At 42.2% G+C, this 62,482-nt stretch overlaps 4 protein-coding genes across 4 annotated transcripts; 3 read left to right on the forward strand and 1 right to left on the reverse strand.

Moving 5' to 3' along the window:
- Positions 1-2,611: 2,611 nt before the first annotated feature.
- On the forward strand, positions 2,612-7,848 carry LOC120358291. Its single transcript, XM_039452034.1, has 4 exons — positions 2,612-2,751; positions 2,851-3,047; positions 3,194-3,931; positions 7,691-7,848. Exons 1-4 carry the CDS (start codon positions 2,612-2,614, stop codon positions 7,846-7,848), a joined length of 1,233 nt encoding a protein of 410 aa, XP_039307968.1.
- Positions 7,849-46,697: 38,849 nt separating this feature from the next.
- Positions 46,698-47,574, forward strand: LOC120358316. Its single transcript, XM_039452163.1, has 2 exons — positions 46,698-46,901; positions 46,969-47,574. Exons 1-2 carry the CDS (start codon positions 46,840-46,842, stop codon positions 47,513-47,515), a joined length of 609 nt encoding a protein of 202 aa, XP_039308097.1. The 5' UTR covers positions 46,698-46,839; the 3' UTR covers positions 47,516-47,574.
- A 437-nt stretch (positions 47,575-48,011) lies between these two features.
- On the forward strand, positions 48,012-50,296 carry LOC113005830 (protein ANTAGONIST OF LIKE HETEROCHROMATIN PROTEIN 1-like). The gene is made up of 3 exons (XM_039452035.1): positions 48,012-48,135; positions 49,631-50,064; positions 50,240-50,296. The coding sequence occupies exons 1-3, from the start codon at positions 48,012-48,014 to the stop codon at positions 50,294-50,296; spliced, it is 615 nt and encodes a 204-aa protein (XP_039307969.1).
- An 871-nt stretch (positions 50,297-51,167) lies between these two features.
- Positions 51,168-53,084, reverse strand: LOC120358309. The gene is made up of 5 exons (XM_039452124.1): positions 52,805-53,084; positions 52,412-52,633; positions 51,979-52,170; positions 51,699-51,861; positions 51,168-51,618 (listed from the first exon to the last, which is right to left on the reverse strand). Exons 1-3 carry the CDS (start codon positions 52,881-52,883, stop codon positions 52,136-52,138), a joined length of 336 nt encoding a protein of 111 aa, XP_039308058.1. The 5' UTR covers positions 52,884-53,084; the 3' UTR covers positions 51,168-51,618; positions 51,699-51,861; positions 51,979-52,135.
- Positions 53,085-62,482: the final 9,398 nt, after the last annotated feature.

Genomic DNA, 62,482 nt, shown 5'->3' on the forward strand with positions numbered 1-62,482 from the left:
CTGTGGTGCAAGTTAAATTGAGTAAAACTCACCCCGGTACAATTGAATTTTACGATTCGTCCATAGGGGGTCCTTTCTCACTCTCCTTATCCCCACCTTGGGCGTTGCTTACCTTAAAGGTAACCTGATCGAGGTAGGTTTAAAGTCCAGCGCTTTTAATTTGAGAACGTTGGATTCTGGAATCCTGAGGACCAGGTTCCTATCATCCCTGGTAGCCCCTACGTTCTCAGTCAAGATCTTTCAGCTCTTGGTGCTAAGCCCAAGATTCTGTCTCTCCAGTCGCTCCAGGATCACGGCCGGTTTATCGGAAGCCCCCGAGACTCAGACCACGGCCCTGTGCTGCCTTTAAAGTACCTCCGGGCCCACCACTTTGAGCTTGGCGTTTTTCCAGGGAAAGATGCTCTCTATCTGCTCAGTGAGCCAGATTAGGGACGCCTCATCCTGCCTAAGACTACTGCGGCTCCTTTCCTAAGGAAGGTGCGACGGAAGCATGGAATGGGACCCTCCCGGATCCTACTAATTGCCCTGCTGACGGCCAGTTTTCAAGAGAGCCAGCCGCTCAGCAGTAATTTCCTCCTCGGGATAACTTTTGAAATGATAAATTTTGCTAAAGGGTCCGCCGCTTCCGCATAAGTCCCAACTTGTTGAGCCCTATACTTCTTGGCGGGTCTTTCCTCCGATGAGGGAGTGTCCATGGGGCCCTTTCGGCGTTTGCCGCCGGTGTGCCCTTCTCTCTCCCTCGGTGTTGGTACCGGGGAGGGGGAGAGGGGCACCCGGGGCGGTGCCCGAGGAGGTCCCACATTGAGACATCTCTGGTTCCCGCTTAGCCCTCTTTTTCTCCGCACCAGAACGGTTTCCTTTGATAAGAGGGTTCGCCGCTGTCATGGAGCTTTTTGCTGAGACAGCGGCAGTGGCGCTTCCAGAGCCCAGATAAGCACCGTCCGCAGCCACCACCGCCGACTGTATCGTAAAACGGGGTGAAGCCAATCAAAATTTTCAATTTTTTTGTTAAAAATTTATCAAAATTTTAGCTAAAAAGTCTGTAAAGAATAATTTACATTCTATCATTTATTGTCTTTTAAATGACTCCGAGAAGATAACAATTGGCCTATTTTTGACAATTCTATAAAAAAAAAGAAAAGTGATCGGCTTTACCTCTATATGTGGCCAACAAAATAGCGATTTTTGTTGTTTCCAAAATTTACTAGCACAAAGTCATGAATATCGAGTTTGAGTTTTATATTTTCCATATTGTTAACATCAGATTTTTCCGAATTGTTGATTTTTGCTTCTTCTTCGGAACTGGAACTGTTAGTCTCTGTCTCTTTCTCTGACTGGTTATTTTCTGCGTCTTTTTCTAACTCAATATTATCTTCCTCTTCCTCAGAATCAAGAAGATCACGAACAATAACTCCTTTCCCAGGTGCAATATTAATCTGTTTTCCTCGGGAACAACGACTGACACCAGAAGTTTCGCCTACTCGAGATTGCTCAAGATGTTCAACCAAAATGTTGCTCTACATTTTCTCTGCTTCTTCATTATTTTGTTGATCAACAACTTCTCGATTCGGTAATTTATTTATAATCTTGAGCCTGTTTAGAGAAACAATGCCACACGCTGCAAAGCTAGCCATTACATTCTTTCGAAGGTTGGTGCCAACTTCTTCGAAGATTTTTTTCAAAAGTGATGGAAATCACTTTTCGGAATCATACCTCTATTCTTCTTTTTCCACTCGAAGAGAATTTTCCGCCACGCATTCTTGATTGGCCTAAAAAAAGCGACATCTAAAGGTTGGCATAGATGGGTTAAGTTAGGTGGCAAAAGAATATATTGAATATGGTATTCTTTGCACAATTGTATAACGTTTAAGGACAAATGACTTGAAAGATTATCTCCGATAATTGCCACACGACCGGTCAATTTTCGTACATAAGGAACCAAAATCTTTTGAAACCAATCTTTAAACATTTCTAAATCAAACTAACCACTGGCATTTCTATTATAACCAGCCCCTGATATGTCATTTTCTGTCCAGGTAGGGTAGATGTGTTTGGCCTTGTAAACAACATAAGGTGGAAAAACTGTACCATTTGCTGCCGCGGCTATCATCACGCTTATACTAGTTTTTGATAAATCTAATATTTTTTCAGTGTGTTTAACATTTCTTTTGGCAATAATTTTTTGAGACCCAGGATCATCCGTAAAGTTTGTTTTATTGTAATTAATTATGTTGCTCGGTGGAATGTCTTCGAGGGACGTTTCAAGATGATCAAAATAATTGTTTATGGTGGTTGCATCCACTGCAGCTCTGACCCGCTTAGTATTTTCTGCAATTGGGTTTGTAAGTAAATTTTTTAATTGATAAATTTAATTGTTTTATCAAAATATAAGTACTATGATAATGATTTATTAAAATACAATTAGTTAATTTGTTTATATTTATTTAATAATAAAGTTCAAATATCCATGGAAATTCAAATGGATGAAAACGCAACGCTATTGGTGTGACGTCACGATGTTGCTGCTTGTCCGCGCGCTTTGAGCCTTCTGCTGCGTGATAGTTCCGCACAGTTATTGTCATTAAGTTATAAACAAAAAGTAGCGTCAAATATGGCAAATATTTTAGAATCAGGTTTTATTAAAGCTCATTCAACAAATTTGCCTAAAATAGACGCATTTATGGTATGTGAATTTGTTAAAGAAAGTGACAAATTCAACGCTGCTGAAGTTAGGAATGCAAAAGCTGCAATGTAAGTTTATTTATTCGTAAACAATGTTTATGTGATTGCTCATTATTTTCCAAATCAATTAAAATGATAAATTAATTAAATAATGATGAACAATTTTAGATCATCACGAGAATCGTACGGTGACAAAGCAATAGGATATGTATGTCTTAAAAGAGACGAATCTTTGGGGACATGTATTGTTCAATGCAAGATATGTCCTGAGCATCGTAACAAAGGATACTCAGTAACATTGACCGTTAATGAAAAAGAAGAAAAAGTAATTGATGTCCAGTGTCACGACTGTGCAGCATCAAGCGGTACATGTACAAATTGAAACAAAATTTAATTACTACTGTATGAATATTAAAACGAATATTTCTTTTAATAATAACATTTTTTGAGTATATACATGTACACACACAGTTATTTCGATTTTTTGAAAAACAAATTATTTATTTAATAGGAGGCTGCAAACATGCAATCGCCTTTTTAATGTGGATTCATAGGAAGTCGGAAAATCCTTCCATTACAGAAATAGAATGTTATTGGCGTCGCTCTTCTTTAGCTTCCATTGGCACATCAAAAAAGTACATTGAGTTGAAAGAATTTGGAAAAACTGACGTTGTCGATACACAGCGATTAGACAATTCATCATTTTTAAAAGCTGTAATTCATAAAGCAAAAGAGAAGCAATTAGACAGTCAACTCTCCAGGCACAATTTTGTATTAGAAAGCCGAAAATTGATATCTCTGTCAATACATCAATTATTATTAAATTTTTGTGAAAACGGATGTTTCTCTATAGACAAATTTTTAGACTGTGCTAGAAAAGAAATGTCAGAGGATTTATGTCGTATGGCAGAAGAATTAACCAGATACCAAAGTGATACTCAAATTTGGCATGAACTCCGGTATGGTAGAATAACAGCATCAAGAATATATGAAGCAGCACACTGCAAAACATCAAATGGAACATTTGTACAACAAATTATTGGAGTATCAAAAATATTTGAGTCACAAGCAATGCAACGAGGAAAAAAATTGGAGAAAGAAGTATTGATTGAGGCCCGTAAGATTACGCAACTGTTTCGCAACTCTTTCAAAGATTGCGGTTTAGTCTTATTACCTTTATTTCCAATATTAGGAGCATCGCCTGATGCGATAGGTGATGATTTTATTGTTGAAGTTAAGTGTCCATCAAGTTTAAAAACATTTAATAATTTTTTGTCAAATGGAAAAATCAATGAAAAATATAAAGCTCAAATGAATATGCAAATGTTTGCTACTGGTAAAAAAAGAGGCTTTTTTTGCATCGCTGATCCAAACTTTGAAAATTCAAAACAAGTAACTGTTGTTTGGGAAAATTATGATGAACATTTCACAAAATCAATAATAGAACACGCTGTTGCTTTCTGGAAAAACTATATTTTTCCTGTAATGATACATAATTTATAAAACGTGTAACATAATATTATGACATAAAAAATATATACACAAAAAAGATTATCTTGGTATTTTTTTCTACATTTAAAAACTATTATATTTTTGAACTCAATTGTTTGTTCTTCATAGCGGCACATTGTTTCTCAAGTTTTTATTATTGGTGTCAATTGGTGCAAATTAATTAATGCCGATGCAATCGTCACTATCGAATCCATATGGGGCAGTAAACTATGATGAATACATGCATGCGGTTTTAACATTTCGTATTTTCTCAATTGTCGAATTACGCGCTCAATATGTATACGTAAACTAGCAATACGTTTAGTTTCTAGAACTTCAGCTTTAGAGGGTTTTACATTAGAAGAAACAGTAGGCGGACGAATAAGTATACATTTTTTCTGATTGAGAAGAGTCTGAATTTGTTTAAATCCCCGGTCAGCCATAACACTGCATCCTTCTGGTAGTACATTTAATAGTCCGGATTTTTCAGTAATTAATGTGTCGCTTATCCTACCTCCGTAACCATTTGAGACAAAATTAATAAACCCATCTTGGGTCGAAGATATCAAATATTTAAGGGTGTTACATTTTTTATATTCCGACCAAGTAAGAGCTTGATTTACAGAATTCGTTGGTTTTTGAATTTGTATCTCGAAACAATCGATTATAGATTGCACGTTACTATAATTAGCTCGAAATGAAATTGGTAAAAGTTTTTTCACACTCATTTGATCTGGAAAATAAATCAAAGTTTTTAACATTTGAGCTACACATGGAATAGTAGAGTTAAATATATTGCTGGCCTGAATGTATGATGTTCCAAATTGCTCTCCTAGTCTATAAAATGTGTCATCCATTTTTATTTTCATTAAAGTTAATTTAATATGATCTGCTTGAATTCCAGTCTGTGCATGTAATAGATCTATGATCCAGTACCATTCATTTAAAATACCAAGATAACTTTTAGTATTAGTACTGATAAAATAATTTGTAATGGAACGTGCATGGCATTGTATTTCTTTTTTATTATTTGTTTCACACTCATTTGCTTCTTCTAAATGAAGTTCGTAATCGCTCGAGGTCGGAAGTAAGGAAGATGATATCGAAGTTGACAAAGTGTTCGATTTACTATTGTTTAGAGTGTTAACTTTCATCGTTGGAATTTTCCTATTTAAAGTAGAAAGCCTTATCGGTGAGCAACATACATCAGACACAGGAGTTTTAATATTACATGATTTAATATTACACTTTTACTGCGGACATGTGGTCGTAGATTAACTTGTACTCCTTTATGATGAACACTTTTCTCAGTCGTGTCACTATTGGAACAAACACTAGGAAAGTGATTTATATTTCTATTTTCGATCTCTGTAGATTGAATCATTATTTCCTAAAATAAAAATCATTTGTGTAGATTTTGTTATTTATATTATACTACAATTTTCTAATTAAACACATTTTCACGATAATTTACTCACTGTAGAAATATTGGGTGTTACATTCTCTTTGATTCTAACATCAGACGAAGAGCATCCTGCAGCCAAAATATCAGTTACTTCTGCTTTACGTCTTCGTTTCTCAGAAGTAAGGCGAAAGGAATGATTTGCAGTTCGTTTTCTGTCAGGTTGACAAGAAAAAATGTGTGGCACAACTCCAGGTTTCATTTTTATAGGTCCACCCATTAAAGAGAAACGAACATAATTTTCCATGTCATCTTTTAACTTGAAAATATTAACAAAAAAATTATTTGTACAATATGTCATAAAAACGGCTTTTTGATCCTAAGTAGAACAAAAAATCATTATGATATAAAAATGACAATATTAAAAGTCGTTTTTAAATGATTATTAAAAGTCTTTTTTTTATCAATTACGATTAAATCATTTTGATGTTATTTTGACTTGTTCTTCTTGGGATGAATTTTCGACAAGAGAGCCAGATTTGATTATCTTTTTAAAAATTCAGACAATTTTAAAAGCGATATCCGTGTTTATGATAGTCATTCTTAGATACTATTCTCATAACCTAATCTAACCTCAAAACTTTAGAAATACAGATAGTAATGGTAATAATAGTTTAATATTGAATACTTACAACAAAATGATCTTCACAACAAAAATAATTCCATTTTGTTGGTTCATCCGGACGTCGAGCCAATCGAAACCACAAGCTTCTTCGCGTGGTACTGTTACAAATACTTTGGTGGGAGCACTTTTCGTAGCATTCTTGCACAAAGGCACAAAACACCATCGATAACTCATGTTTATTTGTTAACAGTACAGCAGTCAAAATTAAATAAAAATTGAGCATACAGCTGTACTGAGTACTATGTGCATACATACTATGCTTTCGGCAACAACATCGTGACGTCATTTTCGAGTTCGGATAATTTCGGGCAATTCCGGAGCGTTCAAACAATCAGACGCCCGACTATGTTTTAAAAATTGCTATAACTTTATAAATAAAAAGTAGATTGCAAAAATAAAAAAGTTACAAATATATTTAAATATATTCTATCGATTGACAATGTTACTAAAAATCGACTTAAGAACCGAATTCGTTCGGTCAGATTTTTTTAACGATTCATAAATGATAAAAACCATTCTGTTCCAGGAAAGTTATTTTTAAATCGACGTTCTCTTCTTCCAAGACGATTTAGATATCCTTGAATAAGTTTTTGAATATCAACACGTCGAAGTGGAAATCCCCATTCTGCACATTTTAAAATACTTTCAACAATTATTGCTTCTTCTGCATCACTTATAACTGGCTGCCCTCCGAATTTCTTAGAATATTTGCTTTTAACGTTTTCGTTCAATGTTGTGTAAGGCACTTCATAATTTTCCGACGCTTTTTGAATGGTCATTCGACCTGCCCGAACTTGTTTAATAGTATTGTGTAGATATTCAATGCGATAATTACGTTTACCTTCGACACCAAGTTTCTTTTTGTAAACACGTGGCATGATTGGCTTCACCCCTGCAAAGGTCATTAATGTAAATTTGTCTGCTTAATTACGTAAATTTCTAACATAACCTTACAAAAAAATGTATTTCTTAAAGATAAAGAAATGTATTTTATAGAATAAAAACAAACACGCGAATAGCTTGCTCAAATGCTGCTGGGTACAAGTTTGTTTATACGTGTTGAAAAATGTGGTAAATGTTACAGGTTTTTAAAAATAAATTTAAAAAAAACTTACCGATTAGAACAAAATTCTACAACAATACGTCTTACGTACAACAATCAGAACAACATTAAACTGCGCGATAAGTTTTACCTGTCAAGCGCTAGATAGTGCTATATTAAAAAACACACGTTTGATCGGCTTCACCCTGTGTGATCGGCTTCATCCCGTTTTACGGTATGCCGGAGACGGCTGCGGTGGCGTTTCCAGAGCCCGAATGAGCTCTGTCCGCACCCCTCTTCGCCGTCTCTGCACTGGAAGTCCCGCACTGCAAGCTTTCCTCTCTTTTCTCTACAACGTCTTTGAGTTTATTAATTGTTTTCATATTAGTCCCACAAGTACCTAGGGAAATAGTCCGCCCACACAAAGCCTCGGATGCGTGGGTAAGACTACTTACTCTGGGATGTCGCCTGGTGCACCAGAGGCATCGTTCCAGACACTGCTCCCTTAGTGCCACGCAGCCGTTGCCACGATTGCTTACAGCTTAGAAAGCTGGTCCGCGGTAGCGGCCTTCCCAGCCCTACGCAGGATTTTACACCTGGGAGGCTAGCCACTATTCAGAGATGCCCTAATCCCATACAGGATTTTATCCCCTCGGGACCTCGAGACCCTTTGGACATTCTCCTATCCGCCAACTGGAGACGCGTCCGATAGATGGCTCAATCCCCGGTTATGGCGGCATAAGTCAAACAACTTATTTTATGTCTTCTCACTTTAAACCATTTAAAAGTCATTACATTTACGGAGCAACTCTTGACACGTCTTCACCTCGCGAGAAAGAGAGAGAGAGAAAGAGAGAGAGAGAGAGAGAGAGAGAGAGAGAGAGAGAGAGAGAGAATGAATGTGCGTTTTATTAGCTCTAGGGCAAGCCCTTTAAGAACACACAGCTGTACAGCAGAACGAAAAGAAAAAAAGTTCTTACAAACTAAAAACAAAATAAATTAGTAACAAAATAAAAGCTAAATTGAACAAAGGCCACAAAAAACAAAAGTAAAATAAAGAGCAAACAGATCGCATAAAAAGAGTAGAAAATAAAAAGTAATCAAAATGGATACAACAATAACGTAAATGAAGCAATTAGTAACGTAATATCGGAGTAAAAATAAAAATAAAAATAACGCATAGAAAAAGACGAAGATAATGTAAATAACAAAAAAGGAAAAACAGGAATAAAGAATAACAGAGTATAAAGTATAACGCATAACATGAGTAAATAGAATTAAAGCAAGGTAAAAAATGTAAGAGAGAATATAAAAAAAACAAGAATAAAAATGAATAACACGCAAAAAGAAAAAAAAGATACAGCTAACGGAAAATAAAACATAGAAAAAAGTAGCGCTAATTGGAGAAGACGATAAGTAAAAGTGATAAGGGAAAAAGCATATACGCGCCACACTAGACTGAGAACGGAAAAGCACCCCTCTGCCGCAGGAAGAGGAGAAGACCGCGCCTGAAAGTGTGGATGGTCTCGGCTTTACGAATGGAAATGGGGAGTGAGTTCTAGAAAGTGGGCGCAGCCACAGCAAAGGACCGTTGATAAGTGAACGTGCGACATAAGGGAATGGCAAGGTCCAATGGGGAAGCTCTAAAGGTAGCTCTGGGTCTAGAGCAGGGAAAAAGCTTGGAAGCCAAGTAAGACGGAATGTCGCTATAAATAATAGAGTAGATTAAGTAGCCGAGGAGATAAGATCGTCTATTGTCCGCCTGCAGCGAGCCAAGTCGGGAATAGAAAGGGGAGACATGGTTGTCTCAGCAAAGGTCGAAGATGAATCGCACGCAGGCATTCATCAATCGCCTAAGTTTAAGGCAAAGCTGTTGGCTAAGGTCAGTCAGGACAGCAGCGCAGTAGTAAAAAAAGAAGAGGATCAGAGAGGACATAAGACAAACGCGCAAGAGGCGCAAGAGATAGTGCCTATAATATTTAAGACGCCAAAGAATGCCGTTCAGATATTCGGACTTAACATGCTCATTCCAGCTGAGCGAACAGGTGAAGGTCAGGCCAAGATTAACCATCTAGTCAGTAACTTTAATACGAGTATCATTGAGTTCAAGAACTATCTTATTATTCACACGGATGCTGTTTACATAGCGAGCACTGCCCAAGAGAATGGCCACGATTTTCTTGACATTTAGTGTGAGACGGTTAACGCGCGCCCACCGCTCGACCGAGGAGATGTTTTCCCTGATCCTACCTATCATGTGCTTGAGGTTTGCAAGAGGGAAATCGACATAAATTTGCAGATCGTTGGCGTAAAAGATATGTCAACTGTTGCGGATTACAGATCTCAGATCATTAATGTAGAGAGCAAAGAGTATGGGACCAAGAACAGAGCCCTGAGGAACGCTGGTCTGGATAGAGGACCAAGAGGAGAAACCGTCGCGTCCACGGACGCGTTGACTTTTGCCGGTAAGATAGGATTCAAACCAACAGATGAGCGGTAAAGAGATGCAGAAATGCTAGAGTTTACGCTAGAGTAGGTCATGACTAACGGAATCAAAGGCCTTAGAAAAGTCAAACAAGAAAAGTAACTTTTCTAAGGTCAACTGCCTGCCTAACATCATCCGTCAATTTAACCAAGCCAGTTTGCGTGCTACAGCTGCGGCGGAAGCCGGACTAAACAAGATCAAGGAAGTGGAGAGAGGAAAAATGGAAGGACAGCTGGTCAAAGACAATGCGCTCCAGGACCTTGAAAAGGAAACATAGAAGGGAAATAGGAAAATAGTCGGGGAGGAAGGAAAGAGTTTTGACTTCGGAAAGAGAAATGACGTGGGAGCACTTCCACGAAAAGGGGAAAATAGAGGAATTGAGTGAAAGATTCAGGAGTTTGAGGATAAGGTGAAAAGTAATGGGGAGATAGTCGAGAATGAAATGCTGACTAAGGTTATTGGGTCCGGCATTAGAAGAGCACCAGGTGAGCGCCCTCAGGAGGGTGTCAGGAGTGATGTGTAAAAAGTAGAAAAAAGACGAATCGGTTAAGGCGGTAGATAAAGAGAAAAGAGGACTAGGGGGATAAGGGCGAGAAACCGACACAGAGGAAGGAGGAAGAGGGAGGAGGTGAGAGAAGAGAGAAGAGGGAGATGGGTAGAAAAAAAGAAGGAATTAAGTTGATCAAGGGTGAAGTCGGGAGGCTAGGCGGAGGACCGCGGCCTGGCCAGGCCAAGCGACTGAAGCTCAGACCATAGCCGTGTAGAAGAATCTGTGACGTCCAGACTCCGACCAAGATAGTCATTTCTGGCGGTGTCCAGAAAAGCGCTCACTCTATTGCGCAAGAAGCGGAAATTGACGAGATTGACAGGATGCCGGCGGTATTTTCTTCTAGCTGAGTTCTTGGCACGCTTGGCAGGTCTTTTAGTACGGATGGAGCAAAGCGGACCGAGATTGTCAAGAGCAGTATTAAGAAAACTAGTAAAAATAACAGTCATATCATCCACCCTATTGCGCAAGAAGCGGAAATTGGCGAGGATGACAGGAGAGAGATGCCGGCGGTATTTTCTCCTAGCTGAATTTCTGACACGCATCAGAAGCCAAATGCTCTGATCAATCCAGGGAGCCGGAGGTCTTCTAGTGCGGATGAAGCAAAGCGGAGCAAGGGTGTCAAAAGCAGTATTAAGGGGTAACAACACTTTAGAATTAAAAAAAAATCGATTTTTTTTGCTTAAAATATGCCTTATAGTCTTAAAAATAAGGTACAAATAGTTTTATAGGGAGGAAAAGTTTTTAAGACCCAATGAAAGGGATTTTGCCGAAGCCCTTACGGTGCGCGCTGAGCGCTCCAAAAACCTGTTATGTGTCAGTTCTCTGTACTGCTTTGACGCCTAGTAAAGGAATAGTATAGTAAAGGAATTAGTTACCTAGACATGTTAAGGAACTATAATAGCTTTAGCCTTATAAAAATATTATTGTAGCCAAAAAAGAATGCGTTGATCATGTGCAAAAGCGTATGGGCACTCAACTGCAAAATTTGAAAAAATCAGTGAAAGGCCTCGGAGATAAGGAAAAACTTACCAGCAAGCTCATTGATAAGCTTACAATTTATTATGGACTTGCCATTTGAAGAAATAAGGATTCCACTGAAAAGATGAAAAACGAGATATGGGCAACGCTGTATCACAAACTTTCGACAGACAAAAAACCGCAGCATACAAAATGTTCGGCCGGCAAAAATTCTTGGTGCTCGTGGCAAAAGGCGAAAGCTACAAATTGTTTAGCTGATTATAAACACAAACCGGCACTGTCAGAAGTAGTTTTTAATGCTATTAAGCTCATTTACACTGAGTTAAGCAGTGACGACCTTCTCAACCGATGCATTAGCGATTATAACCAAACAGCAATGAGTTTCAATGCTACGGTCTGGTTTTTAGCTCCAAAAGCTGTTTTAAGCGGCAAAGTCGTCCTTGATTTGACTACAAACATTTCTGTTTGTATTTATAATGATGGATTATTAAATATTATAAAAATTATGGAGGTATTGAGCATTGGGTATTGGGCAATCGGCCCAAACTGCTACAATTTTTGTATAGAAGCCAACGAGCGCCGCATCAAATTTTTAGAGTGCTCGCTTACTGATGCTGCTAAACAGGCTCGAATGGAAATTGCATCGACCAGAAAGGAAGAAAAGGAGGAGATTCTTAACATAGAAGGCCTAATGTATGGTTCTGGCATCGCAGACTGAAGGTAAATTGAAAATTTCTTTCTCTGAACACTAATCAAAACTTTAAATGCGTTTTTCTCAAAATTACATTTTACAAATTGGCCGGAAACATAACTTTAACAGATCTTCATGAAATCACTTAAAATTTTAACTGTAGTTTCAGGATAACATTCCTCAGAGAATTTTAATTTCATTGCAAACTTTTTATTTTATAAACAATTTTTTATGCAATTTTTTCCTTAAAAACAAATCTTTTTTTTAAAACTTGCACCATTTTTAGAAAAAACAGAATTTTAAAATTTCCGTACGTACTTCTCTAGCTAATCATATCTAGATTTGGAAATTTTTTGGTTTTTTGTTCCAGGTCAAAAATTGTAGGAGAAATCTTTTCGGCCGTGCGACGCATTTCAAAAATCATGTCTGCGGTTATGGAGCTCTAGCGCCGCCATTTTTAACAATAAAATTAAAACAAAAATTTTTTTATAATCTTAAATATATTTGTAATAAAGCCTTTAACTTTCATGGGCCTGTTTTTTTATATGTTCTTTAAAAAAATTATCAAATTTCAGCTTTTTTTTTGTGTGCTCTAGAGTGTTGTTACTCCTTAAGAAAACTAGTAAAAATAGCAGTCATATCATCTAGCTCATTAGACCGATAGAAAGAGGCCCAGTCAAGGGCCCCCAGGAAACCAAGTAACGTCTCAGGATTTAATTTAGAGAGGTCGCGAACTGAAATGACACGAGGCCGGTGTCTATTAAAATTGCAGTCCAGGGTAACTCCGATCAGATCGTGACAGGACAGAAAGGAGAGGGCACGTTAAAAGAGTGATAACACGAAAGATTGATTGTTAACAAAGCAATGGTCTATCTATGTGTGCAATGTAGCAGTGTGATGAGTAGCGGTGAATGGAACAATGAAAAGATAATTGTTTTTGCAAAAGTCGTGCAGGAAGTTAGCATCAAAAGAACGTCAGTTTAGGTCTATGTTAAAGTCGCAAATCATGACCGCGGCTAGGAAAAATGGGAGAAGTCTTTCAAAATCCTGCCAAAAGTTAACGATATAGCCCAGCTTACGCAGTCGATAGACGATCGCTAACATGAACGGCCGCTGTCTAGCAGCGGAGATGCATACCAGGAAGTATTCGGGCTGGCCGCAGTAACGCGCGGGTGAGGATGCCAGCACGCCCGCAAAGAGCCCGTCGCGCACGTAAACGCCAATTCCCTCTCTCTCCTTTGCTTACCCTATTAACGCGCAAGAGCGAGAATCCAGAGAGGCAAACCAGAATGTCCAGAGCAAGAGGTTTAAGCTACGTCTCCGACATAACGATAATGTCATAATGATTACGAGAAAAGTAGTCTAGAAAGTCGCTGAAGTGGGGGAGAAGAGACTGGCAGTTAACATGACAGAGTCAAAGAGGACAAGATTTATTGTCCACGTCGCCGTTACGAAAACAGCTTCCCATGCTTCTTCACCCATGCGGGTACACGCAGACACATCACCGCATCTACTAACCAGCGAAATACAACGCTACCCCGAGAAGGGCGATGGAAAAACCTAGCTACGCCCACTTGACGTAATAAGCGGGAACGAGCAGTTTAGCCACTGCACACGTACCATCTGTGCGAGGCACTTTTGGATGTGTGCAGCGCCCACGGGGAACCAACGGGGAGGCCTGCTCGTTAGCGTTCCGCCTGAACGTTCGCTTTGACCCTGTTTGGATAGGAGCATAAGGGTTAATGATGGGTGTTATGCTAATTTTTTTTTGGAGTGACTGGATAAATTGGTGTGGTGTTTGGTGTTTGATTAGATTGTATTTTTTTCTTTTTCCATTATGTTTTGTTCATTACAGCTTTTGAGCTAAAGTGTTTCCCTGCTGAAGTCGTCAAGCAGTTGGAAAGCCTCTTGGTTATTCACAAGGAGACGCGTTATTTCGGGCCATTTCCACTTTTCTGTTGGGATTATCTCACGGATTGCAACTTTTTGAGCTTCGTTTATTGGGCATTCTATTAAGAAGTGTTTTGTCGTGTCTTCTGCCCCGCACTTGCAATGGCTTTCATCTTTTAGTCCGAGAGAGTTACATTTCTTGTAGAAGTTGCCATGTCCTGTTAGTAACTGCGTGCAGCAGTGGTTTAATTGGATTCATTGGGCATCAAATCTTTCTTTTATGTTGTGGAAGTAAGCATAAGTTGTACGCCCTTTGACGGATTCTGTCCATCTTGTTTGCCATTCTTCCACTATTTTTAATTTGATGCGGTCTTTCGCTTTTTCATCGCACTGTATTGTGCTGTTTAATATTTCTATGTCTCTTTCTTTTCTGCTATAGTAAAGCGCTCTTCTTTCTGCAAGGAGAAAGTCTACGGGGGTTGCTCCTGCAGTTACGCAGAGTGCCTCCCAAGACGTTGTACTATAAGCGTTAGTTGGGGATATGAGGACTTGGCGCTGTAGTGTTTTCAAAGTTCTCATGTCCTTTTTCGTGCAGAAGTCTGCCCAATCTTGCTGCTGCGTATGCGACCGTGGGTGCAAATATGCCTTTATATATCGTAAAAAGTGTTTTTTTCCTTTAAGCCCCATTGGGCTCTTGATAGCGTCTTTAATTGTGTAAACAAGGTTGCAACTTTGTTTTGTAGAAATTGGCAATGAGATTTCACTTTCATGCCTCTGTCAAAGTGTATACCTAGATACCTTATCTTGTTTTTGAATTTAATTGTTGAGACGCCTATTATAAGTTTAGGCGGTTTGTTTTCAAGGTTTGATACCTTTTTTCTTATTTTTCTTTTTCTATCTGGGCTTTGAATTGTTTGGGCCGTCCTTATCTCTTGGCTTTTGAGCATGATTGCTTCAGTTTTGTGTTCCAAGATTTGGGGCTTGGCCGATGCGCACCATTCTAGGATTTTATTTACTATACTTTGTCCTTCTTCTTCTAGTTCTTTTCGAGAGTTGCCATTTATTATGACAGCTAAATTGTCTGCGTACGCGACGAATTGTTTATTTGACTCTTCCAGTAGTCTTAGTAGTTCATTAAACATTATATTCCAACAAGTTGGGCCTAGCACCGAGCTTGCGGGCAGCCTCTTGTTGCTTTTTTGTGGACTGTGGTGTTTCCATATGTAATTTCTACTTGCCGGTTGCGGAAGTAGTCTTGTATTACTTTGTATATGTTTTTAGGGCAGTTTCTTTTTTTAAGCCCCATTAGGACCAGCGGCCATCATACATTGTCAAAGGCTTTTGAGATATCGAAGAGAATTGCTATAGTATATCTTTTTTCCAAGGTTTCTATTAATTCTTTTATTTTTATTATTGCATCTTCTGTTGATCTGCCAACTGTGAAACCATATTGCCTTGCCAATGTTTTCTGGGGCCGCTGGTTTGGCTTCCAGTCTTAGTTTTAAGAGTTTTTCAAAGATTTTCCCAAATATTGGGAGAAGGCATAGTAATCTATATGATTTTGGGTCTTTTTGGTCTTTGTCTTCCCCTTTTGGTAAGGCTTTTATAGATCCTTTTTTCCATATTGTGGGGAAGAGGGGGCCTTTTAAATATCCATTGTATAGTCCTACTATTTGTCTAGGAATCGTTTTACATGTTTTTTTGGCTACCGGGACTTTGACGAGGTCTGGCCCCGGCGCCGTTTTAAATGTTCTCATTATTGAGACCATTTCTTTTATTGTAAAGTCTGGGTCATCTTCCGTGCTGTTTGTGCTGCTTCTTATTTCTTTTTGCTTATTTGTGTTTTTGCTTTTCCGGTCATCCGGGATATGCGTATCTAATAGATATGAGGCTGTTTCTTCTATTGTTGTTGTATGCTTGTTGCCGTTTCTGAATGCGTTTAAAACTTTTTCAGTTTTTAATTTATTACTTTGCTAGCGATAAATGTATCCTCATGGTTCCTTGTTTTCAAGGTCTGTGACAAATTTTCGCCAGCTTACTTCTTTCGCTTTTCTTATCTTTATATTATACAGCTTTTGTATATGTTTAAATTCTTGTTTTATTGTTTTGCTTTGTTTGCTTGACTTTTTTAGCTTTTTGATTTGTTGAACCTGTCTTCTTAGTTTGTTTGTTTTTTTCTTTAATATAGTTATTTCTCTTTGCCACCATGGGTTTGACTTTTTAGGTTTATATTTCTTTAACATGGATGCTTCACATGTTTCCAGTACTATTTCTTGTAACGTTTCTGCCATTCTTTCTGTTTCTTCGCTTGTATCTAAGTTTATGGCTTCTAACTTTGTTATCAAAAGATCTTCTATTTTCTCTTTGAAGAGATTCCAATCTGCTCGATTTACATCGTACCTTATTTTGTTACTTTGGCCATTTCTGGTTTCTTTTGACGTAGCACTATTTCAATAGAGTTGTTGTCACTAGTGGTCTTTTAGTTTCCATTGCGTTATCTGCCCGATTACTACAAGCGATGCTAGTATTATGTCAATGTACGACGCGCCCCTTTTCAACATGTACGTAGCCCCTAGTCTTTACAATAATCATTTCACTTGCCCAAATAAGGGCTTCTAGTTTTTCTCCCCGTTTGTTTGTTTTATGAGGATGATTCTGCATTCGTATCTATCGCAATTATAATTTTTTGTTCTTTCAGTGTGTGCAGTACCTTCTCGAGGTGCACAAGGTGTTGCTCTATTTCATCCTTAAATTGGAAGTAGCATGACACTACGTACATTGTCAGACTAGGCGCCTGTATTTTTGCGCACACCCAATGCGTCGTACTTAGTTATGATATATATAACATTTGCATGTTTGGGTTGCAGATAGCCGTCATGGCCCATGGTTTTGAAGAGCGTACAGCGGCTATTTTAAGGCCTGTGCCCATTCCACAGAAAGTGTGGGTCGTATTTCGTTTCTTAACATATGGCTCCTGTAGTAGTAGGATGTCTATATGTTTTTCTGTTATTAGGTGTCTCACTTCACCCGTTACTGCTGCCGACCTTCTCATGTTTAATTGTAGTATGCGGATATTTGTTTTGTTGATATTTGCGCCAGATTTACGTGTTGTTGTATTGTATGGCGTTTTAGTTAAACTCGCGCGCAGTTGGGCGGCTACTGGTCCAGTTTTATTCAATTCTGCGTACTTGTGTGTTTTGGTTTCTTGTATATTTGTGTCGCATCTTACTAATTCTAATTTTGCCTTTTTTAGAGAGGCAATGCCTGATTTATTCGTCTGTTTGCATGTGTACTTTGCTGTTACGTCATCGCATTTTTTTAGTTCAATTCTTGCGATTTTGACGCATTGATCTTTTTGTATGGGCGTAATCATCTTACGTTTTCTTGTTTTCGAGGCGTTTAAAGGCGTTTTAAAGTTTGTTATAATTTTCATTGCATTTTTTTTCATTTTTGTCCCACGAGTACGGCGGGAAAGTATGTCCACCCGGGCAGAGCCCCTATGCCCGGGTAAGCCTGCTACTCCGGGTGGAGGGAGGGGGGTGGCAGGTACTCCGGAGTAGTCGCTTGGAACTGGTCTATTTTTCCCGCCAGCCATTCATCCCATCGCCGCGCACTATAACTTAAGATTGAGGAGGCATTGTTTATAGAGTTAGCTTTCCTCGCAGCCCAGGCGGTGAAGCCCAGGACCCCAGTCCCCAGAGACATGACCTAAGGATTACGGTATGAGGCCCGAGAACTGAAACTCGGGACTGTGTACATCGAAGCGTACAGAGCACTCTTAGCACCTCTAGGACGTGGGGTGAGCCCTCTTACCGCGACAAGGTAGTGCTCCTTCGAGAGGGAGTCAAAGAGAACCATCAATCGCAACGGCGGATGTGCGTTAAGCCCTACGCGCAGACGAAGGTTGGGTGATAGTTCCGCCGGTGACACGCCGCCGGAGGTCGCTAGGAACGCACAAGGCCCGCTGACAATGGGCGCCTGCTGCGGACGCGGCGCAGACGCCACAGACGAGGAAGCCGTCGCGGCCACAGCGCCCAATGCTACGCCCAACGCGGCGACCGGGGGCGGGGTGCCAGCTGTAAGGCCGTTAAGATGCTTACAATCGCAAACCCTAATGGGCAAAGTGTCGGCGTGACGTCTAACAAAAACCAGGCCGTTGCGGACCCAGACGTGATGCAGTTTGCCATCACGCACCGTTCGCCTTGCCTTGCTGAAGTTGTTTCTCGAAGTTGACGTTAGCCTCTCGTTGACTTTAATCCTAGATTCAGAGAGCTCAGCCTAGAATCCCTAGAAGTAGAGAGTTTGGACATCTCCCTAAAATGTCGGTGATAAATTTGTCAATGTATGTACGTGAACATTATATGTGTGTATGTTTATTTTTGTGTGCACTGTAGTACTTGAACATGTTGTATGCTGTTATCGCATTGGCTAAAGAAGATTAAACAGGGATCTGTATTGGTGCTGTCATTTTAGGTGTAGTCCAATCACGTGAAACCCCGAGATGTCCAGACTCTCTACTTTTAGGGACTCTAGCTCAACCTAGAGTCCCTAGAAGTAGAGAGTCTGGACATCTGCCCCTAAAATGTCGGTGATGAATATGTTAGTGTATGTACGTGAGCTTTATGTGTGTGTATGTTTATCATTATGTGCACTTGAACGTGTTGTATGCTGTTATCGCATTGGTTAAAGAGGATTAAACAGGGATCCGTATTGGTACTGCCATTTTAGGTGCACAATCACGTGCATCCAATCACGTAGAACCCCGAGATGTCCAGACTCTCTACTTCTAGGGACTCTAGCTCAACCGACACCTTCATGCCCTCTAGGACACTCTTGGACTTCTTTCCGTTGATCCACCAATTACGCATCTCCTTGGAGAGAAGTCTAAGAATGATGGGAGGTGGACGATCTCCCTTAGATGAAATGCGCGAGCAGGATAACTCACCGGGAGAGGCAACGACCCCCAGCGCAGAAGCAACGTTGGCAACGACAACGCAGGTATCCTTGGCGGGGAGCTTTTTCATGCCGAAGAGAATGAGTTCATTATTAAATTTGGTATGCTCAAGCGCGTCCAGCCGCTCTTTGATATTGCTCGACAGCATGCCCGCGCCGCCAGAAGGCAGCGTCTTCAAAGCGCAAACACGGGCATCAAGATCAGTCTGCTTCTTGTTGACCAGGCGCAAGAACGCCGCCAGTTCCTCCGTCCTGGCCTCAATAGCACGTAGGGACTGCTGGACGCCGCGCTCCAAGGAGGTCAACTGCGCCCTCATGGCGGGAAATTCCCTCAGCCGATCCTGCATTGCAGACAGGTCTCGCAATTGGCACTCGATGTCCTCAATCTTAGCCAGCATCACAGCGAAGAGGTCCTTCACGGGGTCAGGATGAATGGACGCAGTTGACGCCGCTCCACCGCCAATCACCACGGGGCCGCGAAATTCCGACAGGCGTCCGGGAAAGCCTTGTCTGCGACAGGTGGGACAAGGAAACATCGAGGGGTTGAAAGATCCCGACTCAAGCTCCAGCAGACCATGCGCGCAATCCTCGTGGAAGATGTGCTTTGAGTTACGGTCGCAACATAGAGCATCAGAAACGGAGATGAAACGCTTGCAACTAATGCAAGCAAGCGTCATGGCAAAAAACAGAAACTGATTGGCGGACAACTTACGCACGGACCAATAAAGACGCGCGCAGGCAGGCGCGTCGCACACAAACAGACCCCGCAGCGGCGCACGCAGGCAAGCAGAGCAGAGTACAACGTGCACAAACAGACTCGAACGGCTGACGGTGGGAACGAGCATAAGTGAACCGGTCCGAAGAATGAGGTTAGGCTGCAGTGAAAAGTGTAAAAGCCGTGAAAGAAAAGCCGTGGTGGCTCAAGATGCGCTCACCTTGAGAGCAGGCGTCAAGCAAAAAACTCCCGACCGATGATTTTGCGACAGGCGGCCCAATGAAGCAGAAAACGGTAGCAAAGTCTCGAAAATACAAGAGCAAAAGCGAGGCGCATTCAAGCTATACTCACCCAGAGAAAGAGCAAGAGTAAGAGAGAGAGAGAGAGAGAGAGAGAGAGAGAGAGAGAGAGAGAGAGAGAGAAAGAGAGAAAGAGAGAGAATGAATGAATGAATGAATGAATGAATGAATGAATGTGCGTTTTATTAGCCCTAGGGCAAGCCCTCTAAGAACATACAGGTGTACAGCAGAACGAAAAGAAAAAAGCTCTTACAAATTAAAAACAAAATAGACTATTTCCCGTAGGGGTACAGAGTTGATCTGGGGTCTAGAGGTCGTCGATCGAGTCTGTATACAGGATTTGGCAATCCTGCAGTTTTCGAGCTCACTAGGGGGTCTGCGGTCTCTAGTAGGCTGCAGATTCAGGGATCTCAGCAACCCTGGCGCCCAAGCTGGTACACCGTAATCCATCACGCGCTCAAATTATGCGCGTGATTGACCGGGGCTCCTGACTTCACCGCCCGGCCCGCGAGGAGTCAACCTTTATAAAAAATCAAGGTGGCGGCGTCTGAGATGCCGCGTTTTGCGCCTCAGACGCTATGGTGGTGTATATTTTGTTCAGTGTATAGTGTTCGTCGTGGCCGGGAGATCGGGTCGCCTTTTCCCCGCCGAATCTCTGGGCGATTTTTTGGTCCGTGACTAAATCCCGCGTATTGATCCGCTGGCTGTCGATGGTCCCGGCTAGCCCGGTTACATCAACACCGGATTTTCGGGCCTAGGAGCAACCCATATACCGGTGCGGCTGCCGTCTTCTCTCGGGGATGTTCCCCGTTAGTGCGAGGGCATCGTCGGGTGGGGTGCTGGTTTTCACCAAGGCCGTGGATCGGGGGATCGTTCCGGGTGCCTGTTGGGATTGGGGGGCCTGGTCGCTTGGCCGCAGTCCATTGTCTGGCGCGCGTCGATCGTGGGTCATCCCGGGTGTGCGGTTAACCGCGTGCATTTGAGTTTTGTTTCGTGTTCTTCCCTAGTCAACGCGTGTGATGTGTGTGTCGTCCATTAGGTCCGCCTCGGGCCGGTGGTCCCTGGACGTCGGCCCGTAGTATCCCTCGGGGCGAGGGTGGGGTTCCCCTCGTTAAACAATACCCCATTTATGGATTACCATGGATAACAGCAATAATAAGTTACCGCGCAGAGGGGGGGGGGGGTCAAATACCCCAGGGCCGGCAGAAGGGGACTAGTGTTCCGGATGCTCCCTTGTCGTCATCATCCGATGGGCTGTCGAGCGCGGTGCCCACAGGCTCCGCCAACGAACAAGATACTATGGGGGTTAATGTTTGTGATTGTCCTGGTCCGTCGCGAGAGTTGCGCAGGGAGATGCTCTTGCAGAAGCAAAAGCACCTCAGGTCCGAGGCCCGCGACGATATTGATCGGTTCCTCATTCTTGAGCAACTCGAAGGGGAGCTGTCCGAGAGCAAGAATTCCGACTGGGAAGGAGAGGAATATTCGGGAGGATCCTCTTCCTCCTCAGAAAGTAAAGAAGAGGGGTACGCCTCCCTTGGTGAAATGGGGCCGGTGGAGATGGCCCGTTGGGCCGGGGTCTTTGCCTCGTCAGCAGGAGACGATTTCATCCTGCTGGTCGACGGTCGTTGCAAGACGGGCGGCGGACGGCAGAATAGTAGCGCGAACGGGTCGGTCAGAGACCCGATTTTTCGAGACTGTGGCGTATCCAACGCCACCGCAGATTCGGGGTGAAACGACGCCGATCCGCGTCCGTGGGGGAGATTTGGACGAGGAGAACTTTAGTGACACGCCTTGTCCAAGGCGAAAGAGTCTATCCCAGTATCGGGCCAAGCCTATGAAGGTGTGCTTACGAGCGATCGGAGCTGGGTCGAGGTTGTTGGCACCAGGAAAAGGAGGATGGACAGGGACAAGAGGGGCCGAAGGGCGGTCCCCTTTGACCCTCTCCCTTCGAATGGCTGGGAGTGTTTCCCCTTTTACATAGAGAGGGCGGGACTCAGCCATCGGGGGTAGCGTCTGTCGTCCCCCTGGCGGATAAGCCCAAAAAAAGAAGAAGAAAAATAAAAAGCAGGGAGTTCCGCCGCAAAATGAAACTTTCGCGGCGAGGAAGGTTAAAAGGCGCATCCCCAAATCATCGGCGATACTGATAACGGTGACCGGGGATGACGCCTCTTACGCAGGCGTCATGCGGCATGCCAGAGAGGCCATAGTCTTGGGGGACATTTTGCCGCAGCGGGGAAATGGGCTTCGGGTCCGCCGAGCCCAGGCCGGGGGTCTTCTCCTGGAGATCCCTGGCGAGGATAGTAGGCCGGCAGCGGAGAGGCTGTCCTTGGAGATGCGGCGCGTTGCGGGGGGCCCGGACGTGCGAATCTCATGCCCTATGCGTAGGATTAGGATCCTCATCTCGGAGTTTTATGAGTCGCTCACCCCGGAAGAAGTGGCCACGGCGGTCGCCGACTCTGGGACCTGCTTTGTGGCGGACTTCAAAGTAGGCCGGGTGACGCGGGGACTGGGTTCTGTGATCGTGCAGTGTCCGGTCGCTTCGGCCGCGACGATCACCCGGTCGGAGACTTTGGCCCTGGGCTGGGTAGTGGTCTGCGTGAAAGTGCTGAAGGCGCCTCCACAGCGGTGTTTCCGCTGCCTGGCTCAGGGACACATGCAGCACCGGTGCCCTGGCAATACCGACAGGTTCCGGTGCTGTTTCAATTGCGAAGGGAAAGTGCACACCCAGGCGGAATGTGCAAATAGGCCGTTCTGCCCGGAGTGTGCCTCTAAAGGAAAAGCGCACAATCACAGCCCCGGCGGTGAAAAGTGCCCCCGGGTCCCTCCCTACACAACAGGGAAAGAGAGCTCCCTCTCCTCCGCATCGGGAGGAGGGAGGAGATCTGGAGGATAATCGGCTTCTGTCCCCGCCGCTTTCTACCCAGCCCAACGCTCAGGCCGTGGAGGGGGGTTGGTGGCTAGGCCGGTGGTTGACAATCCGAGCGCCTCGAACCTCCCACAGGCAAAGGTGGTGCTCGAGCCCCTACCTCTTCCACAACAGGAGAGGCAAGTGAGATTTGACTCGAGCATCCTTGCCAAGTTGGCAACTAGATCCCGGACGGAGAAGGCATTAACGCCTTCTTCTCCAGGGTTGCCTATCCCCTGAGGTGATAGGGCCGCGGGGTGATCCCTTGGGGGGGGGGGGGGCTACTCGTGTATAGAAGGTAGACTTGGACGGTCCCTCGGGACCGCTTAGGCAAGGGGTTGGCGCGGAACGGGTAAGTTCGGCGCTCGCCTTTGGCTCTAAAGGAGTGGGGGGGAGGGGTGTCAGTGCTTGCACAGTGCTACCCCGGGATGAACAGGCGGTAGCCAACATATCTCGGCCTGCCGTCCTCGCACGTTCTTTTCCAATCTGACAAACTGGCGCGTCGGGGGGCTCACGCTCCGTCCCCGGAGGAAGGCTACTGATGTAATGACGAATTGTTGTCCAGGGCCTTCTTTTACCTAGGCGAGGTGGCTCGGTAAGGTTTTTAGTTAATAGGCGGGGGAGACGAGCCCGGTCGCTAAAATTACGTGGTCGGGTTAGCACCGTTCCGATCCAAGTCCAACACTACCAGATCGAGTCAGCCTGATGTGTCATGAGCATTTCCCTCATTTACCAAAAAAGACTATTAACAAGATAAAAGCTAAATTGAACAGGGACAACAAAAAATGAAAGTAAAATAAGAAGCAAGCAGATCACAAACGTGAGAAAATAAAATAAAATAAACATAACAATAACGCAAGTAAAGCAATTAATGACGTAATATCAGAGTAGAAATAAAAATAAAGGTAACGCAAAAAAAACTCAGATAATGTAAATAACAGAGTGTGAGTATAACGCATAACGTGAGTAAATAGAATTCACGCAAGATATAAAATGTAAGAGAGAATAAAAAAAAACTAAAAATGAGAATGAATAAGTAACGCGCAAAAAAAAGAAAGATACAAATAACGCTAAATACAAAATAATAAGGGAAAGAAAATATGCGCGCCCCGATAGGCCAGGGACGGAGAAGCACCCCGCTGCCGCAGGAAAAAGAAACCGCGTTTGAAAGTGTGGATGGCGTTGCAAATGGAGACGGAGAGTGAGTTCCAGAATGTGGGCGCAGCCACAGCAAAGGACCGTTGATAAGTAGAGGTGCGACATGAGGAAATGGCAAGGTCCAATGGGGAAGCTCTAGAGGTAACTTTGGGTCTAAAGCAGGGAGAGAGCTTAGAAGCCAAGTAAAACGGGGTGTCTCTATGGATGATAGAATAGATAAAGCAGCCAAATAAGTAAGATCGTCTATCGTCCGCCTGCAGCCAGCCAAGCTGGGAATAAAAGGGGGAAACATGATCGTCCCAGCAAAGGTCAAAGATGAATTGCACGCAGGCGTTCAGCAATTGCCTAAGTTTGAGATAAAATTGCCCAGTGAAGTCAGTCAAGACAGCAGCGCAGTTGTCGAAAAAAGGGAAAATCAGAGAGGACACAAGACAAACGCGCAGGGGGCGCGAGAGACAGTCCCTATAATATTTAAGACGCCAGATGACGCCGTTCACGCGCTGAGATATGGATTTAACATGTTCATTCCAGCTGAGCAAGCTGGTGAAAGTCAGGCCAAGATTAACCATCTGATTTTAATAGGAGTATCATCGAGTTCAAGAACTATTTCATTATTCGCACGGATGTTGTTAATATAACGAGCACTGCCCAAGAGAATGGCTACAATTTTCTTGGCATTTAGTGTGAGACAGTTAATGCGCGCCCACTGCTCAATAGCAGAGATGTCCTCCTTGATCCTACCAAGCGCGTGCTCGAGGACTGCAGGAGGGAAATTGACATAAATTTGCAAATTGTCGGCGTAAAGGATATGTCGACTGTGGCGGATAACAGATCTCAAGTCGTTAATGTAGAGAGTAAAGAGTAGGGAACCAAGAACAGAGCCCTGAAGAACGCCGGCCTGGATAGAGGACCAAGAGGAGAAACCGTCATGTCCACGGACGCGCTGACTTTTGCCAGTAAGGTAAGATTCAAACCAGCGGATAACCGATGGAGAGATATAGAAGTGCGAGAGTTTACGCAAAAGTAGGTCATGACTAACAGAGTCGTAGGCCTTAGAAAAGTCAAACAAGATAAGAAGAGTTACTCTTCTAAGGTCGACTGTCTGCCTAACATCATCTCTCAGTTTAACCAAGGCAGTTTGAGTGCTACAGCCGCGACAAAAGTCGGACTGAAGAGGATCAAGGAGATGGAGAGAGGAAAGATGGAAGGACAGCTGGTCAAAGACAATGCGCTCCAGGACCTTGAAAAGGAAACAGAGAAGGGAAATAGGCCGATAGTCGGAGAGGGAGGAAAGAGCTTTGACTTTGGGAAGAGGAATGACGTAAGAGCGCTTCCACGAAGAGAGGAAAGTGAAGAAATTGAGTGAAATATTCAGGAGTTCGAGGATAGGGTGGAAAGTGATAAGAAGAAAGTGAGGATGAAATGCCGACTAAGGTTATCAGGTCCGACGGTATTGGAAGAGCACCGGGTGAGCGCCCTCAGGAGAGTGTCATAAGTGAAGTGTATGAAGTAAAAGGGAGACGCCTCGGATAAGGCGGCAAATGAAGAGGGAAAAGGACCAGGGGGAGAAGGGCCAACGCAGAAGAGGGAGGGAGAGGACAGAGGGTAAGAGAAGGGGAAGGATATGACCGGACAAACAAACATTAATTTTATTATTTTCACTTTTTAGGTTATTTTTCTTACCTTTTGTGTTGACCTTGCACGGATCTCACGGTCGCTAGGTAATTTGACCTAGTAATTACCAAGGTTCAATGTCTTATTACTGTTTCTGTCCGTTACAGTAATCCTCGTAGCTGATTGGCTGGACTCATCCTTCCTGTCTACGGTTGTCGTGGGATTGATCACGCACCCGCGTGATGTTCGTCGGTACACAGGTAAGTCTCTTTTATTTGTATAGCGCACTGAGTTTAATGTTTATACGCTTGTTGTTTCAGAAACGCACATGGAACGGGATTCGCGGTATTCGGGTGAACGAACCAATTACGGCAAGTCTTGTAATTAGTTATATATTTATTGCACACACACTTATTATATAAAAATAAATTGTCTTCTATATTGTCTTATTACACGTGTACAATGTTTTCGAATCGCGATAATGTCACGTTCCTTAATAATTCGCTAAAAGAATCACTCGCTTTGCGCGCGATGATGCAACATTGCATCATGCACGGTCGCATGTCCTTTTTTTTTGTAACGGAGAGGAAATGCGTTATCGCATACCCCAGACCTCGGGGGAGGCCTGGTGGTTATGTGGGGATCTTCCCCGCTGACTGCGTGTTGGCGGGGACATACCCACTAAAACCTCTCCGGGTGTCCTGCCCTGGTCCATGACTGGGGGGGACTCCGGAAACGCGTGCAGCATACTTCCGGAGCCCCCCGCGATCGCATGACCTCTCGGTTTCATTGTCTAAGATCGACTGACTGTCAAGATGGCTTCCTTTACCATCTCAAACTTCTTGTTCCTCTTCCCGAGGGTACGAATGCGCGTTACACTTGCCGTGTATTACTACGCCAAGCTTCCACAACGATTGTGAAATCCATATTGAGTTGGCGCGGGAAGGATTTTGAATTTTGTGGCTGAATATTGTTTTAGTATTATAATTGAATAAATTCAAATAGTGTAATGATGTTAAAATGAATGTAACATTAAAACAGATAAAATTAAAGTAAAGTACGATGATAATAATAATATTGATAACAAACGATGAAAATAATACTAAAGATAATAGTAATAATATAAGAAAATGAGTAATTGCAAGATTGAGACGCGGCTCGACCCTATTTTGCGTCTTGGTCAGCCCTCCCGCTGTCTTTCGGGTCCTGGGCCTCTCTTGCGCTGTCAGGGTCTGTTGCTTGTTGCAAATTCCCCTCTCGTTGCTGTTGCGTAGTCGTCGTCTGAACGGTTGTGGCCCGTTCCATGTCTGTCGCGGCTCCCTTGCACATGTTGGTCTCGCCTTTAATGTAAGGTTCCTTCTGGTCACCAACTCCGTCCTGGGGCTCCATAGTGATTGTGATCTCTCTTGCTATGGGGGGCTCCCCTTCCCCCGGCAGCCTCTGTAGTGTGACCACGGGAAAATTTTCCCGTGGTTGCAAGGAGGGAGGCAGGAAGAAGAGTAGAAGGAATTAAGCTGATCAAGGGAAAAGTTGGGAGGCAAGGCAAAGGACCGCGGCCTGGCCAGGCCGAGTGAGGGAGAGGGAGAAGGAGAGAGAGAGGTAGAGAAAGAAGGAAAGGGAAAGGAAGAGGGAGAGGGAGGGTGGGGGGCTCTTGTGTGTTGTATGATTTGAGCGTATCAGGTGAGTGCAGTAGGCGCTTCACTAAATATCTACGCGTACCAATGTGCGCCGCCCGTATCTTCTGTATTCGACCCACGGACTTAGGAATAGAGGGACGGAGCATAAAGTCGTATTTTAGGCAAGAGAGGGCGTTTTCGCAGGCTGCGCTCACATGGGATGCAGAATCGCGGAACTGCGGAACTGCGGAACGTTTGTGATTGGTTGGGGCTTTACTCCACCGATTCCGTTCCACTAAAGTGTATTTTCCTACGTCCCATTGAGCGGAAATTGCGGAATGCGCAATTAGCGCTGACCAATCGCAAGAACCTTCCCGTAGATCGCTTATATAAGATCTATCGAAATAGTGTTTGTCATTGGCTTGCATTGATTGCGCATTTATAAGTTCCAAGGGACATAGGAAAATATATTTTAGCGGAGCAGAATCAATGGAATAAAGCATCATATGAAACAAACTGATGATCAAAAATCACACATACATACTTTATAAGAACAAAATATTATTTAATATTAAATAATATTCCTGAAATATTATGTTTAATATTAGGAGTACAAATTGAAAACCGCCGTTTTCCAGTAGATGGCGCCAGCGGTAAATGCTGGCGCCAAACGTTAGATCAAAAATTTTAAATGTAAGGTTGGGCATCTGGCAACAATTCCTTATCATTGCAGTTGTGAATTTTTATCGGCGTTATATATTTTTTTGTGATCGAAAATGTCGAAATTTGTGCCCAATAAGCGTCATTTGCGGGAAGTTTTGCTTTTTGCCTTCAATTCGAAAAAATCTGCGGCTGAGGCGCGTCGAATGATTGTAAAAACTTATAGTGAGGCTTCCATTAGTGAAAGAACGTGTCGAGAATGGTTCCAACGCTTCAAAAGTGGTGATTTTGGCGTAGAAGACAAGGAGCGTCCTGGACAGGTGAAAAAGTTTGAAGACGCACAATTGGAAACATTATTGAATGAAGATTCATCTCAAACGCAACAGGAGCTTGCAGATTCATTGGGCGTGACTCAACAAGCTATTTCACATCGTTTGAAAACCATGGGAATGATCCAAAAGCATGGACATTGGGTGCCATACGAATTAAAGCCGAGAGACGTCGAACGGCGTTTTTTCGCGTGCGAACAGCTGCTCCAACGGCAAAAACGGAAGGGTTTTCTGCATCGTATTGTAACCGACGATGAAAAGTGGATCCATTATGATAATCCAAAGCGAAAAAAATCGTGGGGCTACCGCGGGCATGCATCAACATCGACGGCCAAGCCAAACATCCATGGCTCGAAGCTCATGCTGTGTATTTGGTGGGACCAGCTCGGCGTGATTTATTATGAGCTGTTGCAACCGGGTGAAACCATCACAGGAGCTCGCTACCAAACACAACTAATGCGTTTGAGCTGAGCATTGCAGGAAAAACGGCCAAAATACGAGCAAAGACACGAAAAAGTAATGTTGCTGCACGACAACGCTTGGCCACATGTTGCTCAGGTCGTTAAAACCTATCTGGAAACATTGAAATGGGACGTCTTACCTCATCCGCCGTATTCTCCTGACATCGCCCCTTCAGATTACCACTTGTTCCGATCAATGGCGCATGGCCTGGCTGAGCAGCACTTCCATTACTACGAAGAGGCCGAAAACTGGGTCGATTCGTGGATCGCCGCAAAAGACGAGCAGTATTTTCGACGCGGGATTCGTATGCTGCCCGAAAGGTGGGAGAAAGTAGTGGCCAGCGATGGGACAATACCTTCAAGAATAAGTATGTAACCATTTTTCAACAATCAATCCTCAAATTTTGACAAAAAACGGCGGTTTTCAATTTGTACTCCTAATATAAAAAAATATTATATTCTCGGAATATTATTTTAATATTATTTTATTTAACAATATTTATACAATATTTATAGGAATATTGTAGCTCTTATCATATTATCCATGTATTATCGATACTTTGATTTTGATTTACATTTTCTCTGTTGCTTCAAAAAGACAGATACACCATACAATATAACGGTTATTTATCATTGTAACAATGAGTAGAATGTATAGGCGGATTCAAACCCAGGGATCTCAGGGGATGCGGGGAAGGGGGGGAATATTTCGGGTCGCGCGGGGGGACCTAACCGGCGATAAGGTCCCGCGGGTGGACCAAACCGGGTGGAGGAGGGGGAGGGGGGGCTTAAAACGAGGTCACACGTGTAAACCTAACCGGTAGTTCTGCGTAATCAATGTTTATATAAACAGAGATAACGATTCGAGGACCATGTTCTTGGCCGATGTTTAAATAAATTTGACACCTTTGAAATGTGTCACGTGGAGGCAACTGGCCATTTAATGTAAACATGGACCATGTACTTGTCACTCTGTTTACATAAACATAATAAATCACACCGCGAGGAGGTGGGTATGATAGTACTTTGAAATCGGAAATGGTTCTTCGTAATCAATGTTTAAGTAAACAGAGATAACGATTCGAGGACCATGTTCTTGACCGACACCTTTGAAATGTGCCGCGTGGAGGCAACTACTGACCATTTAATGTAAACATGGACCATGTACCTGTCACTCTGTTTACATAAACATAATAAATCACACCGCGAGGAGGTGTGTATGACTGTTCTTTGAAATCGGAAATGTCTGTCATCACGAGGGGGATAAGCGATACGATGGCGAAGGGGTGTGCGCGGCTATTTCCGCGGGGCCCGCCGCCGCCGCCGCCGCCGCCGCCGCCGCCGCCGCCGCCGCCGCCGCCGCCGCCGCCGCCGCCGCCACCGCCGCCCAACGCTCGCTATCCTCTAATAATTTTTTGGTCAAGGTGGATGCAAGAGAGAGAGAGAAAAGCGCTAAACAGCTCTTTCAGCTGTGCTAATAACGCGTTGAAATATTATTTAGATTCGTTTACGTGAGCTCTCTTTCATGCGCGGTTGTCGCCCAGTGGCATGTCTAATCGTGCAAGGTATCTTTCTTAGTAAAGATAAGCGCCGATAATCCGGCTTCTAATGACACGTGTAAATAATATTTAGATTTGTTTACGTGAGCTCTTTTTCGGTTGCCACCCAGTGGCATGTCTAATCTTGCAAGGTATCTCTCTTAGTAAAGTCAAGCGCCGATAATTCGGCTGCTGCACGTTGAAACAATATTTAGATTTGTTTACGTGAGCTCTTTTTCGTGTGCGGTTGCCACCCAGTGGCATGTCTAATCGTGCAAGGTATCTTTCTTAGTAAAGATAAGCGCCGATAATTCGGCTGCTGCACGTTGAAACAATATTTAGATGATGCAAGAGGGAAGCGTTAATATTTCGATCGATTAAACAAAACTCCTGTTTCGGTTATAAGTTTGACGAATGTATTATACGGTCAGTCTCGATGTGGACACCGAATCAGTCGTAAGAGTTACTCTCTAAAAATGGTTGATAATATTGCAGACGACGAGTTTATGGACATAGTGAATGATGCATTTGAAAATGCAGAAATAAATTTTGAAGATTTAATAGACGAAGAAAGTGACGAAGAGATGTCAAACGATAGCGGATGTGACAGTGATCTAAGTGAGCATCCTGAGATTCGTGTTGTATCAGTTGCTGAACTACGCGCTTTGAATCGCACGAAACATTGCATGATACAATTTTACTACTCGACGGGTGGTGCCCTTGCCGTTTGCGCATCGTGCATGATTGAACTTTCTGACATCGAATTGGACTCAATGTACTAATGTTCAAATCCACGAAACAGATTTTCTTGAACGACTTGACGGACGTATCTGCTCCAAATGCCACCAGCCCATGTTTGTGTATATTCCAGCTAACATGTGCAGAGTGTGCTTACATTGAACAATTATTATTTTTAATACGCTCAGTGAAAAAAAAGAGCATGGAAACCACTAATCAATCTTGTTTGTTAGTGCATCTCCTTCGTGGTCGAGAACTTGGATTTGATAACGCGCTTGCCTCTGATACAAGTAAATACTGTGCTACCTTAACACATCAACACGAAAATAGATTGTTTCGTTGTTCTCTACATGGCAGATACCATTATCGTACATTTATTGATATATCAAATTATAATGGTAATTGTAATGATGAAATAATTTCAAAGCTTTATACGTGCAATCACATGATTCGTGGGAAGCTTTCTGACGAACATAGTGAAACTTCACCAGTGGAACTTCGTTATGATGCTATATTTCCTTAACATGAAAATATTGTGATAAACATTTTTGAAAAATGGAAAATAGTGAGCGAGTGGAACGCGAACTGCTCGAGCAATGCTCGCAGATTGCAAATTTAGCTGAATGTTTCGAGTGGTTGCAACGATGCGACGAGTACCTCGCGCAGCTCGAAGAACATTGTAGTGCCAAACGTCCTCGACTCGCCGTGGGAAAAAGACAATCACTTGTGTCAAGAATCGCGCGACTCAAAGGTGAAAAAGCGCAGTTAGAAAGACGTTTCGTGCACGTTGGTGGCAATTATGCAAGCACTGGCGCTGATGATAAGCAATCGCTCGTATGGCGCGAGATCGAGACCGCGTTCAAGAATCGCATTGTAACTGGCGCTGTTATTAACATTGATTATATCGAGCCGCGACATTTTTTGGAGGACGCCAGTGATTTGGTGATTGAGCGAGTGCAAGACGCTATCGCGAAACATGATAGTGTAAAGGTAAACACCGTATTTAATGGTGAATATGTTAATAATCATGATGAACGTAATATTAAAAATATCGCTACGAGGAACAATGAACTTTATCGGTCATCAAATTTGCGCGAGTGGTATCAGCAGAGTGTCATCGATGTCACGTTGGCGATGCTCGACGAGTTCCAAGAACGCGATAGTGGTTGGGCTCTTACGCGAATACTGAATTTAACGGTAAACATTAATAAACATAATCCCATGCATGCGGGATGTTGCATCGAATTGCCGCAGGGAATAAAGAATAAACGTGCCGTGATTAATGTGCAATCGAAAGACAATGCGTGTTTCGGTCGGTAGTGGCCGCTCTGTACCCTGTCGAAAGACATGCAGACCGGGAGTCATCATATCCGCATTATTCGACTGTTTTGAAGTTTGACGATATACAATTTCCAATGAACATAAAAGACATTGGAAAATTTGAACGTTTGAACGACGTGTCGGTGAATGTGTACGGTACCGAATTCGACAGAAAAGAAAAGAAACTACGCGTTTTCCCGATATTGCTCACCAAGGATAAGAAGGAGAAGCATGCCAATCTACTGTACTTGGAAGATGAACGTGATAACAGCCTCGGCCACTTTGCATGTATAAACAACCTGTCGCGACTGGTCAGTTCACAGCTGAACAATAATAAAAGAAGAAAGTACATCTGTGATCGGTAAGTGTAATAATAAAATCTGTTAAAAAAAATATTTCTCACTTATAAAAATTGTTTTAATTTTAAAAAATCGTCTTCTGTTTTTTATAGTTGTCTGCATTACTTCAGCTCAGAAGAAAAGTTGCAGTCACACAAAGTGGATTGTCAGCAATTAAACGACTGCGCCGTTCTACTACCGAGCGAGGATAACAAGTGGCTAGAATTCGATAATTACAACAACAAGGAGCGTGTACCCTTTGTTGTATATTCAGATTTGGAGTGCATACTGCGGAAGATTGAGTCAGGAACAGAGAACACTTCAAATTTCCCGTATCAGCATCACGAGATATTTAGTATAGCATATTATGTTAAGTGCTCATACGACGACGCGTTGTCAGAGTATCACTTTCGTCGCGATAACGATTGCGTCGTGTGGTTCGCGAAAGAACTCGAAAACCTGGCGCATAGCGTGAAAGCTAGAATATCCACCAATGTTCCTATGGAATCATTAACTAAAGAGCAGCAAGAGGCATACAGTAACGCGAGGAATTGTCATATCTGTGAAAAACCGTTCGCACCGAATAGTATACGTGTGCGCGATCATTGCCATTTGACAGGGTCTTACCGTGGTCCAGCTCATTCAGATTGTAATTTAAATTACAAAAATTCATACGTTATTCCGATCGTATTTCATAATTTATCTGGTTACGATGCACATTTCATCATAAAAGAAATTGCCACCACGTTCGAAGGCAAAATCGATTTACTACCGATAAATAAAGAAAAATATATATCTTTTACCAAATATGTTGAAAATACTTGTGATAAAGACATAATTTTCAAAAATGCACGAAATTGTATACGGCTACGGTTCATCGATTCGTACAAGTTTTTAAGTTCAAGTCTTGACAAATTGGCATCTTTTTTAAGTCTTGATAAATTAAAAATTTCTCATTCGGAATTTTCCTCGTTATCAAACGAAGACTTTGAATTGTTGACACGCAAAGGTGTCTTTCCATACGAATACGTGGATAATGTTGACAAACTGTATGAAACGCAACTGCCACCGCGTGAATCATTTTATAGTTCTTTTACCAAGCAGACGGTATCACAGACAGATTATGCTCATGCTCAGAAAGTTTGGCAGCGGTTCTCAATCAAAACCCTGGGTGAATACAGCGATCTATATCTCAAGACCGATGTCTTATTATTGGCTGATATTTTTCAAAACTTCCGCGAAAGTAGCATTAATAGTTATGGTCTTGATCCCGCGCATTATTACACATTGCCAAGCTACACTTGGGATGCAATGTTGAAACTAACACGCGTAAGATTTGAGTTGCTCACCGATATAGACATGATCTTATTTATAGAACGCGGTATACGCGGTGGTTTGAGTCAATGCTCCGGTAGATATGCTAAAGCCAATAATAAGTACATGCGTTCTTACGATCCATCGAAACCATTGTCTTATCTAATGTATTTTGACATAAACAATATGTATGGTTTTGCGATGTGTCAACCATTACCATACGGTGAGTTTCAATGGATCGAAAACGTTGACAATTTTGACGTGAACGCGATCGCTTCGGATTCACCCACTGGGTATGTGCTAGAAGTCGATCTCACATATCCACAATGTCTGCACGATCGGCACACTGACTTACCTTTCTGTCCTACACACGATAAACCGCCAGGATCACGGCAGAAAAAACTTCTCGCAACGTTGTACGATAAAAAGCGGTATGTGATACATTACCGTTATTTGCAACAATGCACGCGCAATGGGCTTAGCGTAACAAAAATTCATCACGTATTACAGTTTGCTCAATCTCCATGGCTTCGCGATTATATAGAATTGAACACAAAATTTAGAATGAGCGCAAAAAATGATTTCGAAAAGAATTTGTACAAATTGATGAACAACGCCGTGTTTGGAAAAACTATGGAAAACGTACTAAATCACGTAGACGTAAAATTATTGACAAAATGGGAAGGACGTTACGGTGCAGAGGCAATGATCGCTAAACCAAATTTTCACAGCCGCAGCGTCTTTGCGGAAAATTTAGTTGCCGTCGAACTGCGTAAACTCGAGGTGAAGTTTAACAAGCCGATTTATGTGGGTATGTGCATACTTGACATATCAAAAATCTGCTTGTACGAATTTCATCACGAATATATGTTTCCGCTATATAAAGACAAGTGCAAATTGTTATATACAGATACTGATAGTCTTGTTTATTTCCTCGAGTGCGATGATATTTATTCAACGATGAAACGTGATATAGCGAGATATGATACAAGCGATTATCCCGCAGACAACCCGTACGGTATGCCTCTCGCGAATAAAAAAGTCCTCGGTCTAATGAAAGACGAAAACAACGGTGCGATCATGATCGAATTTGTAGGGCTTAGAGCAAAGATGTACGCGATCAAAGTAGATGGCAAAAAGGATACCAAAAAAGCGAAAGGTGTGAAAAACAATGTAGTAGCGCGAACTATTACTTTTGAAGATTATATGCGATGTTTGAACGATGAAATAAAAATAACTCGTAGCCAATCGTGTATACGAGGTGTGTTCAAAAAGTATCGCGAATTTTGTGTTTTTTCAAAAATTATTTATTTATTCATGAATATCTATTTTGTCCCCTTCAAAGTAATCCCCATGAGATATTATACACTTGTGCCAACGGTTTTTCCAATCTTCGAAGCACTTCAAAAAATCATTTTTTTTTATCTTGTTCAGCTCCTCCTTCGATGCCGTCTTTATCTCGTCAAGCGTAGCGTAACGTCGTCCTTTCATGGGCCTCTTCAGTTTAGGGAATAAGAAAAAGTCACAGGGGGCCAGATCTGGGGAATACGGTGGCTGCGGCATCATTAGTGTGTTGTTTTTGGCCAAAAAGTCGCACACAAGCAACGATGTGTGAGCAGGGGCGTTATCGTGGTGCAAAAGCCAATTTTTGTTCTTCCACAAATCCGGGCGTTTCTGGCGGATTGCTTCGCGCAAATTGCGCATAACTTGCAGGTAATATTCCTTATTGACCGTTCTACCCTGTGGCAAGAACTCATGATGCACCACGCCCCTGCAATCGAAGAAAACTGTCAGCAAAACTTTCACATTCGACCGAACTTGGCGCGCTTTTTTCGGTCTTGGTTCGTGCGGCAGCTTCCATTGAGATGATTGAGCTTTGGTTTCCACGTCATAACCATAAACCCACGATTCGTCACCAGTTATGACCCTCTGGAGCAAATTTGGGTCGTCGCGGACAGAGTCCAACATCTCATTAGCAATGTTCATGCGATGCTGTTTTTGGTCGCAATTGAGCAATTTTGGTACGAATTTCGCGGCGACCCGTCTCATGCCCAAATCATTGATAAAAATCGAATGGCACGAGCCAATCGATATGTTTAGGTCCTCAGCAACTTCTCTAACGGTGATTCGACGATTGGCCAATACCATTTTCTCCACTTCATTAATTTTTTCGTCTGTTGTTGAAGTGCTCGGGCGTCCGGCACGCTCTTCGTCGTTCACATCTTCTCGGCCTTCTGAGAACATTTTGTACCACCGATAAACGTTGCTTCGGTCCAAGGTAGCTTCTCCGTATGCCACAGTCAACATTCGGAATGCATCCGCGCACTTAATTTCGTTTTTCACACAAAATTTGATACAGGTTCTTTGATCCATTTTTTTGAATAGGTAAAAATCGAAGACGATCCAAAACACGTGCAAGCAAAGCAGCTGTCAACAATTAAGTGAACATTCAAAATGGCCGAGCTTGTCGGCATAAGTGAGAGACATGAGTACCAACATAACGCCACAAAAAGATCGAAATTCGAATATACGTAACCCGCGAAAATTCAAAATTCGCGATACTTTTTGAACACACCATCGTACGTTCGAAGCTGCATCAAGTGTTTACAGTTTCAGAATCCAAAGTGGCGCTCTCGCCATATGATGATAAAAGATACCTTGTTCCATCATCATTAACAAATACATTACCATGGGGACATTGGCAGATACAATTATAATCATAAGATGTTCTCACATTTTTACAAATATTATGCATTTTAATCTTTTATTGTATTACATTTTTTTGTATTTCTTACACGTTTAATATGCTAGTAATATTTTATATAAGTATGTTATTCATACTTTATATTTTGTTTTATATTCTGTATGCTTCATTTTATACATCTTATGTATTGTTTCATATATGTTACACGCTTAATATATATTTGACGTTTTATGAATAAGATATTTTTGATATTTTTTCAAATTTTAGATATACGTTTTTTTAAATAAAAATTTTTATATGACATTTTGTATTAATAAGGATAGAAGAAGAATAAAGACCTAAAAATTGTTTGTATTCATTGTATATATTTTGTAAACGCTAATATGATATAAAATATATACATATTTAATTGAAATAAATCAAATAACATCTTTTTTATTTATTCATGAGTTGTGCGAATCATCGAATCCCAGCCACTTGACGTAAACCTTGTTTCCTTTCTTCTTTATTATCTTCTCTACCAGGTATACATTTGGATGAGTCGTGCGATGCAACTCGTACTCATAGAAGGCACCCGCTATTTGTTTACCGCGATAATCTTCCAGGAGATAAGTTACGGGATTAGTGCGCTGTACTTTAACGATCTTAAACACCTCGGTGGTCCAATTGGGGGTGTACCCCTTAGAGAATGTCGTTTTGTGCTTGCTCACGCGCACCGAATCGTTTACTTTGAATTTCGCGGGTCCCATGATTTTTATGTGAGAGTATACAGTGCCCAGGAGTTTTTCAGCAACTTCCGAATTAACGTCGACTGGTCGCATGCCGATAGTACGATGCCTGCGGTTGTTGTAATCCGACACCAGACGCGGCAGCTCGTTGACCCACTTGTGCGACCCGTTAAGTGTAAACATACGCCACATATCGTTCTTAAGTGTGCGATTCCATCTCTCTATTATCGATGCTTTTAAAACCGAATATGTAGAATAATGATTAATGTCATGCTTTTTCAAGACTTTTTGCACATCGGCGTTATAAAATTCCTTTCCCATATCCGTTTGTAAATTTTTCGGGCATCTTCCGCTCTCTCGAATTATCTTGGCGATTGCGTCAGCCGTCTCTGCGCCCGGCCTTGCTCTTGAGCGGTACTGCCCAGGCGTATTTACTCAACGCATCGATGACGGTAAGTATGTAATTATGACCTCTATTGTACTTTGAATAGGGACGCATCTCGACGATATCAGCTTGCCAAAGATCGTTGAATCCTTTGATTATAACACGTCTTCTAGGAAAATTGCGTCTAGCTGACGCGTGTAATTCTTCGACGATTCCTCGCCTCTCGGAGCTTATTGTTTTCTTCGATGAACTCATATTTCGGCGCGTAAACGAATTGCATTACGACTGACTCGTTTAGCGGTTACACGATGTAATTTATAATGTCGACATTGCAAAGTTCCTCTACTTTTGTTTAAAAAAAAGCGTTTTTTCTCCATTTATCAGTATTTTCTGTCTTCCTTTAATAACTTTTCTTTGTCTTCCGGTTTCTGTCGATTAGATAATTTTTCATACTCATTCTTGACTCGATCTACGGCCATTCGATAACCATCCTTCACTCGTTCTTGTGTCTTTTCATAGCGATCCTGAGCCGATCGATAATTGTTTGACAACCGTTCTTGAAACGTCCGATTTTTATTTAAGAATCGTTCAAAGTCATTCGTTAAACGTTCGTAACCGTCTTTTCGACGTTCATTGCTGCTCATTTTTGTCGTCTATCGCACGTCCTTCTCAAACAAAATCAACCTCTCGTCTGACTCGTTTCGTGGGTATACGATTTAATTTATAATTATGCCAGCTTCACGAAGTTCTTCCACGATGGACAACATCTCGTTGCCGTGAGCGTCGTTGCCCGCTCGATGTGAAGCGTCTAGCAATCGTAGACGATCTACTAATTCGTTGGGATCGTCCCAGTGCACGTAATCAATCGCGTTGTCGTTTAGTATCATAGCGCGAGGTAATCCCTTTCCGGATTTATTCGTTCTCTTTGGTGTAGATTCGATTGACATCAATGGTGCGATCACGTATCTATATTTGTATCCTTTGTTGCCTCGTAGTCGACTCTCCGCGGTGTAATTACGTCTATGTACGTTTGTAGTCAACAATATGCTCTTGTACTTTTGCAAATCGTCCTCCTTATAGAGAAAATCATCGGGGAGTCTCTTAAAAATCAACTCGTAAAGACCGGGTGTGCCAGCGTATCGCACGCCATCGATAATTATGTTATCATTGATGTCCACGTCAAACTTTTTATTACCAAGCATCATTCCATCCTTGTCGAGACGAACACCATACACGGTGTCTATAATTTTCTCTTTTCCACCACCGCTGAAGAAATCTCCAATGTACTTTTGACCGAGTGGACCAAAATGCTCAGACAACGTTTTTCGACCTTCCAACGTTTGCATCTGATGTTGAACAGACGTTCCAAACGAATCGTCTGTGGTTTCGAAAACGTTCTTGAGAGCCTTGTTAGTTAATGTTGCAGGACCAATCATCGTACGCGGTGTTGACGTTATCGCTGGTGAATCCATTGCGTCGTACGCTTGTTCAAAACGTCGCTTTTTGCTCGATGTTGCTTTCGACAATTCGTAAGATGCACCATCATCGTCATCGTCGTCGCTCGTTCTTTTCTTAATTATTCTTTCTTCCTTGATTTCTTTTCTTTTAATCGGCTGAGATTCCTCGACAATCTGTTTCAGAGGTGCGACGATGGGCTTGAAACGTCTCTCCATTGCAATTTCCTCCTCGATCCTGCCGGTTTTTAAAGCGCGATGTTTCTTGTGGATCGCATTGCTCGTTTTTTCAATCTCCCTCGCGAGTTGCTCACGCTTGCGTATATCTTTGTTATTTTCCGCCATGTTAACGTTCAACGTTGACGTATCGATAATGACTAATCGTTTTGCGGTACCGCGAACTCGTTAAATCCTTTTCTGTATCGTCCGTTACTAAGCGCGCTGTCCTTGTCTATCACTAGAAATCCATACTTTTGTTGCCAACAAGCACGGCACAAAGCACAAAATTCGTCGTACGACATGTCGGTGTTTACGTGATCGTTGTAAACGTGTTTGAGGTTGGTACCATCCTGTTTAAACAGAATTAGGAGATTGGCGTTATCGCGTATCAGATGTTTAGGTATCCTCGCGTACGTTTGACAAAGATAAAAGCAGTCGACATTCGAGTGGCGGCCCATTGAAAAGTATTCTCTCACCGCATCCTGCTTATCGCACGCAACGTCGTCGAAGACGAAGATTGAATTTGGAAGCGCCTTGCTCGGTGGAATAACGTCGCTATTATTGGAGAACGTAAAGTAGCCGATTTCATCGATCGATTTCAACAGATTTTCGAGATATTGATATTTAGGCTGCTGCAGCGACTTGGAATAAATATAAACATTCTCGAAACGTACACCATGCGGACTCTCGAGCAGGCTTATCAGAACATTAGTTTTGCCGCACGAAGATGGTCCCGCAATTATTGCGCGGATGGTACTCGGCAGCATTTCACCGTGTTTCCGCAACTGCGCGTTGTCCCCCATCATTCGCAATTTCTCGTCGCAGTTTGTGACGCGTATCGTCAGCGACTGCCGCACGAATTTCATGTTTCACACTAAACTCGCGTGACGCGTCGAGGGCCTATTTATAGATGTGTGAAATCTTGAGTAGCTCAGTATCAAAAATGTTTCTCGCGCTGTCACATCCCAGCGATATTCTGGACCTAAGCGCTGAGCAGTTGCAATATACGAGGTGTGTTCAAAAAGTATCGCGAATTTTGTGTTTTTTCAAAAATTATTTATTTATTCATGAATATCTATTTTGTCCCCTTCAAAGTAATCCCCATGAGATATTATACACTTGTGCCAACGGTTTTTCCAATCTTCGAAGCACTTCAAAAAATCATTTTTTTTTATCTTGTTCAGCTCCTCCTTCGATGCCGTCTTTATCTCGTCAAGCGTAGCGTAACGTCGTCCTTTCATGGGCCTCTTCAGTTTAGGGAACAAGAAAAAGTCACAGGGGGCCAGATCTGGGGAATACGGTGGCTGCGGCATCATTAGTGTGTTGTTTTTGGCCAAAAAGTCGCGCACAAGCAACGATGTGTGAGCAGGGGCGTTATCGTGGTGCAAAAGCCAATTTTTGTTCTTCCACAAATCCGGGCGTTTCTGGCGGATTGCTTCGCGCAAATTGCGCATAACTTGCAGGTAATATTCCTTATTGACCGTTCTACCCTGTGGCAAGAACTCATGATGCACCACGCCTCTGCAATCGAAGAAAACTGTCAGCAAAACTTTCACATTCGACCGAACTTGGCGCGCTTTTTTCGGTCTTGGTTCGTGCGGCAGCTTCCATTGAGATGATTGAGCTTTGGTTTCCACGTCATAACCATAAACCCACGATTCGTCACCAGTTATGACCCTCTGGAGCAAATTTGGGTCGTCGCGGACAGAGTCCAACATCTCATTAGCAATGTTCATGCGATGCTGTTTTTGGTCGCAATTGAGCAATTTTGGTACGAATTTCGCGGCGACCCGTCTCATGCCCAAATCATTGATAAAAATCGAATGGCACGAGCCAATCGATATGTTTAGGTCCTCAGCAACTTCTCTAACGGTGATTCGACGATTGGCCAATACCATTTTCTCCACTTCATTAATTTTTTCGTCTGTTGTTGAAGTGCTCGGGCGTCCGGCACGCTCTTCGTCGTTCACATCTTCTCGGCCTTCTGAGAACATTTTGTACCACCGATAAACGTTGCTTCGGTCCAAGGTAGCTTCTCCGTATGCCACAGTCAACATTCGGAATGCATCCGCGCACTTAATTTCGTTTTTCACACAAAATTTGATACAGGTTCTTTGATCCATTTTTTTGAATAGGTAAAAATCGAAGACGATCCAAAACACGTGCAAGCAAAGCAGCTGTCAACAATTAAGTGAACATTCAAAATGGCCGAGCTTGTCGGCATAAGTGAGAGACATGAGTACCAACATAACGCCACAAAAAGATCGAAATTCGAATATACGTAACCCGCGAAAATTCAAAATTCGCGATACTTTTTGAACACACCTCGTATACCTAAAGTCGTACTGTTACGCGTGTACGGTAATTACATCGACCACGTTTGGGAACGGCTTCCGAAACATATACAGGTGGACCCGGTAGTTCAAACTTATCGTCGCTGCGACGAGCATTATAATCAACCTTGGCAGAGTACGCACATCGACGGCCCTGCACCGAGGATAAAAGATTGCAGCGAATGTCAGCGTCGAACAAAACCGGAAGTTTGCTGAATCGAGCGATAAACGCGCTTCCTTTCGAGTTACATATACCCGGTTACCAGTTTTGCGGTCCGGGCACTCGGCTGAAGAAACGATTAGCCAGAGGCGACACGGGCGTAAATCCATTGGACGCAGCGTGCCGCGAACACGATATTGCGTATTCTAAGAGTAACGAACTCGTCGATAGACACGCTGCTGACGATATACTCGCAGCGTCAGCACGGAAACGCATTACCGCGAGAGACTCGACTTTGGGCGAGAGAGCCGCCGCTGCAGCCATCTGGGCAGCGATGAAGGCCAAGACCAAGATCGGCATGGGTATGAATGCAAAGACGAGAAAGAGGAAAATGACGACGACGAAAAAAAAAAAACGAGTACTTCCGTCGGCAAAACGAAGCGGCATGTTACCGATTCTACCAATGTTGGGCGTTCTAGGATCTTTGATCGATGGAGCTGCAAATGTAGCGAAAGCGGTAAGCGCAAAGATGCGCGACGTCAACTTGAAGAACTGCAACGTCACAATCGCGCGATGGAACAAGGTCGCGGTCTATACTTGGCACCTTATAAATACGGACGAGGAATTTATCTCGGGCCGTATAAACGCGGACAGGGCGTATCAACTAAGAGAAAAAAAAAAACGTCGAAAAGACGATAAAAATGCCTGCGGGCGTGACCACCGACGTGCAATTGAACCAGCTGGCGAGACGTATGCGCATACCGTATTTTAGAGGTGTGTACATGCGTAATGCTTTATCGACGAGTGGCGTACGTCGAAACGAGAGCGGTATCGTTAATTTGGACGATACCACGGGCCCTGGCACGCACTGGGTGGCTTACGCAAAGAGGGGCAACCGCGTTGTGTATTTCGACAGCTTTGGCAATCTTCGACCGCCTCGAGAGTTGGTGCGATATTTCGGAAGCAATGTTACGATAGAGTACAATCAAACGTCCTATCAGACGTACAATCAAAATTTCTGCGGACAAATGTGCCTGAGATTTTTACAAACTGTTGACTTTTAAAAAGATCGATGAGGTGTCGAAGAGTCTCAGTATTCGTTGAACGCTTTTCCATCATGTCGTTTACGCTAACGCTAAGCGGAAAGAGCAGCGTTCTCGCTGCAAATTACTCTCCGCCGATAGATTTGACCGATGCCGAATACGAACTCGGTTTAACGCTTTTTGAAACTTACAACACGATACCGAACGTGAACGCCTCAAACAATAAATTTTATTTCGGCAAAGACGATGTGGAGATTACGATACCCGAGGGATCGTACGAGTTGCCGGCCATTAACGAATTTTTGAAACGCGCAATCTCGCAGAAACGTCCACGACGCAACGCGCCAGATGCCGGTGACACGCTAGTTGTCCGCGGCGATATCGGCATGATCAATGATGACAGCGAGGAAGCGATAGTGATTCGAGCTAATCATAACACGATGAAATGTGAAATTAAATGCGCTTACAAAATAAACTTTAACAAAGCCAACAGCATTGGATCGCTGCTGGGATTCTCGAAGCGTATACTGCATCCACGTAGATGGCACGAATCGGACAATGTCAATTAATATTATGAACGTAAATATTATCCGCGTCGAATGTAGTATCACCGCAGGTGCATACAATAACGGTGCGCGTGTGCATACGATTCATGAATTTTCTTCGAGCGTGCCTTCAGGATATAAGCTCAGTGAAAGGCCTGCAACAGTCATTTACTTGCCAGTGATCATACGAAGCGTTACGGATCTTACCATACGCATTGTCGATCAAAACGGACGATTGCTGGATTTTCGAGGGGAGGAAATTACCGTCAGGTTGCACGTTTGAAAACGATAACGCGACACATGAGATGCTTGTGTTGAGTGGAGCTGAGCGAGCAAAGAGAGATAACGCATTCTTTACAAGACCGGTGACATCATCATCATCATCGATTGATAATCCGACTCGATCAACTGAGAAGCGAAAGAAGCTCAGTGTATCAAACGTTAAATTTTTACAATCACTGGGATTCGCGGTACGACAATCTTGATTAAAAAAGAAAAAATGACTGATATTCTAAATATCGGAGACGAGCCAATCTTTGACGATCGAATTGTCAAGATTGAGACTCATGCTTATTCGCCGTATGCAAACACAACGTACGGGCACAGCGACGAGATAAGAATACCCATACAGCAACAGGATTTGTATACATTGCCGTACGAGAGCTTTCTATATGTCGAAGGGAGGCTGACAAAAAAGAAGAAACCTGAGGAGGTCAACGGTGACGTGGTTTTGGGAAATAATTGTGTTGCGTTTATGTTTGATGAGATAAGATATGAACTCGACGGTGTCGAGATTGATCGTAATAGAAACGTGGGTATAACTAGCTCACTCAAAAACTATGTAACGCTGTCATCCGACAAAAGCGTGATTTTGCGAAATGCTGGCTGGGAAGAACAGTTGACTACCGCTGATGGCTACTTCAACTTTTGCATTCCGCTTTACGTGCTGTTGGGATTCTGCGAGGATTACCGTCGAGTAGTGATCAACGCTCGTCACGAATTGATCTTGATACGAGCGCGCAACGATAACAATTGCCTAAAGGGCAATTCAGCGGTAGAGCCTGTGATAGAATTGTTTAAGATTCAGTGGCGAATGCCGCACGTAATACTGAATGAAATAAATAAACTTTCGATGCTGCGCACATTGGAGAGCGGACGATACCTCAGCATGGCTTTTCGCTCGTGGGATCTTTACGAGTATCCGCTTTTGCAACGTACGACCAAGCACTCGTGGGCTATCAAGACCGCTACTCAACTCGAGAAGCCGCGATATGTCATCTTTGCTCTGCAAACTGGTCGAAAAAACGTCATGTCCGAGGACACGAGCCGATTTGATCATTGCAATTTAATCAACGTGAAACTGTACTTGAACTCTGATAGTTATCCTTATGAAGATATGAATTTAGATATTAGTAAAAATAGATGGGCTATTCTGTACGACATGTATGCACGTTTCTGCAAAACTTATCTCGGATACGAGTATCTCGAGCCGAATCTCACAGTGACAAATTTTATACGTCACGGTCCTTTCGTAATAATAGATTGTAGTCGGCAAGTTGAATCAATCAAGAGCGCAACCGTTGACGTGCGATTGGAATTTGAGACAAAGGATAACGTACCAGAAAATACTAGTGCCTATTGCTTGATAATACACGATCGCGTGATTCAGTACAACCCGTTGACAAACATTGTGCGCAAAATCACTTAATTCCACGCATATATATATTATACGATACATCGACGTAGACCACAGTCTTCGTTTCGACCGCGACATGTCCGTGCCGACGTTCGTGGATCTGCAAGGTTTCCCCCTTGGACGATTGAGAGGTTTCGTCGTAAAAGAATTTGCTGCTCTTAGAGGGGGAAACGTTCTCGCGCATTATATCTTTGACAGCCCCCAGCCATGGGATTGGCTGATGAAATCCGAAAGATCTTGCGCCTCCTGGCTCACTGCCATGCATCATGGGCTAAGATGGGGCACCGACGGGATGGTTCCGTACCGGAAAGCGAGACAAGTGATTACAACTGCAGTACTGGGTGCTGAAAATCCTGACGACAAGGAGATTGTATACGTCAAAGGACATGAGAAACGAGAATGGCTGGGAGAATTACTTCTGGACAATCGGCGAGAATACGCATACATCGAGAGCCTGGATGTGGATTACGAAGACGTGGATAATCTGAATAATCTAGATGATGCTAATACTTTTCAATGTGGGCAACACCGTACGAATAAACATTGTGCTTTACAAAATGTATTCAAACTTTACAATTGGTGGACACAATTGCAAAAATAAACATACGTAATATACGAGATACATTTTTTTTTCCCCCTCCATTACATCTACGTTTCTCCAACGTTTTTTTCATGTTTCTCACGTTTAGTTTAACGTTTTTCATGTTTAGTTTAACGTTTTTCATATTTCACGTTTCATGTACGTCATGTTTCATGTATGTCATGTTTTACGTTTCATGTACGTCATGTTTCATGTATGTCATATTTCACGTTTCATGTACGTCATGTTTCATGTACGTCATGTTTCACGTTTCATGTACGTCACGTTTCATGTACGTCATGTTTCACGTTTCATGTACGTAACGTTTCACGTTTCATGTACGTAACGTTTCACGTTTCATGTACGTAACGTTTCACGTTTCATGTTTCTCACGTTTAGTTTAACGTTTTTCACGTTTAGTTTAACGTTTTTCATGTTTTTTCACGTTTAGTTTAACGTTTTTTCATGTTCTTTTCACATTTAGTTTAATGTTTTTTCATGTTTAGATTAACGTTTTTTTCATATTTCACGTTTCATGTACATCATGTTTCATGTATGTCATGTTTTACGTTTCATGTACGTCATGTTTCATGTATGTCATATTTCACGTTTCATGTACGTCATGTTTCATGTACGTCATATTTCACGTTTCATGTACGTCATGTTTCATGTATGTCATGTTTCATGTACGTCATGTTTTACGTTTCATGTACATACGTCATGTTTCACGTTTCATGTACATCATGTTTCATGTACGTCATGTTTTACGTTTCATGTACGTCATGTTTCATGTACGTCATGTTTCACGTTTCATGTACGTCATGTTTCATGTACGTCATGTTTCACGTTTCATGTACAACGTTGCCAGACCGCGAAAACATGTCGTGACACGTTCGAGCGATAACGATGATGATGAAATTGTTTGATAGAGGGGAAAAGTATCCCCCACTCCTTTACAATTGCAGAAGCATAAACGTGTCGTGACATGTGAAAGTGATAACGACGACAATAATGAAATTGTTGAAAGAGGGGGAAGCCTCCCCTCTCCTTAAAAGTGCAGAAGCATTAATCTTCAAATAAGCATCATAATTTCTTGCAACATCAGTATTGCATCAGAGGTTCGAACGAACGATTCGCAATGTACTTTGCCGAGGGAGGTAACACATTGTACAGTGGTGAAGTGAAGAAGGAATGCAATGGGTAAGTTTCGATATTCTAATAGCGTTTATGCAACGTTGTGTGATAAACTTTTGATTTTCTTTTACAGCATTTCGACGGAGCGTCGTACAGCGCGCTTATTGAGCAGACGTTACGCTTTGACAGCTACGAGTTACAAGTATTTGGAGATTGGAATTAACGTCGGTCCACCGAGTTACGTGGAGATCGCCATAGGAGATCATCAAGGACGAGAATTGATACTGTCTGTTGAAACGTGGAAAGGTCTCTACGAGCAACGATGGAATATTTCCAAATTAATTCGGAATGACTACAAGGACAATTTTATAAGCGTCGGACCCTTAACAATCAAAGTTAGTGTGATGAATGACGTTAGGCTCATACGTCTCGAATCTTCTAACGTGTATGTGACAGTGATTGAATCCACGTTACATCGTATGTTCAGTTTGTACGAGTGTATCAACGTAATGTTCGAGCGCTTAGTTAGAATCGTTGATACAGTCGATGTTAAGTACACACAATTCTTAAACATTGCGTCCAATGTAATGAATCAAGAAAAAGCGATACGCGAGAGCAATATCTTCGATATGCGTCAACTCGTCGATTGTGAGCTGTTAGCTTTATTTTTTACTGCATAAACAATGTATTCACAACAGACAATAAATTGTTTATTATTAAATTAAAATTGCAACCTTTTTTTATTTTTCCTCTTCCAAAAAAAATCTACAGTTATACATTAGTATCAATACCACGATATTTAGTTTTGAAATATTTTAAAAAGAATGTGCGAAGATACGAGAGTACAGTCAGGCTAAAAAAAGGATGCGAGTATACGAGAGTAAAGTCAGGCTAAAAAAACGTGTGTTTCAAATGCTCAGTCGTAGGCTAAAAAAGATGCGAGTATAAGAGAATAAAGTCAGGCTAAAAAAAACATGTGTTTCAAATGCTCAATCGTAGGTTAAAAAGATGCGAGTATACGAGAATAAAGTCAGGCTAAAAAAAAACATGTGTTTCAAATGCTCAATCGTAGGCTAAAAAGATGCGAGTATACGAGAGTAAAGTTAGGTCTTAGCGACGGAGAATGCTCTAGCTCTTCAGTCTCAGTCTAGCTCGCGCGACTGTAACAACGCAAAAATGGGTTACGGTCCAAACATTCCCGTGCAAATATCGCTTCCGGAAATAGAATTAGGTTTAGTGGTGCCTGAACCGCGTCAACCTATAAGTTTCCGGGAGTTGGTTATACGTTTTCGCGAGCTGGGTGCGTTACTTTAGGCTGGAAGGACCAGCCGTTCGCCGTCGTACTGCGGTCATAGACAATGATTGGCCCGATGGACCAATTTTCCATGGTGGTCGCGGGAATGGCCGCTTGTTGCCCTTCCCCGGTATGGACTTGCAGCCTATACGCCGACCTCATCTCGATCGCTATGCGCTTCTAGGCGGTCGCGGGGGTGGTCGATTAAACATCCCCCGTTTAGACCTGCCCATACGCCCGCCTCGTCATCTACATAATGCTGCCGAAGCTGCTCCTCGTGGTCGGGGGGCAGCTTTATTAGATTTTATGCGACGTGAGAGGGCTCAAGGTCAGGCTGGACCTTCACGAGATCGGGCTCCGGACGAGGAGGAGGAGGAGGAGCAGGAGGAGGACAAGGAGGAGAACAAGGAGGAGCAGGAGGAGGAGAAGGACAAGGACAAGGAGAAGGAAAAACAATAGTGATAGTGGTGGTGGTGGTGGTGGTGGTGGTGCCAGCGGCGGTGGTGGATCGCCCCAGCGGACCCCGCGTTAGACAGCGCGCATCCCCTCCACGCACGCGGCGGCGGTGGCGGCGGCGGCGGCGGATCGCCCCAGCGGACCCCGCGTTAGACAGCGCGCATCCCCTCCGCGTACGCGGCGGCGGCGGCGGCGGCGGGCCCCGCGGAAATAGCCGCGCACACCCCTTCGCCATTGTATCGCTTATCCCCCTCGTGATGACAGACATTTCCGATTTCAAAGAACAGTCATACACACCTCCTCGCGGTGTGATTTATTATGTTTATGTAAACAGAGTGACAGGTACATGGTCCATGTTTACATTAAATGGTCAGTAGTTGCCTCCACGCGGCACATTTCAAAGGTGTCGGTCAAGAACATGGTCCTCGAATCGTTATCTCTGTTTACTTAAACATTGATTACGAAGAACTACCGGTTAGGTTCGTACACGTGTCCCCGATTTAATCCCCCTTCGCCCCGTCACGGTCGCGTAACATCGTCTCCGGTTAGACCCCCCGTGAGACCCGAAATATTCCCCCCTTCCCCGCACGCGGCACATTTCAAAGGTGTCAAATTTATTTAAACATCGGCCTAGAACATGGTCCTCGAATCGTTATCACTGTTTATATAAACATTGATTACACAAAACTACCGGTTAGGTTTACACGTGTGACCCCGTTTTAAGCCCCCCCACCCCATCCTCCAACGGTTTGGTCCACCCGCGGGACCTTATCGCCGGTTAGGTCCCCCCGCGCGACCCGTAATATTCCCCCCCTTCCCCGCACCCCCCTGAGATCCCTGGGTTAGAATCCGCCTATACATTCTACTACAATGAAATCAAATAAACTGTTTATTGTTATTTGCGGGCTCTTAAATAAATTAAAACAAAGTCAGATGAGTGTGAGTGTATTTAAATTAAAAAGCAAAATTAAATATTCTATATACAATTGCTAAAAAAAGGAAAATAAAAAACAAAGAATGTGGGTACAACCCATATTTACCTCAGAAAGAAGATTAATGCAAGGATCAAATGCAAATCTTGCAAAGGAAATGCAGGCTGAAGCTCAAGACAAATATATTGATTATTTTAGATTGTCACCTCAACTATTTGATAAATTACTTAAATTAATTGCATCTATTATTATCAAAGAACAAATAATTTGTGATCCCATTTTGGCTGAAACTCGACTACACATCACCTTGCGATTTTTAGCATCAGGAGATAGCATAAAATCAATGTCGTATGCCTTCAGAGTTGGACACAACACTATCTCAAAAATTGTATCAAAAACTTGTCAGGCAATTTGGAATTGTCTAAAAGATACAATTTTTTTTGTAGACAATAGAAAGAGCTGGCAATTCGTTGCCCATGAATTTGAGCAATTATGGAATTTTCCAAATTGCATAAGGGCTGTCGACGGAAAACATGTTATGATACAAGTATGTTCAAATAGGTTTATGTCTATTAACATATTTACATAATAAAATGTTAAAACTAATCTAATCTAAATTATATTAATTGTATTTGAAAAATAAAAAAATCTTTGCTAAAAGTCAAAAGTCAATTTTATGTACATTTTTAATATAAAAAAGGAAACATTTACTTTTGTTTCAGGCTCCGCCAAAGAGTGCTTTCATTTATTATAATTATAAGCGCGTAGTACAGTATTAATCTTCTTGCAATAAGCGATGCATCGTATTCCTTTGCAATAGTCGACAACGGAGCCAAAGGCAGGCAAAGTGACGGAGAAGTATTTCATAATATCGAAATTGGTAAACGTTTCGAAGCCAACGCATTTAAACTGCTGAAATGGAAGCAAGTCGAAATTGACGGATTGGCCTTGCCTTATGTTTTAGTCGCGGATGAAGCATTTTTACTAACGACTTACTATATATGATGAGACCATATCCGCGAAGTAAAAAACTGGATATTGGGAAAAGTCCTCAATTATAGGCTTAGTAGAGCAAGACGCGTCGTGGAAAGTGCTTTCGGGATACTAGCCGCACGATGGAGGATATATCGAAGGCCAATTATAGCAAATGTAATGAATGTACAAAAATTTATACAAGTAACAGTAGTATTACACAACTTTATTATTAAAAATAAAGAGAAATTGGAAAAAAAACATATGTTCGCATTGGTTCAGAAAATACGCATGAAAGTTTTAATAGAGTTTGTACTACGCCAGTTTGCCAAAGTCGAAATAATAAGAACTCAATTTCAATAAGAGAAGTGTATTCAACATACTTTCAAGGTCGTAGAGCCTTGTCATACTATATCAATGGGAGAAAGCGATTGGAAATGATTTTTGATTACTTTGTCACTATGTTAAAATATAGTACAATATAAAAAATATAATTTGTTTATATATAGGAACAAATGGATAATGTTAATTAAGTTCCTAGTAAATATAAGAAAAATGCTGTTAGGACTGTTAAAACTTTTAAGATATTTTGTTCTATTGTTATATTTTATATTAAAGTTAAACAGTTTCTTTGTTTATTTATAAATATATTCTATATTCAGATTTATGCGTTTTTTAAATGCGATTATTTATTACAGAGAACGGTAATTTAGATTTGAAGTCAAACCAGGCAAACTATATAATATAAATTTAATATAACAGAACGATAATACCGCAACTTATTCAACATATTAGTTTTATGCACAAGAAATAAAAATTAACGTATCTAAATCTACTTATAAAACGCACCGTTCTTTGTATTAATTTTTAGTAATATTACTAAAAAGAAACTTATTTTAGTTGATTGATATATCAAGTCCATATTCAAGAGATGTCCAGCTCCTGTTCTTCTAGGACCATTGAAAGGAATTTAATCTCTAGCTTCGTCTATAAGGCAGTGTTCGCAATCTTTCGCCCAATGTTATTAAAAAAGAACTCGTTGTATCTGGTTGCGCAACGGGCTCTCGTAACGCTGCGATAACACTTTCATGGAACTCGTCGTCGTTTTGGCTGGAATTTGACTTTCTTTCTGAAATTGTATTGAGAACATAACATCAAACATGAAATAAAAATAATAAAAAATGAATAAAACATACAAGTTAAACTTACTTTTGTTAGAGTCACTGCTAATTCTACTTTTGCTACTAATTGACTGTGATGAGGTAGATGAGTTGGATTCAGCACTGTCTATTGGTGCAGGCACTAACATTGACGACTCATCACTAGTATTAAAATTATCATTAATACTTGTACTTGGTAGACTGCTGCACGTCTTAAAATCGAAAACAGACTATTACATAACCCTGATTACGTCCATTGTGCATGACCCATAAATATAAAATTATTTCAATGACTAATAATAACATGGTGACAATTGCATTATACTTACACAGATTTTACTTGAACGTCATCAAGAAACTTCATCTGTTGGCAAAAACGGAATAAAGTTTTCCTTTTTAAGGAATTTCATTTATAGCAGCAGACCCACTTGGGATATATTCATTTTTTTTTCTTTTGGCCTTCATATAGCAGTCTCAAAGATACCTCTATCTTCGCTTTGCTTCTTCTACACTTAAAACTCCTAAATAGAAAAAAATTACAAAAGTAAAATTAGTGCATGCATAATATAATGGGTGCATTCTGTACTACAATCGCTCACTGAGCAGCTAAGTAGAAGTTGAATATGATTAGTTTTTTATCTCTACAATCAACCATTTACATTAAATTGCTACTTAGCGATCGTAGTACTGAATATACTCAATTTTAATCAATTATTTATATTTATTTCTGCAGTTTTACTAGGATAAAATTTTTAGACTAACCTCTCATTAGATTGCACATTTCTTGCCAATGTGCTTGTTTCTTTAAATTTGTTTGTTCGCTTGCAGGAATTCGGTGGTCGAACAATGCTTGCTTGGTAGCCACACAACTAATCAAGAATTTATCTATATTTATTTCCTGTTGCTCATCATCATCATCATTATTTTCTTGATGACATTGGTTATTTGTTGATTTGGACAAACCATCATACTGATATTTACATACTGTAAAATTAATAAAACAAGCATAAATTCAATATTGTCTTAGTATCGTGATGTAAGAAAAAAGGTGAAGCAGGTAAGAAAATAAATATGAAATTATAATTTACTCGACAATAAACAACAGCAAATAATGTATTAATTCATTTCAATTTAATTATATAATATAAAATTTACCGACAGTAACCAAGGCATTATCATCTACATTAAGTTCCTGCATATCTTCATCAAATGGATGGAAGCATAAATGTTCCATTAAATTGCATGATTCTGGGAGATAAGTACCACAATAATCACATTTGTGACCCTAATGCAAATAACAAAATACAATTATACATCCTCACATTCCTGTGTATTTGGAACTACAATCAAATTGAATAAACTATAACAAAAAATTAAGTTAAATTACAATTAATACAATAACTCAGCCACACAAAAAGAAAAAAGTGTCATGTGCAAAAAATTAGACTTATGTATCTCTATGTATTTTGACGCTCTGAAACCGAATATGATCTCAGAATTGTGCCATCAGGTCAGGATTTTCTTTTACCTTAAAAAATAGTGTAATTTTAAGGAATTTTGGCCATTTTTTGAGAGTAAAAAAAATCCTGATCTGATGGCGCAATTCTGAGGTTATATTAGGTTTCAGAGCGTCAAAATACATAGGAATACATGGGTAAAATCTCTCACAAGGGGAGGATCAGGTGAGTCACCCTGGGATTTTGATCCCAACTTTTTTAGTTACTCTGGAAACGAAAAAAAAGTTTGCGTCTTCCTGCGTTTGATCGAATAGGCCTTAGTTTCGAAATAATAAATTTGTGAAAATTGGCCATACCGCGCCGCGCTATATGAGTTTTCCCGGTAACTGTTTTCCCAACCAGTGCAATCGGCTCCGTGCGTTAGGTGATAGCTTCACAATCGTAAGATCCGGGTTCGCTTCCGGATGTGCTTTTTTTTTTTTAATAAGTGTATTTATTTATCTTGATGATATTGATATAGTATGCAAATTTCTAAAATAGAAAATTTAATTTAATATCACTTTCTAAACATTAATTTAAATTTAATTTAAATTCAAGTAATAATATTTAAAATAATAAATAAGTAATAATAATAATAATATATAAGTTATTTGAAATAGATAACATATTAAAGCAACGTATCTAAATTTTCAAATTGTTTAATTTAAAATTTAATTGGATATAATATTAACAGTATTTTAAAATCTAGTGTTTAAAATAATTAATCGTAGAAAAAGAATACCAGTGTTAAATTTAAACAATTTGAAAATTTAAATACGTTGCCTTTATATGTTATCCATTTCAAATAACTTATATATTATTATTATTATTACCTATTTATTATTTCAAATATTATTACTTGAATTCAAATTCCTTTCAAATTAAATTTAAATTAATGTTTAGAAAGTGATATTAAATTAAATTTTCTATTTTAGAAATTTGCATACTATATCAATATCATCAAGATAAATAAATACATTTATTAAAAAAAAAAAAAATATTGCACACATTCGGGAGCGAACCCGGATCTTACGATTATGAAGCAAGCACCTAACGCATGGAACCAACTACATAGGTTGGGAAAACAGTTACCGGGAAGGCTCATATAGCGCGACGCGGTATGGCCAATTTTCACAAATTTATTATTTCGAAACTAAGGCCTATTCGATCAAACGCCGGGAGACGTAAACTTTTTTTCGTCTCCAGAATAACTAAAAAAATGGGGATCAAAATCCCAGGGTGACTCACCTGATCCTCCCCTTGTCAGACATGACACTTTTTTTATCCTCAAAAAATGGCCAACATTCCTTAAAATTACACTATTCAGCCCGGATGTTTCTTTAATTAAAAAAACATCAAAAATGTTATTCGTACAGATTTTTCGTACATATTTCAAAGTGCTAAAGTAGTAGTAAATAGACTTTCAAACCCAAAGTTCCAAACCCGGGGGTTAGGAACTTAAAAAGTTAACTTGATGTTCAAATAAAGGAGCTTATATCTTGTTATAGCGCATTCTCTTGTTCTCAAAAGTTCTTCGTTATGGCATTTTCTTGCGTTTTGTTCCTCTCCTTGGTAAATCTTCTTCCAATGACCAGCAGTAATCAGCCATCATATTTATATCGCATCTTCCTTGATATCTATGCTCCATTTCTGTTATATCTTGATGAAATCATTCACCTTGTTCTTCACTATAGTCACTGAGGTTTTCAGGGAAGTAATTTAAATGTGAATGTAAAAAGTGTAATTTTAAATTCATAAGACATCTTAAATTCTGAAAGTTTGCGAGCATTTTCTCAACCATCCTCTTGTAATTTGGACTTTTAGGATTTCTTAGAAAATTCTCAGTGACGTTTTTGAAGCTGAGCCATGCTGCTTTCTCTACTGCATTCATTGTTGTGATGAAGGTTTTGTCTTTTAACAATGTATGTACAAACTTGTGGTCCATCGAAGATTCCTTCTTTCAACTTGGCGTCCGAAATTTGTGGAAATTTTCGCCCTAGGTATCGAAAACCATCTTTGTCCAAGGCTTTTACTACTTCATCAAACCAAGTTTTATATGCAAAGGTGGAAGTAAGATTCTTCTTCTATTAACTAACGGCTCGTCGATGATGTTCATGCATCCAGATGTTATCATTGTTCTTTCTGGCCATACTTTCCTTTTATAGTAATTCTCTCGATCTCTATTGTTTCATAGACATAGAAAACAAGGATACTTTGTGAAATCTGATTGCTGGCCTAGTAACATAGACGTTATTTTAAGATCTCCACATATTTTCAACATATGTTCTGCATATTTTACTTTTTCAAGAATTTTTTTTACATTTTCATAATTTTCTTTCATGTTTATCGAGTGAGCTACTGGAACAGATGCGTAGATATTTCTATTATGGAGCAAAACTGCCCTCAAGCTGCGTATACAAAAGTCGATAAATAGTTTCCACTCTTCTTCTTTGTAGCAACCTGGTTTTATCAATGCATTTATCAATCCAGAAATGTTGGTGCAGTATGCTAATAAAGAGGTTTCGTCTTTAGAGAAATATTCCCGAAATTCTTTTTCACGATTTTGATAAAAACTTACCTTTGCACCTTTTGCTAATAGGTTTTTCTTTTTCAATGTTGAGGCTAGAAATTCCGCATCATCTTTGGGCAATCCTAAATTTCTAACTAGATCATTAAGTTCTTTTTGTGTGAACGTTTTTATAGTTTTCTGTTTTTTTTCTATCTATTGAATAGGCATTTTCATTATCTTTACTATCATTGTAGCTATCAATACTACTATTGTTTATGTCACCTCTGTCGCTAGATTCTTCGATTTTCGTGCTTTCTGGTAGAGGTTCATTATTTATGTCTATTCCTTCTACCATTTTGATTGTAGTATCAAATGCTAGGATTGGTGTTTCAACAGTTTGTACATTTGCGTAGCAGACATGTTCTTTTTATTGACACCTATTGTATTAGTCATGCAAATGTAGCATTCTTCTCGATTAAGTGGTCTTTTCCAAATCATAGGCCTTGTGAACTTCATTGATTTTTGTGAAGATTTGTTGTTCCAACAACCTAACATTATATAACAACAACTAAATACAATGTGTGGTACCTAATTCGCATCTTGATTGCTTATTTCGAAATTGAAGCATTTTTTATATATTTTCTTTATTTTAGCGTTTATTGATCGCCTATTTTGCGGAATTGCAAATTTTCCACAAATATAACAAAAGTTATTTGACTTTTTTTCTCAACTGTGTATTCCAATTGGAAAGATATTGCTAAGGTTATTACTGTTTTGTGTTAAATTTTCCATATTTAAATGTAAAACCCGCACGTTAGGAATTCTGTTCCGATCGCAGATGAGTCCACCGTCCTGGGGATGATAACCCTGATACCTCTCCAAGCCTAAGTATCAGAATTTTCCGACTTTGATGAGGACTATGTCAACTCATCGTTGGACACACTACGGCTTTATCCTCACACCTTAACATTCCTTGCAGGACAGCGCGCCTTCGCTGGCTCCTTATAGGGCAGTTGTCATTGCATGCAGCATCCGTTCTGACAGCAGAAAAAATTTTGAAAAAAAAATCCAAATCTTTGTTCATGATTGACAACAAGTAAATATGAATATAAAATGTGTAATGTCAAAGAATTATGCTCAGTTTTATCAGTAAAATTAAGTATCGGATGAACAACATTATTATATGACTAGGATTAATATAACTTGTAACAAACCGCTTTTCGATTACCCCCGAACCGTCCACCAATCCGCGCTGTTTGGCCAAATACCCATCGAACAGCGAAAACTCTCCCAGGTTTGGAACTTTGGGTTTCAGAGTCTATTTACTACTACTTCAGCATATTGAAATATGTACAAAAAACCTGCATAACATTTTTGATGTTTTTTAATTAAAGGAAGATTCGGGCTGAATAGTGTAATTTTAAAGAATGTTGGCAATTTTTTGAGGATAAGAAAAGTATCATGTCTGAGAGATTTCACCCATGTATCCCTATGTATTTTGACGATCTGAAACTAAATATGACTTCAGAATTGCGCCATCAGATCAGGATTTTTTTACTCTCAAAAAATGGCTGAAATTCCTTAAAATTAAAAAAAAATTCTGACCTGATGGCGCAATTCTGAGATTATATTTGGTTTCAGAGCGTCAAAATACATAGGGATACATAGGTCTAATCTTTCGCACATGACACTTTTTTTTTGTGTAGCTGTGTAATTATTTTTAAAAAAACGATTAAGTTATTAGTTCAGGACTCTCAAAATTTAAAACAATTCGTAATTATTGATTTAATAATAATTAATTTACGATTTTCTTAAACTTAAACATGTTGAAGTTACGATATGCTTTTATTGTACAAGATTGACATAAGATTGATGATGTGATTGCAAGCTCGCTCGCCGACAAATCCAGGTGTAACACTTCAATGCTGATAGTAACCGGATCTGGCAGATTCCTCTCGAGGACGATTATAATGAAGGACACAAAGAAAAATTTTGTAAGGGCAAAGAGAAGGTGCTGAGTGTCGTTGGGCAGTACATCTTGTTTCCTCGAAGCAATCCTTTTCGTAGGTTAGGTCGGTTGACGTTCTTTTCATCTAAAACTAAAACGCAATAATCATACTGCAGTGTTTGCATAACACATGCAGAGCGAGCAATTTTACAATATCAGGATCAGCCAGGATCAGCTACTATCAGCCACTATTATCAGCCACTATTATCAGGAACTCTTTGGAAGGCGCTTTCTTACGTTAAGAACTATTGGAAAAATATTTTTTGATACACAGAACTCTCGAATAAAGACCAGCGTCTCACCCATATATGACAAAATACGTGTTGGCGGGAGTTAACAATTTATTATTAACTAATAAATTATGCAATCGACCGGAACTCTTTGGAAGGCGCTTTCTTACGTTAAGAACTATTGGAAAAATATTTTTTGATACACAGAGGTCTCGAATAAAGACCAGCGTCTCACCCATATATAACAAAATACGTGTTTGGCGGGAGTTAACAATTTATTATTAACTAATAAATTATGCAATCAACCGGAACTCTTCGGAAGGCGCTTTGTTACGTTAAGAACTATTGGAAAAATATTTTTTGATACACAGAACTCTCGAAGAAAGACCAGCGTCTCACCCATATATGACAAAATACGTGTTTGGCGGGAGTTAATAATTTTTTATTAAATATTAAATAACGGAATCGACCGGAACTCTTCGGAAGGCGCTTTGTTACGTTAAGAACTATAGGAAAAATATTTTTTGGTACACAGAACTCTCGAATAAAGACCAGCGTCTCACCCATATATGACAAAATACGTGTTTGGCGGGAGTTAACAATTTATTATTAACTAATAAATTATGCAATCGACCGGAACTCTTTGGAAGGCGCTTTGTTACGTTAAGAACTATTGGAAAAATATTATTTGATACACAGAACTCTCGAATAAAGACCAGCGTCTCACCCATATATGACAAAATACGTGTTTGGTGGGAGTTAATAATTTTTTATTAAATATTAAATAACGGAATCGACCGGAACTCTTCGGAAGGCGTTTAGATACGTTCAGAACTGGAGGAGAAATATTTTTGTGTACACGGAACTCTATTATATAATATTATAAAATAAATGTTTTATAATAATTTTTTTTTTTTATTAAATAAACTATGTTAAACGCTAGAACTCTTTCTAGAACTCATCTAGAACTATAGATCTTTTAAAATTCTACAAGAATTGGGTCTGGAAAATGACGCAGGACAAACTGAGACGCTGCGTGAATCTGGCGTCTCACTTTGTCCTATACGTTTTTTTCGCTTTAAAGGCCAGAACTATTTGTTTTATCTATCAGGAACTATAGAACTATTGTAAATAAAGCCAGAACTCTCAACATTTCGTGAGTTTCCACGAAATAATACGCCAGCTTCACACACACGTACGGTTGGCATTTTTCCCGGGTTCTTCGTTAGCGCAGAGGCATCGTCGTGGAGGGTGTTGGTTCTTGCCGAAGTCATTGATCGGTGGATCGTTCTGGGTGCCTGTTGGGATCGGGGGTCCCGGTTGCCCGCCGCAGTCCATTGTCTGGCGCGCGTCGATCGTGGGTTATCCCGGGTGTGCGCTTAACCGCGTGCACTTGAGTTTTTGTGTTTTTCCCTGGTCGGCGCGTGTGATGTTGTGCCGTCCATTAGGTCGCCTCTGGTCGGTGGTCCCCGGACACCGGCCCGTAGTACTCCTCGGGGCGAGGGTGGGGTTCCCCTCGCAAAACAATACCCCATTTATGAAGTATATGGACAAAGGCAATGGTAAATCTATCTATCCCAAGCACGAGCCGAGCCCATGGAGGTGGATCGGTACGAGGAGGAGGAGAAAGCGGTGACCGGGAACCCCTTGGAGCCGGTCATCGATTTGGACGAGTCGGAGGGCCGTGTCCGGATCCCGGATGATCCGGGGGACGGATCCGACCTCTCGACTCATGTTAGAAGCAGGCGCGCCCGTGGCCGACCCCGCCTGGACGGGAGTGGAACTTTCAGGTCTCCCTCCCCATTGTCCGACGGGGCGGACACGGAAAACCGGCTCCATGGGGTTCCCATGGAGCAGTTTAGGGCCTGCCGACTCCGAGCTAACGTTATACGTAGCTCGGGGTCGGAGGAAGAGGGGACGGGGGTGAGCGATGCGAGGCCTCGGCAGCGTATCAGGATCCCCCCGACCCTGTTCACGCCGGATCAACGCCGATACGTAGATCGGCAATTAGGAGTAATCTCCCGGAGCACAACAACCGATCTGGCCGGGTTGGCCGATGGGTGGCTCCTGAAGGTGGAAGGAGCGAGGAACAAGGCGTCCACAGGTTGCTCATTGTCGGGCAACCTGTCGGGACGCATCAAATTGGACACCCATCTCGTCCGGGAGGCACTTATGACGCTGGCGTACCGCGTCATGGGCCGTCTCGAGCGAGAGGATGGGCAGGAGGCGACGACCGCGGTCCGGGAGGAGGAGGTTCGCTGCCTCCGGACCGAGGTCGCCGAGTTAAGGGGGCAGCTGGGAGTCGCGAAGAGGGCCCTCATGCTGCAAAGCGGTCCTTCCTCGTTCATGGCTGCTTCACAGCCGACGAGGAGAAGGTCTCCTTCCCCTCCGCCGCCTCCGTCGGTCGCTTCTGCCCCCGGCTCTTCTCCTTTCGAGGAGCGAGTGCTGGGGACGTTGGAGCGGCTGACGGCGACGGTGGAGGGCCTGAAGAGGCGCTTGGCGTGGGCTGCCCCGGCCGCCGTCCCCACCGACGCCAGGGGCAAGAAGAAGAAAGGGAAGGGGGAAAGGGGAGTACGGGAGCTCCGCGGGAGGAGCCTCCTGCGCCCCCCGCCGTGCCGGTGGCAGCGTTCGTCCCCGATACGAACGATCGGAGCTGAGTCGAGGTCGCCGGCACCCGAAAGAAGAGGAGAGTGGAGAAGGGGGGCCAAAGAGTGCCCCCGCTCGTCCCACGGGGGTGAGCGGCTGGAGGGTGTTCCCCCCGTCGTTTGGAGGAGATGCGACTCGGCCATCGGGGGCGGCGGCGTCTGCCGCCCCCCCCGGCGGCCGGGCCAAAAAAGAAGAAAGATAAAAAGAAAAAGCAGGAAGGTCCGCCGCGAAGCGAAACCCTCGCGGCGAGGAGAATCGGCAAGCGCGTCCCCAAATCATCGGCGGTGGTGATTACGGTAACGTGGGACGACGCCTCTTATGCGGGCGTTATGCGGCGGGCCAGGGAGGCCATTGTCCTCGGGGACATCCTGCCGCAGAGGAGTAACGGGCTACGGGCCGAGCCCAGACCGGGGGTCTCCTCCTGGAGATCCCCGGTGAGGATAGCAGGCCAGCGGCAAAGAGGTTGGCCTCGGTGATGCGGCGCGTTGCGGGGGGCCCGGACGTGCGGATCTTTTGCCCTTTGTGAAGGGTGGGGATCCGTATCTCCGGGTTCGATGACTCGGTGACCCCGGAAGAGGTGACAACGGCGGTCGCCGACTCCGGCTGCTGTTTCGTGGCGGACCTCAAGGTGGGTCGGGTGACGCGCAGTCGGCGGGGGCTGGGCTCTGTAATAGTACAGTGGGGTCGCCTATGCTCTGAGGAGATAGGGCCGCGGAGTGACCCCCCTGGGAGGCGGGGCACCCCGCGATCCTGGGCTTCATTTTCGGCTCCCCCTGCGCTGGGGGATGCTTAGGAGGCGAGGACCCTGGCTGTTGGGCCGCCCGATAAGTAGGGGTCTCCGTTCATCTGGTGAGTCGGCCACTCGAGGATAGGAGGTAGGCCCGGTCGGTCTCTCGGGACCACTGGACCTTGGGTAGGGGGTTGGCGCGGAACGGGTAAATTCGGCGCTCGCCTCCTGCCCTAAAGGAGCGCGGGGAGACGTGCGGTTTTTCACGGCGCTACCCCGGGGTGGACAAGGTGGCAGCTGACGTATCTCAGCTGCCGCCCTGGCACGTCCTATCCCAACCCGATGAACTGGCGCGTCAGGGGGCTCACGCTCCGACCCAGAGGGAAGGCTACTGATGGAATGGCGAATGCCAGCCGGGGCCTTCCTGGGGCTCGGTGGCTCGGTGAGGTTTTTAGTTGGTAGGCGGGGGGAACGAGCCTGGTCGCTGAAATTACGTGGCTGGGTTAGCACCGTCGTGACTCGAGTCCAACACTACCAGGTCTAGCCAACTTGGTGTGCCATGAGCATTTCCCTCATCGTATAAAAAAAAAGAATGTTTCACGGCAAATTCCACCCACATAGCACACAGACGTCCAATGGATGTCCGATTATTCCGAAGTGGATATCCGTGGGATGTCCGTAATCGTCCGTAGTCATTCTTGGACATCCAGTGGCTGTCCATTGGATGTCCATGGGACGTCCATATTACGTCAATGTCCGATGTATCTATGACCACAGGATGTCTCGTGGACGTCCGCTAAACAAGTACTAATATTTAAAAATTTATTTATAAATATTTATTTTAATATTGTCAAAAACAGTTTTCTTAGTGTTAAATAAAATAAAAATGTTACTTAAAATAAAAAAAATTGGGAATTTTTTTCAAGAATCTGTTTTTCAGAAATTTTCGAGCGACCACCCATCTAAGTTGTAACTTTGCCCAACATTGCTTGACCTCCGCTACTGCTGCGAACTGATGCCTGGTGATGAGTTGTGAATATTTTGTGTTGACACATGTATACCGAGTCAATATATTGTGGGACTGTAGGCTCCCGCGCTAATACCGATACTACTGATGCGACGGAGGAAAAAGAGGGCGCTCGAGAGGACAATGTGACTCGGGCAGGACGACCGAACAAATACAGAGAAAATGGCAGTCAGCCAGAGTGAGTGTTACA

Source organism: Solenopsis invicta, chromosome 7 (assembly GCF_016802725.1).
Source record: "Solenopsis invicta isolate M01_SB chromosome 7, UNIL_Sinv_3.0, whole genome shotgun sequence".
Taxonomy (NCBI): domain Eukaryota; kingdom Metazoa; phylum Arthropoda; class Insecta; order Hymenoptera; family Formicidae; genus Solenopsis; species Solenopsis invicta.

Excerpts from the sequence above, each read along its gene's own strand:
- LOC120358291 (XM_039452034.1), top strand. The coding sequence starts at position 2,612 with ATGGCAAATATTTTAGAATCAGGTTTTATTAAAGCTCATTCAACAAAT. Across the intron at positions 2,752-2,850 it reads AGGAATGCAAAAGCTGCAAT|ATCATCACGAGAATCGTACG; the intron begins GTAAGTTTATTT and ends GAACAATTTTAG. Across the intron at positions 3,048-3,193 it reads CGACTGTGCAGCATCAAGCG|GAGGCTGCAAACATGCAATC; the intron begins GTACATGTACAA and ends TTTATTTAATAG.
- LOC120358316 (XM_039452163.1), top strand. The coding sequence starts at position 46,840 with ATGTACTTTGCCGAGGGAGGTAACACATTGTACAGTGGTGAAGTGAAG. Across the intron at positions 46,902-46,968 it reads GTGAAGAAGGAATGCAATGG|CATTTCGACGGAGCGTCGTA; the intron begins GTAAGTTTCGAT and ends TTTCTTTTACAG.
- LOC113005830 (XM_039452035.1), top strand. The coding sequence starts at position 48,012 with ATGGGTTACGGTCCAAACATTCCCGTGCAAATATCGCTTCCGGAAATA. Across the intron at positions 48,136-49,630 it reads TATACGTTTTCGCGAGCTGG|AAAGAAGATTAATGCAAGGA; the intron begins GTGCGTTACTTT and ends TATTTACCTCAG. Across the intron at positions 50,065-50,239 it reads GAAAACATGTTATGATACAA|GCTCCGCCAAAGAGTGCTTT; the intron begins GTATGTTCAAAT and ends CTTTTGTTTCAG.
- LOC120358309 (XM_039452124.1), bottom strand. The coding sequence starts at position 52,883 with ATGGAACATTTATGCTTCCATCCATTTGATGAAGATATGCAGGAACTT. Across the intron at positions 52,634-52,804 it reads TAATGCCTTGGTTACTGTCG|TATGTAAATATCAGTATGAT; the intron begins GTAAATTTTATA and ends TTAATTTTACAG. Across the intron at positions 52,171-52,411 it reads AATGTGCAATCTAATGAGAG|GAGTTTTAAGTGTAGAAGAA; the intron begins GTTAGTCTAAAA and ends TTTTCTATTTAG.